The 62,900-nt window shown below is 48.3% G+C and overlaps 2 long non-coding RNA genes across 3 annotated transcripts; one reads left to right on the top strand and one right to left on the bottom strand.

Moving 5' to 3' along the window:
- Positions 1–7,101: 7,101 nt before the first annotated feature.
- LOC119966532 lies at positions 7,102–11,075 on the bottom strand. Its single transcript, XR_005460788.1, has 2 exons — positions 10,669–11,075; positions 7,102–8,196 (listed from the first exon to the last, which is right to left on the bottom strand). It is a non-coding gene; the product is annotated as an uncharacterized LOC119966532 (long non-coding RNA).
- Positions 11,076–20,683: 9,608 nt separating this feature from the next.
- Positions 20,684–57,423, top strand: LOC119966525. Of its 2 annotated transcripts, XR_005460787.1 has the most exons (5): positions 20,684–20,819; positions 26,621–26,718; positions 43,239–43,290; positions 44,394–44,488; positions 57,348–57,423. It is a non-coding gene; the product is annotated as an uncharacterized LOC119966525 (long non-coding RNA). The 2 variants fall into 2 exon arrangements; XR_005460785.1 differs by lacking the exons at positions 44,394–44,488; positions 57,348–57,423 and having other exon boundaries at positions 43,239–44,118.
- Positions 57,424–62,900: the final 5,477 nt, after the last annotated feature.

Raw genomic sequence — 62,900 nt, 5'->3', positions numbered from 1 at the left:
GAGTGTGACGGGAGAGTGTGACGGGAGAGTGTGATGGGAGAGTGTGATGGGGGAGTGTGATGGAGAGTGTAATGGGATTGTATTGGGAGTGTGATGGGAGAGTGTGGTGGGAGAGTGACGGAGAGTGTAATGGGATTGTATTGGGAGTGTGATGGGAGAGTGGGATGGGAGGATATGATGGGAGAGTGTGATGGGAGAGTGTGATGGGAGAGTGTGATGGGAGAGTGTGATGGGAGAGTGTGATGGGAGAGTGTGATGGGAGAGTGTGATGGGAGAGTGTGACGGGAGGGTGTGATGGGAGAGTGTGATGGGAGTATGTTGTGAGTGTAATGGGATTGTATTGGGAGTGTGATGGGAGTGTGACGGAGAGTGTGATGGGGGTGTATTGGGGGTGTGATGGGATTGTATTGGGAGTGTGATGGGACTGTGACGGGGGAGTGTATTGGGGGTGTGATGGGAGTGTATTGGGGGTGTGATGGGTGTGTATTGGGGGTGTGATGGGAGTGTATTGGGAGTCTGATGGGAGTGTGACGGAGAGTGTGATGGGAGTGTATTGGGGGTGTGATGGGAGTGTATTGGGAGTGTGATGGAGAGTGTAATGGGAGTGTGATGGAGAGTGTGATGGAAAGTGTGATGGGAGTATGTTGTGAGTGTAATGGGATTGTATTGGGAGTGTGATGGGAGTGTGACGGAGAGTGTGATGGGAGTGTATTGGGGGTGTGATGGGATTGTATTGGGAGTGTGATAGGAATGTGACGGGGGAGTGTATTGGGGGTGTGATGGGAGTGTATTGGGGGTGTGATGGGTGTGTATTGGGAGTGTGATGGGAGTGTATTGTGGGTGTGATGGGAGTGTATTGGGGGTGTGATGGGAGTGTATTGGGGGTGTGATGGGAGTGTATTGGGGGTGTGATGGGAGTGTATTGGGAGTGTGATGGGACTGTGATGGGGGAGTATGATGGGAGTGTATTGGCAGTGTGATGGGTGTGTATTGGGAGTGTATTGGGGGTGTGATGGGAGTGTATTGGGGGTGTGATGGGAGTGTATTGGGAGTGTGATGGGACTGTGATGGGGGAGTATGATGGGAGTGTATTGGGAGTGTGATGGGTGTGTATTGGGAGTGTGATGGGAGTTTATTGGGAGTGTGATGGGAGTGTATTGGGGGTGTGATGGGAGTGTATTGGGAGTGTGATGGGAGTGTATTGGGAGTGTGATGGGAGTGTATTGGGGGTGTGATGGGAGTGTATTGGGGGTGTGATGGGAGTGTATTGGGGGTGTGATGGGAGTGTATTGGGGGTGTGATGGGAGTGTATTGGGGGTGTGATGGGAGTGTATTGGGAGTGTGATGGGAGTGTATTGGGGGTGTGATGGGAGTGTATTGGGGGTGTGATGGGAGTGTATTGGGGGTGTGATGGGAGTGTATTGGGGGTGTGATGGGAGTGTATTTGTGGTGTGATGGGAGTGTATTTGGGAGTGTGATGGGAGTGTATTGGGAGTGTGATGGGAGTGTATTGGGAGTGTGATGGGAGTGTATTGGGGGTGTGATGGGAGTGTATTGGGAGTGTGATGGGAGTGTATTGGGGGTGTGATGGGAGTGTATTGGGGGTGTGTTGGGAGTGTATTGGGGGTGTGATGGGAGTGTATTGGGGGTGTGATGGGAGTGTATTGGGGGTGTGATGGGAGTGTATTGGGGGTGTGATGGGAGTGTATTGGGAGTGTGATGGGAGTGTATTGGGGGTGTGATGGGAGTGTATTGGGGGTGTGATGGGAGTGTATTGGGGGTGTGATGGGAGTGTATTGGGGGTGTGATGGGAGTGTATTGGGAGTGTATTGGGGGTGTGATGGGAGTGTATTGGGGGTGTGATGGGAGTGTATTGGGGGTGTGATGGGAGTGTATTGGGGGTGTGATGGGAGTGTATTGGGGGTGTGATGGGAGTGTATTGGGAGTGTGATGGGAGTGTATTGGGGGTGTGATGGGAGTGTATTGGGGGTGTGATGGGAGTGTATTGGGGGTGTGATGGGAGTGTATTGGGGGTGTGATGGGAGTGTATTGGGGCTGTGATGGGTGTGTATTGGGGGTGTGATGGGAGTGTGATGGGACTGTGATGGGGGAGTATGATGGGAGTGTATTGGGAGTGTGATGGGAGTGTATTGGGAGTGTGATGGGAGTGTATTGGGAGTCTATTGGGAGTGTGATGGGAGTGTATTGGGGGTGTGATGGGAGTGTATTGGGAGTGTGATGGCAGTGTATTGGGAGTGTGATGGGAGTGTATTGGGGGTGTGTTGGGAGTGTATTGGGGGTGTGATGGGAGTGTATTGGCGGTGTGATGGGAGTGTATTGGGGGTGTGATGGGAGTGTATTGGGGGTGTGATGGGAGTGTATTGGGGGTGTGATGGGAGTGTATTGGGGGTGTGATGGGAGTGTATTGGGGGTGTGATGGGAGTGTATTGGGGCTGTGATGGGTGTGTATTGGGGGTGTGATGGGAGTGTGATGGGACTGTGATGGGGGAGTATGATGGGAGTGTATTGGGAGTGTGATGGGAGTGTATTGGGAGTGTGATGGGAGTGTGTTGGGAGTGTGATGGGAGTGTATTGGGGGTGTGTTGGGAGTGTATTGGGGGCGTGATGGGAGTGTATTGGGGGTGTGATGGGAGTGTTGTGCCACAAGGTGCGCGCCGTAGCTTTCCTGGTCTAAAATGGGTTCCCTTCTTAAGATCACAACATCTGTTTGTTGTAAAGAGACAGGGCAAAACGGGATTAACTGTCAAAGGGCTAGCATCGCCATGATGGGCCGAACGGCTTTCTCTTATGGTTTTCCGTTCCATAGCTATCCCCATGATGTCCTTGTGTGACAAGATGAAAACGAACGCAATCAGCTCGTCACTCACACCCGCTTGCATAGAAATGCTGCCCTCCCCACAAAACAGGCCCATGTGAAAAGAATGATTATTGATCACGTATTGTTCATATACTCTGCTTGGCCACCGTATATATTTTAATTCACTGCGGCCCAAATGCAGCTGCTTTTGATGTGATTCTGGATTTAACCCGATCCCACGGGACATCCCCCCACCCGGGGAAGATGAGCAGAAATGCCCTCCATCAAACCCCAGGACACATCCGCCCTTATAAATATGGATAACCCATAGAGCTTTGAAAGGAAATTGCGAAAACGTCTGGCGTTTCTTGTCTGCACCTGTTTCTGTGTATGCATAAAATAACAGCCATGCTTCACTTTTTTTCTTTGACCTCAATGGTGTCGAATAAAACATGAATCTGGAGGGGAAATATGAGGGAGAAAGAGAGCAGTCCCCTCCCCCGGATTGATGGATTTGCAAATGTTTCAAAAATAAACCAGTCAGATAGTCTCAGTGTGTAACCCCATTTTGACGGGCCGGATTCCACCGAGAGCCCACCCTGGCGCTAGCCCCATACATTTATTCACCCAGTTCCTGGTGCAAACCCACAGCCAGCATGAGGGAAGAGAACTGAAGTGGACACACAGCTCAATTACAAGCGCTGCCCTTTAGGCCTTCCCAAGGCCTTTTATCACGAGAAAATTCTTGACTATTCCGTTAATCTGGGCAAAATTAAGTTACTTCACACACCCAGATGTGTCGAAAGCACAAAAGCAGCCAGTAAAGGAGAGCAGCAGAACGTGCAGAGTGGTTCTCATTGTTTTTTAATTAGCATTTTCTCTGTACATAACATAAATTCCAGTGAAACGCTGTTCGGGGCTGGAGAGAATTGAGCCAGCCCCATTCTGAAGTCACACATTTCATCCTAACTTTTATATTTCCTTTTTAAATCTCGCTGAATTGTTCACTCCCGGGAAGAGCCCGCCTGAAGGCGACATTCTGGGATGGCATCAACCCACCACTGCCTCCACTGGCAGGCACGGGTAATTGCAACGTGACACGTTTCCAGTTCCCATTGTAAATGTCAACATTCGAATTTGTAATGGGTGGAGTCGGGGTGTGTGTGGTGGAGGTGGGTGTGTGGTGGGGAGGGGATGTGGGGGACGATGTGTGGTGGGGTGGGGGAACGGGGTGTGGTGGGGGGGTGGTTGGTGGTGGAGGCGGTGTGTTGGGGGTGGGAGAGGGGTGTGGTGGGGTGGCGGGGGGTGGAGGTCGGGGAGGGTGTGTGTTGGGGTGGGGGACGGGTTTGCGTTGGGGGTGGGGGACGGGTGTGTTTGGGATGGGAGGAGGTGTGGTGGGGCTGGGGGTGGGGATGTGTTTGGGGTGGGGAAGGGTGCTGGGGCTGGGGGAGGGGTGGGTGGAGTGTGATAGGGTGGGGAGGGTGTGTGGTGGGGAGGGGGTGTGGTAGGGAGGGGGTGTGGTGGGGAGGGGGTGTAGTGTGGTGTGGGAGGGAGTGGAGGTGGGGTGTGCTGGGTGTGGGGAGGTGGGGTGTGCTGGGGGTGGGTGTGGTGGGGGTGGGGGAGGGGGCGTGGCGGGGAGGTGTGGTGGGGAGTGCTGGGGCAGTGGTGGGGGAGGGTGTGTGGTAGGATTGTGATGGGAGGGGGTGTGGTGGGGGTGGGGGAGGGGTGGGTAAGGGGTGTGGGGGAGGGGGTGTAGTGTGGTGTGGGTGGAGGTAGGGTGTGGTGGGGAGGGGGTGGTGGGAGAGGGGGTGGGGAGTGGTGGTGTGGGGTGGGGAGGGGGTGTGGCGGGGAGGTGTGGTGGGGGAGTGCTGGGAGAGTGGTGGGGTAGGGTGTGTGGTGGGGAGGGGAGGAGTGTGTTGGGGAGGGGGTGTAGTGGGTGGGGAAGGGGATGTGGTGGGGAGGGGCCTGGGGAAGGGGTTGTGGGGTGGGGGAGTGGTGTGGCGGGGAGGGGGTGGGGTATGAGTGTGATGGGAGGGTATGTGGTGGGGAGGGGGTGTGGTGGGGAGGGGAGGGGTGTGGGGGAGGGGGTGTAGTGTGGTGTGGGTGGAGGTGGGGTGGAGTGTGGTGGGGAGGGGGGTGGTGGGAGAGGGGTTAGGGAGTGGTGGTGTGGGGTGAGGAGGGGGTGTGGCGGGGGAGTGCTGGGGGAGGGGCCTGGGGAAGGGGTTGTGGGGTGGGGGAGTGGTGTGGCGGGGAGGGGGTGGGGTGGGGGAGGGGTGTGGTGGGGAGGGTGTGTGGTGGGGAGGGGGTGGGGTGGGGGAGGGTTGTGGTGGGGAGGGGTGTGGTGGGGTGGGGGGTGGGGGAGGGGTGTGGTGGGGAGGGGGTGGGGTGGGGGAGGGTTGTGGTGGGGAGGGGTGTGGTGGGGTGGGGGGGTGGGGGAGGGGTGTGGTGGGGAGGGAGTGTGGTGGGGTGGGGGTGTGGTGGAGTGGGGGGGGGAGGGGGGTGGGGGAGGGGGGGGGTGGGGGGGTGTGGTGGGGGAGGGGTGTGGCGGGGGGTGGGGTGGGGGAGGAGTGTGGTGGGGAGGGGGTGGTGGTGGTGGGGGAGGGTTGTGGTGGGGGAGGGGTGTGGTGGGGTGGGGGAGGGGTGTGGCGGGGGAGGGGGTGGGGTGGGGGAGGGGGTGGGGTGGGGGAGGAGTGTGGTGGGGAGGGGGTGTGGTGGGGGTGGGGGAGGGTTGTAGTGGGTTAGGGTTGTGGTGGGGGAGGGGTGGGGTGGGGGGGGGGGGGTGTGGTGGGGGGGGGGGTGTGGTGGGGGGTGTTTGGGAGTTGTGGTAGTTGGGTGGACCTCCACTCGGGTTGATAGATTTCTGCTGAGGTCAGGCTGTGGGAGGATGTGTACTAAGTGGAGTTGGGAGTGGGACCTGGTGTGGCTGAACAGGCTCGGGGGCCTGGAGAAACTCTCCTTGTGTCTGTTTCCTAGCTCCTGTGGTTGAACAGTACAGAACTCATCACTGCTAAAAATCCAGAAGCAATTACCCCTCAATAACTTAGTCTAGATCTCTCACTCCTCCGTGTAATGATTACAGAAAATGACCATAAGAAAAGTAAACAGTTTCCCCCAGCTATCACCTTCCTCCAGCAGCCTGGGTACAAATGGGACTGTGCAGACACACACACAATGTTCTGTGGTTAGAATCGAAAACTATGACTCCACACATGAGTTGCTGAATTGATGTTTCCTCCTCCTGCCGCTTGTTTCAATCCCCCGTCTGGTCTCCCCCCCACCCCCCTCCCGCTTCGCCCCACTCTCCAGATCTGTTAAACCCTGAATGAAGATATTGGGATTCCCGTCGTTTCCAGCTGGGGTGGTGGGCCGAGTAGATCGGCGTTCGAGGGTTAAGAATATCTTGTTGATTTGAAGGGTTGTTTTTAAACCCCCTTTTCTGTCTGTCTCTCTCAGGCTGAGCTGGTGGCAGGAACGTTCCCTTCGAGGGCAAGTCTGGATAGGCTTGAGGGGCACAAGCGGCGCCAGGCAAGAGACACAAAAGGAAAAGTTATTGCCCAAAACACACCGGTCAGTGGACAGAGGGAACTGAGATATATACAGCCTGGGGTGGTGGGGGGCACCCCCGAGATCCAGATGTCTTTGCAAAATGCTTTGGGGTGGGGCTGAATATGGAAGGGTCTGAGTGCCGAGATCGGCACCACATCATTGGAAATTCCGCTAAAAGAACGATATGGAACTAGCTGCAGGATTCAAACATGCCTTTAAATGCAGCAAAATCCAGAAGCACTTGCCACTCAATAACTTAGTCTTAACTCCAGCCAGGAGAGTGGATTGGCGGGGTGGGTCTCCCTGCCAAGGCAGCTCGGATGCGGGCGCATTGGCGAATCCAACCGGGAGCGTGTGTGAGCGGCGCTGCTCTCGGCGGCAACGCCATCCAGTGAAATGTTTGCAGACTGTGTGGGGGGGGGCGCTAAGTGTTACTGGGGCCATAAACATGACAAAGTCAGGAACAAATCCAGCAGGGAATTGAGGAGACATGTTTGGAGCTCACTGCCTGGCAGGGTGGTGGAGGCGGCACCCTCGCAACTTTGAAGCAGTATTTAGATAGGCAATTGAGACGCCCATTGCGCACCGAGTGGAAAATGGGGATCGAATAATTCGGCGCGGACTCGATGGGCCGAAGGGCCTCTTTCCCCGCTGTCAAACTCTCTGGCTGTGTGAATGTGAGCGGTTGGGGTGAAGGACAGGCTGAGTCACCAGAAGCGCACAGAGATCTTTGATATGGCGAGGGGGCAGTGGGCGGGAGGAGGATTGTGTGGAGCCCAAACACTAGCATGGACCTGTTGGGCCGAATGGACTGTTTTTATTTTGAAAACGTCCCCCCCCCCCCCCAACCCACCCCCGCCCGGAAGCAATGAGAATTGAACGCAACTCTTCAATTGCCCGATTACACCGCGCTCTGTAAATGGAGCTTTACAATGTGGAGTTAGGCCGGCACTGGAGTTAAAGGAATAGTGTTGGTGTTTGGGCTAGATCAGTGGGCGGGCCGGCTGGGTTGGGATTAATGCTGGGTTGAGGACAGTGAATGGGTGGGGGGTTAGTAACGAGAGTAGAGTTAGTGTGAGTGATGGTGCTGGGGGTGCAGATGGAGTTGACTTAATGGTTGGATTTAGGCTATTGGCCCAATGGTTGGATTCAGTTTACTGGTCAGAGTAGGAATGTTAACCGGATTGTGAACGACTGGCCTGTAGTTACAGATGGATTGGGGTTAGGAGGAAACGGAGACCAGGATAAAGAGATAGGGGTTACATTTGAGGTATAATGTAAAAAAATAAAAATCCCAATCAAGGCAAATAACCAATCTCTGAATGGACCCGGGATCACCCCAATTTGCTTCATTTCCTTATCTGTGTTCCCTTTAGTAAAGCCTCTCTCAATTCATATTTATTATTGCAATGAAAAGCAAGGGAAATCCATTATTTTTTTAGTCAAAGGTCCAATTAGGCCGTGGTGTCGAGATTAAAACCCTTCAATCGGATTATTCTCTCCCAAAACCTCCGCCTGTAATTTGTCCTTGAAGACACTGCGGAACGATGCTGGGAATCTCGAAAACGATTTACGCCTTGCGCCCGGCGGCTGTCTAAACTTTCCTCAAAACACAATTGAATATCAACAGGGAAACTTTTTATGTACGGGTTAGTCTCCACGTCAATACTATTTTTTTTAAAATTCCATTAAAACCTGGTTCGATGCTAACTTCCGCCTCGTTCTCCAATTCACTCGCTGTAACGAAAACCTGGGCCCGGGACATCCTCATTCTCGGTTGACTTTGTCCTGAAGCTGTAACCAGTCCGTCCATAAATCAGGATATGCTATGTCTACATTAATCGCACGTACAAACAAAAATATATACATACATTTAGTGCCATTGAAGTGATAAGGTTTGTGAAGATATGGAACTTTCACCCCCACCACCCGTGCCCTCTGCCTGTCCCGGGACATCTTTTCCCGGGTCTGAGCGAAGCTTGGCTCGCTTTGCCCGCTGTCCAAAGATTCTCGTTGTGTGTGTGAGAACACGAGCACCAGGTTTGCTTTCAAAACCCACCTATCTCTGTGAGTAAACATTCACAACTATTTCTGCCCAATCTACAATGGGAGGCGGACATGGTCCCCATTTTAAATTGTCCATTTTCGTTTCGGTTAATTATTTTTTTAAATTAATTTACTGGATGTGGGCGTCGCCGGTTAGGCCAGCATTTATTGCCCATCCCACTGGTCAAGCCAGTGCAATGTGTGGGTGTGCGTGTGCGGGGCGTGGGTAACAATAAGTAAAAATATCTTTACAACTCAAAAGGGCAACCAGGGCTTTGCGCTATCTTATTGGCGCATTATCCTTTGTACTGACAACAACTTGTTTTTATTCGGGGGCTTCTAACTTCATGAACCATTCCAATTAACGACTTCATAGTTAAAACTTCAAATATTATTGCTGATACATTTCAAATAATTTTCCTAATCCACAATGTTGTGATGAGGTGGAGCGAATCTCTCCATGACCTTGGGCTACGCAAGTACCAATTAACCAATAACTGAACTCAGAATGTGAAGTTGTCAGTATTTCAGCAGCCGACTGTGTGTACGTATGTCTGATTGACTGAGTGTGTATCTGTGTGCGTGTATTATTGTGTGATTGTGTATGCGTGACGGTGTGTGTGTCTGATTGAGTGAGTCCGTGTATTTGTGTGTCTGTGTGACTGTGTGTCTGATTGACTGTGTGTGTGTGTCTATCTGTGTGTGTATGTGTGACTGTGTGTGTGTGTGTGTCCGATTGAGCGAGTGTGTGTATCTGTGTGTGTGACTGTGTGACTGAGTGTGTGTCTAATTGACTGAGTGAGTGTGTGTACCTATGTGTATTCGTGAATGTGTGTGTCTGATTGACTGTGTGTATATGTGACTGTGTGTCTGACTGAGAGTGTGTGCATCTCTGTGTGTATGTCTGATTGACTTAGTGAGTGTGTGTGCGTGCGTGTAAGACTGTGCCTGGGTGTCTGAATGGCTGAATTGATGCATTTGTGTGCTTCACTGAGTGTATGTATTTGTGGGTGTGCGTGTGAGTAACTGAATACGTGTACATGCGCGTGCCTGACTAGGTGTATGTTTGTCGGAGTGACTTAGAGATCGTGTGTGACAGTGTATGTGTGCGCGAGATACTGTGTTTGTAAGATACTGTATGTGTGCGAGACTGTGTGTGAGATACTGTGTGTGACTGTGTGTGTGACTGACTGAGTGACTGAATTTATATGTGTGCGAGACTGTGTGTATTTATATATTACATATGTATGTGCCATTGATATGCCTAAATCTGTACCCGAACCCAGAATAAATCTCAAACGCAAGGGAACAAAATAATTTTGATGGGATTCAGCTTCCTGGTTTAATATATCCAAGATATAAAATCCATAAAACATAATCCGCATACACAAGAACCCGATTTTCAGGTTAATTATCTGTATTGCTGTCCTGTCTAACTGTAAATCCTCGCTGACCGGGGGGGGAGATTTGGTGTACATTAATAATGATCTCTCTGAAAATGTATGTAATTCAAATCGAGATGTTACATGGGAAAATGTCTTCTGCTCCTAAAATTCCTGGCCAGATCCCGGTTGGCTCTGGGGGAAGATTTCGTCCTCCCGGCCTTGTGCCCACCATCCCGGGGTCAAAACATTCCCCGGCTCCCTTCCCAGAAAGCAGCCTGGACACAGTTAGGCACCGACTGTCACATTCTATGTTTTAAATCTCACACAGACGAAGGCTAGCACCTGAGCATCGGGGTTGTGTTCCGCAGTGTGCTATCAGAGGTACATCCTGGTGAGTGTGTTGGGGGCCACTCGACATCAAGACACTAAAAGGTTTGCAAATTATACAGAAACCGCATCAATTAATATGATTACAAGTTCACCGAGGGCATTGGGAATGTATCAACAATGCGTTACTCTCCGTGCTATACATTTAACAGCCCCTCTATTCTAGACAGATGCAAAATAGATGTGATAAGCAGTATTGTACATAGAATGTTCTTACCAGGCTACGCGGTTAGCAGTTGTTTTATACAGAATAATGCATTATTCCCAGATAGTTTATTTTCGATTCCTCCCTTGGCATTCACCGCGTGCCTTAATTGTATAATATGAAATCAAGGTGCGCTGTGAACACGCAGAGTGTGAACCCAATTCTCCCTTTCTGCTACTCCATTCCCCGGGCACAGCTCTCTTTCCGCCACTTCTTCTGGCTCCGTTTTCATTGCGCCGTTTGTTACCTGTTTTTGTTTTGCGAATAACCTTCCGTCTCACCTCCTCACTGGAAGCGCCTCTGCTACTCTGGGATGGCTCATTACGGTCCGCTGCTGACGAGAGGAATTTCGGTCTTTATCATATTTGTTTTTTTTGTGGGGGTTATTGCCACCGCCCCTCCCGGGTGCAGCACTTTTCAGCTCAGGCGGAAGGAGAGCTATATTGTGGTTCCTTGTTCTCCCGTTCGTCTCTGTGTCTCTCTTTAAATGGAGGGCGTTGAAAGTAGGACAGTGTCCCAGGTGGCTGCGGGGTCCATCTGGTCTTTTAGAATCCGCAAAATCCTAGAGAGAGAAACATACAGAGAGACAGAGAGACAGACAGAGAGAGAGAAGATAGAGAGACAGAGGGACAGAGAGAGGGAGGAGACAGAGAGACAGAGGGACAGAGAGAGAAGATAGAGAGACAGACAGAGGGACAGACAGAGAGAGGGACAGACAGAGACAGAGGGACAGAGAGAGAGAAGATAGAGAGACAGAGGGACATAGAGAGAGAAGATAGAGAGGCAGACAGAGAGACAGACAGAGAGAGGGACAGACAGAGGGACAGACAGAGAGAGGGACAGACAGAGGGACAGACGGGGAGACAGACAGAGAGACAGATAGGGAGGCAGACAGGGAGACACAGACACCCACAAGCACATACAGACACACAGACTAAACAAAAGACACTGCCTGGCGCTGCCTCTGTCCTTTAGGTCCAGGAAATGCGACCGCTCAAACTGCGGCCGATATTCATCTCAATCTCCGCTTCAAAAGTTCACCTGCCAACAGCACCATCCTCACTTAACGCCCCCACCAAATGCACCCCTGCCCCCTCTCTTCCCGCCCCAAATCGAGAACAAGTCATCCCGAGGAAGGGGCTAGTTCTCATTTTGCCATTCGTGGTTGGTGGAAAATGTGGCTCAGGAGAGTATTTGTTTTGGGGAGCCGGTGGGATGGGGGGTTTCTGCTTATGGGACTCGGGCGGAGAACTTTGGGACTTGAGCCTCGGTTGCGCTTGTCCGCTGTAGAGTGGGGGAGTGGAGCGCTCACACTGCAATCTCACTGCAGCTTTCTCCTCGTCTCAGGACCACAGCTGCTGGGATCAGACTCTACCCCCAAAAGATTATTGGGCGCTCCTGACGTCAGCACCAATGCTGTCTCTTGCAGGGCCGGTCTAACCCAACACTATTTCCTCTCTATCCCGGGACTGCGGCTGCCGCAGAACTAATGTTAACTGAATGACACTAAATAAGACTCGGGGGGGGGGGGGGGGGGTTTGACAAGAAAGAAGGCGCCTTTGAAAGCCGACTGCAACTAATTTCTTATCAGATAGACAATGCTCAAGCAGTGTGATCGCTTCTCATCCCATAATAGTTCTGATACACATCCACCCCCGGAAAGAGTCAAATATTGTCAGGAATATTGTCAGCAGGACAAGAAACAAATTGGGTCGTGCCGAACAAATAGATCTGACTGATATTCATGACTAAAATGTTTAGACATTGGTCCATTTGGTGTACAGTCCTCTATATTTGGTTAAATGGGGCGAGGGAGCATATCAATAGTAATATATATGTTTGTAGGTATATACAATATAGCTGTATCTCTTTTCCTGCAGGATTTCTATCCAATTATGTGATCCGTTCTACTTATTCCCGTCCAGTTGGTGTACATTTTCAGGGTTGTTCGCTGACCCCTGAACGAGCAATAACTGGTGTATTTCATTGTTTATAGTTTGACTGCACGATCCGAGAATAACATTTTCATCTGCAAATTTTAACCAGGATTAAAACATTTTAGACAAGGATTTAAACAGAAACGATCATCCCGAATCCTCCAACTAAGCAATTAATAGGGCTAAATCCCTGCGGCTACAGATTGCGTCTCTTCCCTCGCTAACATATGCACGCATGTGTGGGGACCGATGTATTTACGTGTGTGTGTGTGCGTGCGCTTGTGTGTGTGCTGTACGTGTGTGTTTATGTGCGCGCCTGTGTTTATTTGTGTTTGTCTGTTTATGTTTGTGTGTGTGTATTTGTGTATATGTGTGTATACATGTGTGTGTGTGCATTTGTGTGGGCGTATTCATGTGTGTTTGTGTGTATTTATGTGCGTGTGTGCTTGTGTGTGTATATGTGTGTATATATGTGTGTGTGTGCATTTGTGTGGGCGTATTCATGTGTGTTTGTGTGTATTTATGTGCGTGTGTGCTTGTGTGTGTATTTGTGTGTGTGTGTGCATTTGTGCGTGTGTATTTCTGTGTGTGTATTTGTGTGCGTGTACTCCTGTGTGTGTATTTGTATCTGTTTGTGTATATATTTCTCAGTGTCTGTATTTGTGCGTGTGTCTTTATGTGTGTGTATGTATGTGTGTATTTGTGTGTGTGTATTTATGTGTGTGTGTGCATTTGTGCGTGTGTATTTCTGTGTGTGTATTTGTGTGCGTGTACTCCTGTGTGTGTGTATTTGTATCTGTTTGTGTATATATTTCTCAGTGTCTGTATTTGTGCGTGTGTCTTTATGTGTGTGTATGTATGTGTGTATTTGTGTGTGTGTATTTGTGTGTGTGTGTGTATTTGTGCGTGTGTGTGCATTTGTGCGGGTGTGTGTGTGCATTATCAGGTATATAGATATATAGCAAAGTGTCAGGATGTTGATGGATTGGAATCAGAATGGATTTGACGCCAATTATTTTTACAAATTAACCATCTATTCAGCAGCCCTCTGAGAGTTTAGAAAGCAGAGGAAGCCGGAGTCGATATATACAATTAATTTCTCTAACTGTATTCTGAGGCTGAAGAGAGACATCCATCATTTCGACTGGATTATCAAATGTATCATATTCCCTCTCCTTTTAGTCCTAAATGCATAATCCCGTGAAGGGCCAGATTACACGGGAGTTGGATTTTATTGGGGGTAGAGTCCGAATGAGATGTTTGATGCGCTCTCCGTGGTACTGAGTCTCACTGCTCAGTGAGTATAGAGCGTATTGCCTTGTATTAAAACTCTCCCTTCAACTTCAAAGGTTATGGGCCAAAATCATTAGCGGGGTCATTTGAAAGCAAAACATAGAACAATGAAAGCATCACGTCCTCAAGAGCATCGAAAGATGGGTAATAGATATCGGCCGTGCACAGCTCACGTCGCCCAAAATTAACTTTAAAAATACTTAATTAGGTTATTGGTGAAAGATATGCACGGCAAGAGTGATATTGATCACGGACAACAGATCTAAAATGGAAAGACAGCAAAACCAAGCAGAATATTCCCGACAGGAACTCTATATTTTCAATCTGAGCTCCTGAAGCGAGGAGTGTTCCTCACTGTCACTACCCCGCAACACACCAAATATATTTCACAAGCATAGAATGTTTAAACTACACCGATAAAGGCCGGGTTAAATATTCCTTGAAGACACTGAACTATTGACTGACCTCTCGCCCCTCCGACTTGCATGCGATCGACTGAATGCCCATCCAGCCACTCAGCTCGAAGCGCAGCCCCTTCAGATCCGCGATGGTGATGGGCTGCAGACTGTACCCAGAGCAGCCGGCCACAGTCACAACGGCAAAGGGGCAAGCTCTTCCAGAGGCGCAAGCAACTCTCAACAACTGATAGCATTGCAAGGCTGACCTCTTCCTGCTCCGGGATGTCATCGCGAGCAGCAGCAGGCAGCGATATTCAGCTGCATCAAACACTAATGTTTATTCTGACTTGTGTTTCTCCATCTCGACATCTCCCTGGTCCCGGTCCAGATGTGATGGCAGAGGGCTTAGCGAGACCGGGTTGTTGCGGGTCACGGCAATAGGGCGGCCTCTGTGAATTATTTCACTCTCTCTCCCTCCCCACTGCGCTTTTGTGCCTCTTTTTATTCTGTCGCCTGCTCCCACCGTCTGCATTAACTGATGCGCTGAACTCGGGTCAGAAGTCTGATGTGTGTGTGAGAGACGGGAGGGGGTGTTCATGGTTGGGTGGTTGAGGGGCTCTTTTCATTGCTGGAAGAGAGGGGAGTTGTTGAGACAAGACTAATAATTGCAGTCAGCTGCCTGGCGTGTGCCCTCCACTAAATCTGACACCAGATTGTCCAATTCGGGGCAGTTACAAATCCCGAACCCACCCCCTCAGCCCCATCTCCCAAAATGTGCCCATCCCGTTGGCAGGACAAGGGTGGGGGGGGGGGGGGGGGGGCATTACCTACAGATCCCAGCTACAGTGGCGCACGCTCCAACCCAACACTGGACGGGGTTGACTTTATTGGAGCAAGATCATTCAAACAATGATTCAATCACCAAACCACATTGAATATTTCTCCTACCGATACATTCAGGGAAAATAGGGAGATCCATGCGCAAAATCAGAGGGACAAATTAAAACGAAGCGCAAATCGTTTGGACACGATCGTATCTCGATGTCACTTTGCAATTCGTTCCATTTGATATTACACCGTTACATCGAAACGATTTCAATATTTGAATGCCATACTCGTCCCACCTTCTATATTCATTTATAATCAGCAGAATTATTGGTGAATCAATGTTTCTCATCAGATGCAAATTCCATATGAACCGAAAAATGGGGATCATTTAGAAGAATATTTAAGTGGTAACAATGCAGGGCTTACATCCGAATAATGAGATTCACTTACATGATTGCAGGGTGCGGGAGGAACGACTTAAAAAACACATTTAAATGTAACCATTGCAATTAAAACGCATCGAAGTAGCAAGCTTCAGATTCTGTACAAATTCTGCTGAGCAGTTTTAAAACAATTTCGAATATGACAATTGACTGTTTTTTAAAAATAAATACAAGATTTGGTATTTTGAGGCGAGGAAATAAAAGGGTCTGAAAATTCGGCTGGAAAGCAACATTTGTCAGCAAGAATGTGTGCCCCCGCTCCTCTCATGTTAATACACGACCTTGTTTAGTCAGGGAAAGTAAAACCTTACCGCTGGATTTCAAACACAATCACATTTTGAATGATCAACCTTGTCCTGTGGCAGCGGAGAGATTCGGCTGTGGGGGGCAATGCAATTGAATAGAGGTCAAAGTTAGCATTTCTTAAAAAGAACGTTTCTTTAAAAATTCGGACACTGAGAAGGTTTTTCCCTCTCAATTGTTCCTCTGCTCAGGAAACCTCTGTTGGCGGCTTTAAAAACGAAACTTTCCGATATAACAGAGCAATGAGATGAGCAATTAGAAACTGACAAAAGGCACATCGATCTGTTTGGAATGGTAACCCGTCCCACTGCTGCCACAGAGATGCTCAGTCCCTGCATGTTGCGTCGCACGTTTTAACCTTCTCGCCTTTGAAAGAGAATATAGAAAATTAAAGCAAATGCACACACACACAAGTTCAAACCCAAATCTCCCAACGTGTGGTATAAGCTGCCCCTCGTTAAGATAATTTTTTTTTGTCTGGTGCAATTGATTAAATCCGCACCGAAACGTTTTGATTTTTGTTAGGTGATGTCTGATTTCCGAGGTGGGAAGGGCTGGGATGAATTGATTAGATTATGAGAAATCCTAACCGTTTCGCTTTTGAATAGTCATGTAATGCAGATGATAGAGAGAGAGAGAGAGAAATCCACCCATAGAATCAGAAGGGTTCGCTATCGATCCCAGAGTTTAACGTTTATGCATTTTAATAGACTTGCATTACTTACGACCAGGGCCTGTGGCAAACGAGACGACATTCTTCCAGTGCAGAAAGCATCATTTGGAGTATTATTGCTAAAGCTACTATTTTAATGATTGGACTGTATCTCAGTGGCGCAATGCATGGGCTCCGACGATGTAGTCCAATGATTTCGTTTATTAAAACAATAAATAGATATGGGCACCTCAAAAAGCTTTTAAACACATTTTTTGGGGGGAACCAGGATGGGAAGTGTGAGGAACCGATTCCACACAGAACAAAGGAGTTTGGGGTTGAGAGGCAGAGAGGGGGTTCTGGGATGGGAGATGATTAAAGAAGACATAACCTCCGTTTCCTTTTTGGTTTTCTCTCGCTCCCCAGAGGTGGGGTGAGGGGGCTGTGCATTTATAATTCTCCTTCCTTATACTTCCTGGCACAATGCACCAGCTTTACGTTTCAAACTGCTGCTGGGTTCACCGACAGAACAAAAATTCCATTGGATTCCGGGCCCCTCAGCTGGCTCACGATTCGGTTTGCCGAATAGTTGAATTGATGGAAACAGAATTTAAAACGCGGGCGGTTGTAAATCCTCATTAGATTCTAACCCCTCACTCTGGGTTTCAGCGGAAATGTGAGGAAGTGGAATGAGTTGGGCTGGGGCAATAGTTCTGCGGATTGCAGAGGAATTTTACAGATCCCATCGTTAAATACGAAGGAGAAATATTCTCGGGAATCCGAAATTTACAACTAGCCCTGCTCCTGCATCCATTATCATCTCCAAACGTCCCTTCATCCGGGAAATAATACACATGGTGGGGTGGGGGGGCGTAAACCTCTTGCAAGATTGCAATTCTGTCCAATGTTAGTCGTAGGGCTGTGTTCCTATTGACCGGGTGAGATAAAGTCTTCGCATTAAAGCTGTGCAGCAGGCAATTCTGACCCAACAACAGGGAGAACTGCATCGCTTGTTGTGCATCAAAGCACCAGGTTTAGAGACAGTGCCGAGACATTCCGTGTCCAATTCCCCAAATCCACTGTGTTCATGTCAGCAGAGTTTTCGACAACAGAAAGGGAACCCACGATGATTTGATTTTGGCTTAGGTTTCACAAAGTCCCCAGATATTTTAACCCCCATCTCTTATTGATATGCCTGGGTCATGGATCTGTTCAGCCTCCTCCTCCTCCCACCCCCATTTCCTTTCTGATTTGCCCAGCTGGTTTAATGTCCTCTCTGCCCCCTCACACATCCATGTGATCCGTGTCCCAGATCTGGATTGTTCATTTCTTAGAAGGTCTTTACACTTGAGAGGCGACCAAACCCAGGTGTCCAGATAAACAGCCTGGAAAAAGGGATATGATGTTCTACTTGTGGGTTTAGATGTAAAGGGCAGGGGCGATACTGGCGGGGAGCAGGAACTGGTATGTACCAATCGGGTCGAATAGTCTAATATATATGTAGTATGCAATTTTATGGGACTGGGATCTGGTCTGTCAGGAAGCAGTTTCTACATTCCATCAATCCACTGCTCCATGAAAATCAGAAAATACCTTCAGAATATTGTTCCCATCTTCAGTTTTCTCCCCTCCCCACCTGATGATGCTGACTTTTGCTGAGTACTGGCGCAGCCAAAAGACAGCCAGCTCTCCTGCCTCTCCAAGGGCCCATTCTTCATTTCAAATTCAGGTCAGTGAGTCTAGATAGGCTATTCAACTACAGGAAGCACTGGGGCACAGCAAAACGCCAACATGCACACACAATGCACTCACCAACAGGGAATCACATCATTATCAAAGCTAGGAATTTTAGTCTATTCCCCCCTTCCCTAGTCTGGTGCTGAGAGTGGTGCATGTTATCCTCAGCTTCCTAATGATCATTACCTGAAGTCATCTGAAACTTAGATTTTCTTTTATTAGTAGGGGGTTTGCCTTTCATTAACAATTTTGTTGCAACTTTCCTGGTAGTTACTTCTCATTTACACAATCTACAGGGACTGTCATTAAGGTGAACGTTTTGGTGACTCTTGTAAGGTGGTCAAGAAGGGGTGAAGCTATAATGTGAGGTGGTGCACTTTGGAAGGAATAATACGGCAACACAACATTATCTTTTGTATAATGCTGCAACAACAACTTATAATCATACAGTGCCTTTAACATAGTCGGGCAGCACGGTGGCACAGTGGTTAGCACTGCTGCCTCATGGGGCTGAGGTCCCAGATTCGATCCCAGCTCTGGGTCACTATCCATGTGGAGTTTGCACATTCTCCCCGTGTCTGCGTAGGTTTCACTCCCACAATCCAAAGATGTGCAGGGTAGGTGGATTGGCCAAGCTAAAATCATCCCTTAATTAGAAAAAATTGATTGGGTACTCCAAATTTATATTTAAAGAAAAATTGAGGACTGGACAGGGTTACATTGACGTTCTGTGTAAGTTGTGCGATGATGTAACAGGCAAATGGGTGAAATAATGTGATGTGCAAGTGGTGTAATAATGAAGTCTGCAAATCGTGTAATAAAGTAATGTGCAAGTTGCTGCAATAATATAAGGTGGAAGTGGTCCATTGATGCAATGGACAAGTGACACAATGATGTAATCTGCAATAGTATAGTGTGCAAATAGTCAATAATGTAATTTAGAAGTGGATGCAATGATATAATGTGCAAGTTGAGCAGTGACACAAGGCAGTATGGGGATGTGATACTGGACCAGCAATACATCAAGAAGGGGTGAAGCTATAGTGCGCGATGGTGCACTTTGGAAGGAGTAACATGGCAAGGGAGCAATCAATGAATGGCAGGACACTAAGAAGCTCAGAGGGATCTTGGGGTGCTTGTCGACAGATGCCTGAAGGTGGCAGGGCAGGTGAGTAGGGTAGTTAAGAAGGCATATGGAGGGCAGCACGGTGGCACAATGGTTAGCACTGCAGTCTCACACCGCCGAGGTCCCAGGTTCGATCCCGGCTCTGGGTCACTGTCCATGTGGAGTTTTCACATTCTCCCCGTGTTTGTGTGGGTTTTTCCCCCAGAACCCAAAGATGTGCAGGCTAGGTGGATTGAACACGCTAAATTGCCCCTTAATTGGAAAAAAATGAATTGGGTACTCTAAATTTTAAAAAAAGAAGGCATATGGGACATTTGCCTTTATCAGTCACGGCATAGATTACATGAGCAGGGAAGTTAGGTCAGTGGTGGAGTACTGTGTTCAGTTCTGGTTACCACACTCTAGGAAGGATGTGATTGCACTAGAGAGGGTGCAGGTTACCTGGGATGGAACGGTTTAGCTATGAAGAGAGGCTGGATAAGCTCAGATTGTTTCCTGTGGTGCAGAGAAGGCTGAGAGGGAAGCTGATTGAGGTATATAAGATTATGAGGGCCATAGACAGGGTGGATAGAAAGCACCGGATAAAAGCAAATTACTGCGAATGCTGGAATCTGAAACAAAAGGGAAAATGCTGGAAAATCAGGGAGAGAAAAGAGTTAACTTTTCAAGTCCCATGACTCTTTGTCAAAGCTAACAGACAGAGAGAGTGGGAAATAGGGACAAAAAGCAGCTGTTTAAGGGCAGCACAGTGGCACAGTGGTTAGCACTGCTGCCTCAAGACACCGAGTACTCAGGTTAGACCCCGGCCCCGGGTCAGTGTCCGTGTGGAGTTTGCACATTCTCCCCATGTCTACGTGGATCTTACCCACACAGCCCAAAGATGTGCAGGGTCAGTGAATTGGACATGCTAAATTGCCCCTTAATTGGGAAAAAAGGAATTGGGTAAATTTATATAAAAATGAAAGCAGCTATTCTCCTTAGTTGAAAGGTCTCCTTAGTGAACCAGGGCCGTGACTTTGGTTATTTGAACCTCCTCCAAACAGCATGGAACCTTTGACTGACCTTTGCAAGGAGGCTGACCACATCTCCCTACACCGGGAGGGCTGTGCAGCCGGCAAAATGACAGAAAGACCACAAAATTGCTCCTCATTCGAGCCTGAACAAGGCAAATTGTCTGCCCACCTCTGTGGAGTGGGCATCCTGTCCCTGGGAACGTTCCCCGCTTGCAGCAATGCATGGGAGACCCATCCTGACACCGCTCCTGGCTCTTTCCCTGCCTCCCCACATCCAATTCTCCACCATTATGCCGGGGGGGAAAAACATTCGGCTCAATTCCTCTAAGATGCTAACATGTGTGGCCACACATCAATTTGCACAATGACCCGCAACTCCGGGTCATCAGGAAACATCCGCAGCAAAAATGTAAGTCACAACTTTTAAATTGTAAAATGCCGTGGACACGCAAAAAATGACGCTCAGAGGCATTTTTTTAAGATTCAGCATGACTTGGGTGAGTATTAATATTTGCAAAGGATCTTTGGGAGTTTGTCAGTTAGTGTGCAGTGTTTGTATGTCAGTATTTACAGTGGTTAAGTTACCCAGATCATTCAGGAGTTCTCCGGGAGTTGGTCAATACTGGAGGGAGTGGGGGTTTCTCCCCATAAGATTCACCTCTCTTCAGCCACTGGACAATTTGAAAACCACTGAACTGCAAGGTTAGTACGTACCCCCTATAGAAATTTGTTTGGCTTTGAGGAGTTCACCACACATAGTTCAACATTGTGCAACCACGACCGTCTGCTGCTATTTGCTTATTTTGGTCCTTAATAAACAGTCAGTAAGGACGGCATGTGGTGCAGTGGTTGGCACTGGGACAGCAGCGCTGAGGACCCGGATTTGAATCCCGGTCCTGGGTCACTGTCCGTGTGGAGTTTGCACATTCTCCCCGTGTCTGCGTGGGTTTCACCCCCACAACCCAAAAATGTGCAGGTTTGGTGGATTGGCCACGCTAAATTGCCCTTTAATTGTGGGAAAAAATAAATAATTGGGTACTATAAATCTATTTTTAAAAAATAAACAGTCGGTAAATCTGACTCAACCATTTGACATACTCATTAGCAACAAAAACAGAAAATAGTGGATAATCTCAGCAGGTTTGCCAGCATCTGTGGAGAGAGAAGGGAGCTAATGTTTTGAGTCTGGATATACTGACTCTCTGTCAAAGCTAGAGGGAACTGGAAATAGGATCAGATTTATACTGTTGTGTTGTGGTGGTGGTGGTGGGGGGGGGGGGGGGGGGGGGGGGGGGGGTGTAGAGGTCCAGTGATTTCATTAGTTTAATTCCAGATTTCACAGTTTCATTAGTGAAACAGTGTGGCCCCTGTCATGGATTCAACAACAGCTTGCATTTATGTGGTTGCTGCCTTTAATGTAATAAAATGCCCTAAATGTGCCTCACAGCAGGGATTATCAAATAAAAATTGGCAGGGCAGCATGGTAGTGCAGTGGTTAGCACTGCTGCCTTATGCAGTCGAGGACCCGGGCTCAATTCCGGCCCCAGGTCACTGTCAGTGTGGAGTTCGCACATTCTCCCTGTGTTTGCATGGGTCTCACCCCCACAAACCAAAGTTGTGTAGGGTAGATGGATTGGCCACGTTAAATTGCCCCTTAATTGGTATTTTTTAAAAAACAAACAAACTTTGGCATTGAGCAGTGTAAGGAAAGATGAGGACAGCTGACCAAAAGTTTGCCCAAAGTGTTCGCTTTTCAGAAATATCCAAAAGGGGGAGAGAGAGTGATTGGGAATTGGAGAGAATTTGGAGGCAATTATCAGAGATTTAGGCCCAAGCATAAGATGGCAGAGACTCAGCAGAGGCTGGAATTAAAGAAGCACAGGGGTCTGGGTGGGTTGTAGATCTGAATGAATTTACAGAGATCGGGGTTGCAAACCCATGGAGGGATTTGAGAACCAGGACAAGAATGTGAACAACCGAGGCATTGTTGGACCAGGAGCTGCTACAGGTAAGTGAGCACAGGAACGGCAGAGTTTTGGAAGTGAGCATTGTCATTCGTTAACCCTTGTATTGTTTGCAGTAAATAATTTCAATGAGAAGGTGTGCAATTAACCCTTGGCTTCCTTTGCTGGGTGAGACATCAAAATCTTCTGCCAATCCCAAATGCAACCTCCCCCTTAGAGAGAAGGGTACCTTCCTTTATTGAGCCCATCTTACATCTGTTACATGCTATGGATCTCTAATTAAATCAATCACTTCGCCGTCAGACACACAGCCAATACATAAATCAAATCATTTTGAAGACAGTAATAATGAGAGCAATGAAAACAGAAAATGGTGGAAACATTCAGCAGGGCTGGCAGCAACTGTGGAGAGAGGAACAGTTACTGCTTCACTCTCCTTCAGAGCCCTGCTGATTCCAAGCGTTTACTCTGTTTCTGTCAGGGCAGCACGATGGCACAGTGGTTAGCATTGCTGCCTCACGGCGCCGAGGTCCCAGGTTCGATGCTGGCTCTGGGTCACTGTCCGTGTGGAGTTTGCACATTCTCCCCATGTTTGCATGGGTTTCGTCCCCAAAACCCAAAGATGTGCAGGGTAGGTGGATTGGCCACGCTAAATTGCCGCTTGGGAAAAAGAATGAATTGGGTACTCTAAGTTTAAAAAAACTTTTCAACAGATTTCCAACATCTGCAGTATTTTGCTTTTACAATAATGAGTAATCACTCTTGAAATAACAAAATCCATAACAATTCATACTTGGGAATTATAAAAAAAGATTTGCATTTCTATGGCGTCTTTTGCACAAAATGCCTTACAGCCAATAAAATACTTTTGGAGTGTGGTCACTCCACACTCAGAGACAGTGGCACAGTGGTATTGTCCCTGGATTAGTCATCCAGCAACCCAGGCTACTGTTCTGAGGACCCGGGTTTGAATCCCACCATGGCGGAAATTTGAATTCAGCAGAAATCTGGATTTATGTCTAATGATGACCATGACACAATTGTTGGTTCCAAAAAACTCATCTGGTTCACTAATATCCTTTAGAGAAGGAATTTCTGTTGTCCTTACATGTGACTCCAGACCCACAGCAATGTGGCTGACTTTTAAATGCCCTGAGGGCAATGCTTGCATCCCGTGAACAAATTGGCTGATGTACGGAATGCAGGTGCACCCCCGACAAACCGCCATGTGATAATGATCGGATAATTTGTTTTCAATGATGTTGGTTGAGAAATAAAATATCTTCTCCCAATGAAGATTATCCCACAGGATATTTGATGTTTGCCTGAGAGGGTAGAAAAAATACAAGGCATCTGTACGGGAGTGTACGTCTCAAATTTTATACTGAAGCCCCTGGAGTCAGATTTGAACCCGCCTTCTGACAGAGAGGCGAAAAACTTGGAGCTATCCCCAAAATGTATGATGAATGTTGCTTCTATAATCGCTTCTTCTAAACGTTTTTCCAATATAAATAACTGCAACCTAATTTATGGCCGTGTAAATTTGTCACATTGTACTGCACCTGCCCCTCACCCACTGCATCGCCACTGCTGGTGATAGGGTGTAATAACAGAAGGTTTCCATCATAATTGTGGTCATGCAAACATGCACAGGCGTTGTGTGGGAAAGACAAGCTGGTCTATTTATCCCATCCCCTCCAGTTCTGATGCCTTACTCGGGGCCATCATGTCTCCTTTAAGAGGTGAAGGAACAAAAACGCATGCCAATCAGAGTGAAAAAGGCAATCAAACCTAGACTAAGAATTCCTATTGACCACGACTTACATTATTTGGTGCATAGCATTTTTGCGATGTGATCTCCACCCCAGTCAGAAACAGATCCATCTGTCACAGTGAATGAGTATTCATCATACAAGCCAAAACCTTCTTCCAAATAACCGCGATTCTCTGGAAAAAGCAGAACCTCCCAGCATCTAACCTAGTTTTTCCCCTGCGTCATTTATACGCATGACCTCCCCAGTCTATCAAATTGACATAATTTGACACTCTGCATTCAGTTTAGTCCCTTCATTATTTTATCGCCTCTAATCAAATCATATTCTAGTCTGTCCTTTTCTAAAATTTGTAGACCCAGTTCTTCAAACCTAACTGGATAGCAAAGGATTTTTTTAACTGAAAATTTTTCTTGTGTTTCTCAATTTTGCATTTTCTGAAGCCTCAATATCGCAAAGTATTTGAAATGAAAATATATAAGTGATAGTAGAATGCGCTGTCCATGTGGAGTTTGCACATTTGCACATTCTCCCCATGTTTGCATGGGTTTCACCCCCGCAACCTAAAGGTGGGCAGGATAGGTGGATTGGCCATGCTAAATTGGCCCTTAATTGGAAAAAATGAATTGGGTACACTAAATTTATAAAACAAAAGTAGAATGCTAATTTTAACACTCAAAAACAGCTGATTTGGGATGAGGTCAGATGTTAAATCTTAATATTGGAAAATTGATTCACCTTCAACCCATTCAATTCTAGATTCAATGCAGGCAGAATGGAGTAACCAACCTGTTCCGAGGGGGTAGTTTTGCAATTTAAATATTTTAATGAGGGTGGAAGTCTCTGGTTTAACAGTGTCTGGTTGGGTTTCTCATGCATCAGCAAATCCAGCAGTTGAATGGAACAATAACCACACGAGAAGAAGGATTATAGCACTGGTCATGGGTCAGGAGGAGCAAGAGTTCTTCCCAGACCCCACCCCAAACTCTTCTACCTCCCCACTCCCAGATCACCGGTACGAAAATCATTCAGGTCAGGGATCTGACCCACAGGGATGGGAGATTAGACCTGCCCTCGAATCAGAAGCCCATCCTGTATCAGGGATCCCACCCTTCCCCCGGTATCCTGGGTCAGGACTACTGCTCCAGAGTACTCCTTGCCTGATTGGAAGCCAAGCTTGTCGATCACACTGATTAGGTATTAAAACCTGGATGAATGCTGGGGAATCATTGCCCAAAACCCGGCCCCTGTTAACATCTAGGTGACTTGATGGGATCTGAATTATGCCTGCTAGCCCCAGTTCAATTATTCCCTCACTTCACTTTGACACTATCCATGGTGTTGACTCCTTGTGTTCAATGCTGTCAGATATCAACTGGTAGAAGTAGATAATTGAATTACATCTGACCTGCTATCAGAGGACAATATTTGTCTAAAAGCATAATTTATTTGATCGCGCCCCTTTGGATCAATGACTGTCATCTCTAATTTGCTAACAACATTATTCTAAAACCGGAAATGAAAGAAGATGAACTGCCTGCTTCAGAGTGATATTGTTAGTAAATTAGTGACAAGGGATTTCAATTCCTTTCACCTATGGAGTGTTTTTTTCCCCAAATAATTTTTTCCTTTGTGTGGAACACACATTTCAAATCTCACCCTCTACAATATCCTTTAAATGAACATTGACTTTGCCCTCCTCATTGACCTGGTATTGGTATTATCAGTCCCAGAAAGAAGTGTAGATGATGATCATGGTGAAAGCACCATCTCTGCAAAAGCTGTATTTGCTTTTATATTTCACTTCCTTATTTGACTTAAACATCTGCTTGCTTCACCATTATTGCACTGTTGCTCCAGTATGCATAACTCTAAGATGCACTGAAGTAACTTTCAGAGCACCTCCAAAACCTGCAACCTCCACCACCCAGAAGGACAAGGGCTGCAAGGGGCACCACCGTATTTCCATGTTCCCCTCCAAAATATCCTCCATCCCGACTTGGACATATACCTCTATCGCCACCGGATCAAATTTCTGGAGCTTCCTACCTCCCAGCATTTTGGGAGTTCCTTCATCGCATGTACTGCAGCAGTTTGTGAAGAAGGTCCACTGCCACCTTCTCAAGAGCAACTAGCTCATGGCAATAAATGTGAGCCTTGCTAACGATACCTATATCCTCAGAATGAATGTTTTTAAAAAATTCAGATACTCATTACTTCACAGCTTCACTTGTTTTTAAGGCAAGGCCAGCTGTCAACTTAAATATTGCAAAATCCAATGAACTATTTGCACATTCTGCCCATGTTTGCGTGGGTCTCACCCCCACAACCCAAAGAAGTGCAGGGTAGGTGGATTGGCCACGCTAAATTGCCCCTTAATTGGAAAAACAAATGGGTACTCTAAATGTATTTTAAAAACCAACAATGAGATAAATAACCAGTGTTTCTTTTGACATTGCTGGTAGAGGAGTCAATTTTGATCAGCACAAGTCCGTACCCCACTTCAAATGATGCCGTGGTATATTTTGCATCTCGCCCAACCCTCAGGACCACATTGCATCTGAAATACAGCACCTTTGACTCTGCAGCACTTCCGAAGTACTGCACTGAAGCATCAGCTTAGACTACAGACTTAAAGTTTTCAAATGAGGTTTAAACCCACACCTCTCTGCCTCAGAACCGAGTACTGCTGCTGAGCCAAGGTGACCCTTAAAATAGCTCCAAAGTTGAATTCATTAACTTCTAAATCCTGTGCATTTATAATCAGGCCAAAGGCTGCAACCCCTAGCTGTGAAGTCACATCAGGAGAGGATCTATGATGAAGGAGCTGTTGCCAGGAAATGGTAGTCTCGTGTCTCATGACAGGTAGGTCTTTGATAGTTTATTAAATCAGCTTATTTTAATGGAGCACCTATTAACCAGTGTATGTTTGATATACAATGTTTTTGTATTCTGCTCCCACCATTTGAAGAGTTTCCACCTTTGTAAAGAGCATAATTGTATTACATGCTTACATTAAAAGCAGTGTTGACTCATATATGAGGTCATATTAATTGCAGGTACAATTAATAAGCATTCCATTTTTATTTTACTGGTTTTGTAAATATGAGTCGTAGAGGTTATGGGGCTTTGCATCAGTTAAGCCCTCAGAAAATTGGTTTTAAAGGATTTTCCACTATTTCCTGTAAAACCCTGTTTTTTTATTCATTCATAAATAATGGTTATTGCTTACAAAGCCAGCATTTATTATCATTCCCTAATGGTCCTGTACCTTGAGAGGGTGGTGCTGAGCCTTCTCCTTGAACTGTTGTAGTCAGTGTGATGAAGGTTACTTTGACATAGTGGTTTAGTACAACTGAGTGACTTGCTAGGCTATTTCAGAGGGCAGATGCAGATAACCATTTTGCTGCGGCTTTGTCAGGCTGGGAAAGGTAATATGTTGTTCTTGGCCATGTCTCAGTTAATATCACAGAAGGACACACACTGCCACGTTACTAACTTTGTCTCTGCAGCATTCTGTCAGATATTTAGGTCATTGCTTGGTACGGAACCTATATATTGTGGAATTTGATCTTAATTCATTCACTGACAGTGTTACATATTTTTCAGTGTATATCCTCCACAAGATTCTCAGCACTTTATTCAAAAGGTATGTTTGCTAAAACAGTTATTTGAGGATACACATTGTGAAGTGTCCTAAATTGCCTTATGGGTAATTTCCATACACTACTGGACTGTTATTATGAATCATGTTTTTAAAAAGCGCCCAATACTTAGCAAAATATTTTGAACTTCAAGGACCCTTTTGAGAATACAGTGATGTTATTGCTTACTGCGATCTTACTTAACCATTAGAAACATGGGAACTAGAAGAGGGCATTCAGCTGCTTGAATCTGTTCCTCTATTCATTCAGATCACAGCTGATCTGTAGCTCAAATTAGTTTGATGCCCTGACCTCACAAAAGTCTATCACTCTCAGTCTTAAAAGTTTCAATTGGCTCCCAGCATCCATAGCATTTAGAGGAAATGTGTTCTAGATTTCCAGCACCTTCTGTGGGTAAAATTGTTTTCTAATTTCACTTTTAATTTGAAGATTATGTCGTTTACTTCAGGACTCCCGACACCTATTTACCCTGTGAACTCGTCTGAGAATTTCAGTGCTCCGATTTAGTTGGGGAAAGGGATCATGAGAGAGCAGATGTGGAAAATCAAAGGGAAACAGCGAAAAAATAGAGCAGGATGGCAATTTAGATAATGATAATCAGAGCGCGGCAGGAAGGGACAGAGCATACAAATTTAAGAGTTCACCAGCAGATAAAGCCGGAGATTACAAAACTGATAAAAAGACAGACTTAAAGACTTTATATCTGAATGCATTGCAGCTTTCCTAACAAAATTGATGAATATCAAATAGAAATAGATATGTGTGGTGAATGTAACTTAGTAATTCACACTGTATTTACCAATACCATTGTAAGCGCAGTAGCGTTATCCGACCACTAGGGGGTAGCTCTGGGAATGCTCAGGAGTTTGTACAGGGCTCCACCCTTGGCTCCGCCCACGACTCCTCCCCTGGACTACTGTATAAATACCCTTGTCCAGAGCCAGCCTGCAGTTCATCGAGAGTTCAACGGGTAACAGGCTGGCTCTGTAGTAAGTAGATTAAAACCACTGTTCATACCTTAAAGCATGTGTCTAGTGAATTGATGGTTCCATCAATATGTATGACTTAATTGCCATTCCGGAGACTTGGTTGCAAAATGACCAAAGGTGAGACCGGGATATTGAAGAGTATTTGATATTTCAGAAAGACAGGAAGCTAGGAAAGGTAGCCGGGTAGCCCTTTTAATTAAGGATTTCATTAGTACAGTAGTGAGAGACGATCTTGGTTGAAAGAGCAAGATGTCGAATTGGTTTGGGTAGAAAGAAGAGGAAAGGGATGCATTCACTTGTGGGAGTCACTTACAGACCTCATCTACGTAGGCAGAGGAAACAGGTATAAATTTATTTATTTTTTTGTATAAATTTAGTGTACCCAATTAATTTTTTCCAATTAAGAGGCAATTTAGCGTGGCCAATCCACCTGGCTTGCACATCTTTGGGTTGTGGGGGCGAAACCCATGCAAACACGGGGAGAATGTGCAAACTCCACAGGGACAGTGACCCAGAGCCGGGATCGAACCTGGGACCTCAGCGCCGTGAGGCAGCAGGGCTAACCCACTGCACCACCATACTGCCCGGAAACAGGAATAAATAATTGGGATGTTTAAGAAAGGTACTGGAATAATCATGGGTGACTTTAATCTACACGTAGATTGGACAAATCAGATTGGCAAATATAGCCTGGAAAATGAGTTCATAGAGCACATGTGGAGCAATTTCTTTGAGCAGCACATTCGCGAGAAACCAGGGAGCAGGCTATTTTAGATCTGGTAATGTGCAGTGTGTCAAGATGAATCAATAACCTCATGGTAAAGAAGCCTCAAAGCACCAACAATCATAACATGTTAGAATGTGTCATGTCCTAGGTGAACATTCAGATTGAAGAGAAGTATGGGTACAAGACCAGTGTTTGAATAAATGTAACTACAAGAGCATGAAAGCAGAGATGGCTAAAGGGAGACTAATCTACAAGGTAGGACAATAAATAGAGATGCAGTGGCAGACCTTCAGGATATATTTATTAGCTCTCAGCAAAGATGTATCCCAGCGAGAAAGAAAGGCCTTGAGGAGGATGTATCATCCATGGTTAAATAAGGAAGTTGAATATTATATCAAATTGGAAGAAACACTGTCGAATCTGCAAAGGTTTGTGGTATGCCAGATTACTAGCTAGCTTTCTGAACATATTTAAGAATCAGCAAAAAATGATTTTAAAAGTGAGAGATTAGTGTGTGAGAGAAAGCTAGCTAGTAATCTAAAAGCAGATTGTAACTGCTTCTACAAGTAGGGTTAGTCTTCTAGAGCATGAGTCTAGGTCATGGCAAACAAGGGAATAGTGGAGGCATTGAACATATGTTTTGTGTCTGTTTTCCATTGTAGAAGACTTAGACAACTTCCAAAAAAATAACTGAAAATCAAGGGGTGAAAGAGGGAAGGAACCTAAAACAACTAGCAGGGAAAAGGTGTTGGGAAAACTGTTAGACCTAACCGTTTAAACTAAAAACTGACAAGACCACACACATGCATTCCCGGGTTTTAAAAGAAGTGGATGCTGAAATAGTAAAAGCATTCATTATAATCTTCCAAGATTGATTAGATTCTGGAAGGGTCCCGGTGGATTGGGAAATAGCAAAAAAGGAAAAAGACAGAAAGAAGGAACTCTAGGCCATTTAGCCTAACATCTGTAATGGGGAAATTGCTAGAATCTGTTTTTATAGAGGTTATAGTAGGATGCTCAGCAAATCATAATATGATCAGGCACTGTCAACGTGGCTTTGTGAAAGGGAAATCTTGTTTAACTAATTGATTAGAGTTTTAGAAGACGTAACATGTAAGGGGGATAAAGGGGAACCTGTAGATGTTGTGTACTTGGATTTCTGAAAAGGAATTTGATACATTGCCACATCGAAGGCTACTGCGTAAGATGTGGGGTGGGATTCTCTGATCCTGAGGCTAAGTGTTGGTGCCGTCGTAAACGCCGACGCGTTTCCCGATGGCGTCAACATGGCCTCAGCAGCAGCGATTCTGACCCCAACAGGGGGCCAGCACGGCACTGGAGCGATCCATGCCGCTCCAGCTGCCAATCCCAGCATCTGATGGGCGCCGTCGATCTGCGCATGCGCAGTGGGACCGGCGCGATTGCTGCGCATGCGCGGTGGCTCCCTTCTCCGTGCCGGCCCCGCCGCAACATGGCATAGGGCTATAGGGGCCGGCGTGGAACAAAAGAGGCGCCCAGCCCGAGAGGCCGGCCCGCCAATCGGTAGACCCCGATCGCGGGCCAGGCCTTAGCAGAGGCCCCCCCCCAAGGTCGGACACCCCTCCCTCCCCACCAGGCCGTCCCCCGAATCCATTCACGCCGAGGTCCCACCGGGTAAGACCAGGTTAGAACGGCGCTGGCGAGACTCGGATTTTTTGTACAGCTGCTCTGCCCATCCCGGGGGCAGCCATGTAGAGTGACCCCCCGACCGGCAGCGCGCCGGCGCCAATGGCGCCGATTCTCTGCTCTCCTGAGAATTGTGTCCCGGCGTCGGCGCAGGCTCGGAGAATCCCGCCCCGGTGTGGGGTGGGTACCGGTAAGATATTAGCAAGGATAAAGATTGGTTTTAACTAACAAAAAATAGAGAGTAGGGTCATTTTCAGATTGGCAAGCTATAACTAGTAGACTCCCACAGGGATCAGCACTGGGACTGCAATTATTTATAATTGTATCAGTGACTTGGATTGTCGGGACTGAATATATGGTAGCTAAATTTGCCGATCGCACCAAAGTAAGCTATCAAGTAGAGTTCGAGTGTCTGCAATGGGATTTAGGTAATTTAAGTGAGCAAAAATTTGGCAGATGGAGTATAATGTGGGGAAATACAAACTTATCCCCTTTGGCAGGAAGAATAGAAATGCAGTATGTTACTTCTATGGTGAGAGATTGCAGAACTTGGGGGACAGAGGGATCTAGGTGTCTTGGAAAATGAATCACAAAAGTTAGTCTGCAGATGCAGCAAGTGATTAGGAAGGCAAATGCAAGGGGAATGTAAAATAAAATTAGAGGAGATTTATTGCAGCTGTAGAGGACCTTGGTAAGACCACATCCAGAGTACTGGCAACAGTCTTGGTCTCCTTATTTTAAAAGGATATAACTGCGTCAGCAGCAGGTCAGAGAAGGTGCACTTGAATCATTCCCTTTTTTAAAAATGTATTTTATTACAAACATGTATCAAAACAGGTTACAGCGAGCAAACACCCCAGAAAACTATCAACTATACAGTCTGTACAGCTTTTTCCCCTTTTTCAACCCCCCTCCCCCGCAATGAACAGCCCCTCAAATACGGTCACAAACAACCCCCACCTTTCCTCAAACCCCACTGAAGAGCTCCTTCACTCATACTTATCTTCTCTAACCGCAGAAAGTCATACAGGTTACCCAACCAGGCCGCTACCCCCGGTGGCGATGCCGACTGCCACTCCAGCAAAATTCGCCACCGTGCAATCAGAGAGGCGAAGGCCATGACATCGTCCTTCCTCCTCTCCATGAGCTCCGGCTTTTCTGAAACCCCAAATATTGCCACCAAAGGGTCCGGGTCCACCTCCTCCTCCACTATCCTGGCTAAGACCCCGAACACTCCAGAATCTTCCCAATTCTTTGCAACCCCAAAACATGTGCGCGTGATTCGCTGGCCCCGCCCACACCTCTCACACTCATCTGCTACCCCCTGAAAGAACCCACTCATTCTCGCCTGAGTCATATGCACGCTGTGCACCACCTTAAACTGTATCAGGCTCATCCTTGCACATGAGGAGGTCCCGTTTACCCTACGCAGTGCCTCACTCCATACTCCCTAATTGATCTCCCCTCCCAACTCCGCTTCCCATTTCTCCTTGGATCTTCACCACCCGCTCGCCTCCCTGCTCCCCCAGGCACTCGTATATATCCCCAATTCTTACCTCCCATTCCACATCTGGGAGCAGCAGTCGCTCCAGCAGGGTGTATCCCAGCAACCTAGGGAACCCCCTCCAGACCTTTCACACAAAGACCCCAACCTGCAGATACTTGAACTCACTCCCCCTCGGCAGCTCTACCCTCTCCCTTAGCTCCTCCAGACTGGCGAACCCTTCCTCCAAATACAGACCCCTCACCTTGACAAGCCCCACTTCTCTCTACCTCCTGTATACACTATCCATCCCCCCCGGATCAAACCCATGATTCTCGCACAGCGGCGTTAGCACTGACATCCCTTCCACCCTAAAATGCCTACTCAACTGATTCCATATCTTCACTGTGGACTGCACCACTGGGCTCCCTGAATACCTACTCGGAGCCATTGGCAATGCTGCAGTCACCATAGCCCTCAAACTAGATTCCTTATAAGATTCCTTCTCCATCCTAACCCACCCGACCCCTTCTCCTTCCAATCACCGCCGCACCTTGTCCACATTCGCGGCCCAATAATAATGAAGCAAGTTCGGCAACGACAAACCCCCCCTGCTGCCACTGCCTCTGTAGGGTCCTCCCCACCCTCGGCACCTTCCCCGTTCATACAAAGTCTGAAATAATCATTTCCGAAAAAAGGCCTTTGGTACAAAGATCCGGAGAGCTTGAAAGATAAACAAGAACCTTGGCAGAATATTCATTTTCACCACTTGGATGCTCCCTGCCAATGTTAAGTGCAGTGCATCCCACCTCTTAAGATCCACCATGGCCTCCTCCACCAGCTTCATTAAGTTCCACTTCTGGAGCCCCATCCATTCCCTCGCTACCTGAATCCCCAAATATCAAACCCTATCCCTCGCTACCGTAAATGACATCCCCACTAAATTAGCCCGCTGTGCCAGCTCATTCACCAGGAATATCATGCTTTTCCCTACATTCAGCTTGTACCCAGAGAACCCTCCAAACCTCCTCAGCAGGCCCATAATCCTTCCCATACTCTCGAATGGATCCGAAACATACAGCTAGAGGTCATCGGCATAGAGCGACACCCGGTGCTCCCTCTGTCCTCTCATAATCCACCGCCACTCTGCCGACCCCCTGAGAGCCATTGCCAATGGCTCTCAGGCCAGCGCAAACAGTAGCTGTGACAGTGGGCACCCCTGCCTCGTACCCCTGTGTAAGTCAAAGCTTTGTGAGCTCATATCATTCGTCCTCACCTTCGCCCTTGGTGCCACGTATAGCAACCGCACCCAAGCCACAAATTTCGGCCCAAACCTTCCCAAAACCTCGAATAAGTACCGCCACTCCACCCAATCAAATGCCTTCTCCGCGTCCATGGACACCACCACCTCCGGTACCAGAGCCCCCGACGGATTCATCACCACATTCAACAGCCGTCTTATATTACTCGTGAGCTGCCTGCCCTTCACAAAGCCTGTTGATCTTCTGCAACCACCCCCAGGACACAATCCTCCATCCTGCCCGCCAATAACTTAGCCAATACTTTCACATCCGTGTTCAATAGTGATATGGGCCTAAATGACCCACATTCCACCGGATCCTTCCCCTTTTTCGGAATTAGTGTGATTACTGCCTGCGTCATCGTCTCCGGCAACTCTCCCTTTCTAGTGCTTCATTAAATGTCCCCAACAGATATGGTGCCAGGTCCGTCGCAAATTCCTTATAGAATTCCGCCGGGTACTAATCCAGCCCAGGGGCCTTCCCCGACTTCATACCCCTGATATTATCCAGCAACTCCTTCAATCCAAGGGGCTCCTCCAACGCCTGCCTCTTTGCTGCCTCCAGCTTGTGCAGAAACCGCCCCATGTTCCCCTCCTCTCCTCCCGGGTCCTCCCTGGTAGCACTCCCTAAATGGTTCATTTATCTTCCCTGGCTCTGACATCGCATCCCCAGGCCCAGTCCGTATCTTCAATATTTCCCTGGACACAGCCTGCCTCCACAGCCAGTGCGCCAGCATACGGCTCGCCTTCTCCCCGTAATCATATTGCACTGCCCTTGCCCTACGCAGTTGCCCTACCACCCTCCCTGTTGTCAGCCTGTCAAACTGTCCCAGCAACCTTTTCCTACTCATCAATCCCTTCACGGTAGGCACCCTCAAATATTCCCTGTCCACCTCCACTACCTTGCTCACGGGACGGTCATGTTCCTCCCTCCTTTCCCTATCCGCACGCGCCTTAAACAAAATAATTTTGCCCCGGACCATTGCCTTCAGTACTTGCCAGAAAATGGTCCCATTCTGATTCAACTCCGCATACTCCTTAATTGCCGCCCGCACCTTATCACAGAAACCTCCATCCGCCAACAACCCCGAGTCAAACTTCCACCCCGTCCTCTGCTCTCGTCCCAATCTAAACCGAATCTCCAGCCACTGGGGCACATGCTCCGAGTTAACTATCCCCGCATACTCTGCCCTGCCGCCTCCACCCTGTTGAGCTTTCTTTTACTTTGTCTTTTCTGTGGCTCTGTTCCAATTACGGCAATCAGTGAGTTTGCCCTTCTTTCTGTGTTATCTATGTCCTAATGCTTAGAGTCGCCAGGTATCAAATGATACCACCACAAGTTTCAACCGGCTATCGATCAAAGAACCAAACACCAGTTAGTTAGTTCAAGGTCAAGGGTACTTTATTTACCACCAATTAGTCATGCAACATAAACACTACTAGCTAACTACAGCTATCGACTAAGACAACCTGTACTTAACTTCGGGCACCTGACTTAGGTCAGAAAACAGTGGCCGCTGTTCAATTCTGGATCTATCGGGTTCGAAGGAGTAACTGCTGCTCAGCTAGGCTCATCCGTATGGTAATGATCGTTGAACTTGGACTTGCTTCTGCTGTTGCTGCACTTGGCGATGGCTGTGACCGGGCTGTGACCGGGCTGTGTCCTGTGTACCAGGACCAAGAGAGAGCGAACATATGGCGAACTCTTCCTCTTATACTCGGGGGCGGGGGGGGGGGGGGGGGGGGGGGTTTCGCGCTCTTTTGGGCGGTCCTTCGATTTGGGCCTTACTAATTGGGTGATCCCTGATCACTCCGTTCGATTCCTTAGCCAATAGGTGGGCGGGGATCTGAATAGCTGGGCATGTCCCAAGCGGTCATTGACCCCGTTGTTTGCGTTTCCCTTGAACAGGGGGTGGCGCTGAAATGTCTGGGACTGTCCCGCTTGCTTGAGTACCAGTCCTTTGTTTTGGTGAAGATGGGCCATCAAATGCTAATCGGCCCCATTAAAACGCTAATTGGACGGAGTTTCGATACCGTCTGGACCTCTTGCTGACAAATATACATTTCAGGCTCTGAGCCTGCCTGAGTCTTGGCTTGTCCATTTTACCCACTAGGCTTTGCGCGTTTCTCTGTACCTAGTTGGAAGTGGCCATCCCACATGGCTACAACCCCAACCAAAATCTCCCGACTCACTACAAAGTAATCAATCCTCGAATACACGTTATGGATGTGTGAAAAGAAGGAATATTCCCTTCCCCCTGGGTTCTGAAAGGGCCATGGATCCACCATACCCATCCTCTCCATAAACATCCCCAACTCCCTCATCATTTGTACCCTACGCATCGACCTGGGGCTCGATCTATCCACACTCGGCTCCAGGACACAGTTAAAACCTCCTCCCATGGTCAACTGGTGCGTGACCAAATCCGGGATCGCCAACCACACCCTCATAAAACGCACATCATCCCAATTTGGGGCATATACATTTACCAACATCACCGGTGCCCCTTCCAATACCCCACTCACAATCACATATCTCCCACCCGGATCCCTCATCTGCTTCGCACTCACAAATCCCCTGTTTTTGCTCATTAAAATCCACCCCCCCCCGCTTTCAAGCTCCTGAGCGTGCACGAACACCCGCGAGCTTTTAACCGGCCCATTCAGTCCCCGAACGTTCCAAGTTACCAGCCTTACCGGCGGCTTATGCCTCCAATCCTCTCTACCGTCTGTCATCTTTCCCACTTAACTCCCGCCCCTTTAGTTCCACCCTGTACCTAGCCCATCCCAGATAGCCCCTTTTCCCGCCCATGACCATGTGATCTCTCATCCCCTGCCATGTTGCAACAACCTTCCCCCCTTTCACCCTCCCCTCTCCAGGCCATCGTTCTTGGCTTCTCCCACACTACCTCACTTCTGTTCACCAGCATAACCTTCTAGCGCAGCAGCCCCTGCCCAAAGGCACTTACCAATTACCTCTCCCCCCCCCCCCCCCCCCCCCCCCACTCCTCAGCTCAAGGAGAAAAACTCCCTGTTAACCTTACCCTCCCCCACCCAAGCAAGACTTCTCCTGAACTCCAAGCAGCCTTCTCCGAAAGCAAACAAACAAATGTTAAACATGAACAGTCCCAGTAAACAGGAGGGGGGAGGGACAAGAACATCCATCCCCACATAAACCTTTCACCCCTCACAATCCCAACAGTACGCTTGAATCACTCCTGGGATGAAGGGCTTACCTTGTGATGAAATGTTGAACCTGTTAATAATAATCTTTAATATTGTCACAAGTAGGCTTACATTAACACTGCATTGAGGTTACTGCAAAAATCCCCTTGTCGCCACATTCCGGCGCCTTTTCAGGTACACAGAGGGAGAATTCAGAATGTCAAATTCATATAACAGGGCAGCACGGCGGCACAGTGTGTTAGCCCTGCTGCCTCACGGCGCCGAGGTCCCAGGTTCGAATCCGGCTCTGGGTCACTGTCCGTGTGGAGTTTGCACATTCTCCCCGTGTTTGCGTGGGTTTCGCCCCCACAAACTAAAAATGTGCAGGGTAGGTGGATTGGCCACGCTAAATTGTCCCTTGATTGGTAAAAATGAATTGGGTACTCTAATTTTAAAAAAAAAATTCATATAACAAGCACGTCTTTCGGGACTTGCGGGAGGAAACCGGAGCACCCAGAGGAAACCCACGCAGACACGAAGGGAACGTGCAGACTCCACACCGACAGTGACCCGAGCTGGGAATTGAACCTGGGACCCTGGAGCTGTGAAGCAACAGTGCTAACCACTAGTCTACCATGCGTCCCATTCAGCCTATACCCATTGACATTTAGAAGAATGAGAGATGATCTTATTGAAACATATAAGACCCTAAGAGGACTTGATCGGGTGGAAACCGGGAGGATGTTTCCTCTTGTGTGTGGCGATTAGAACGAGAGCACACAGTTTAAGAATAAATGATCATGGCAGCACGGTGGCGCAGTGGGTTAGCCCTGCTGCCTCACGGCGCCAAGGTCCCAGGTTCGATCCTGGCTCTGGGTCACTGTCCAGTGTGGAGTTTGCACATTCACCCCGTGTTTGTGTGGGGTTCGCCCCCACAATTGCAGGCTAGGTGGATTGGCCACGCTAAATTGCCCCTTAATTGGAAAAAATGAATTGGGTACTCTAAATTTATAAGAATAAAAGATCTCCCTTTAAGATGGAGGTAAGGAGAACATTTTATTATCAGAGGGTCATTAGTGTGTGGAAATATCTTCCTCAGAAAGCAGAGGATACTAGGTCACTGATACATTCAACGCTAAGTTAGATGGATTTTTGATAGACATGGGAATCAGGCGTTATGAGGGGTAGACAGAAAAGTAGAGTTGAGACCACCATTAGATCAGCCATGATCTTATTGAAGCAGGCTCAAAAGTCTAAATGGACTATTCCTACTCCTAAGTCCTATGTTCCTATGATTGGGTCCATAAGACCATAAGACTATAAGACATAGGAGCAGAATTAGGCCACTTATCGTGGCTGATATTTCCTCATCCCCATTCTCCTGCCTTCTCCCCATAACGCCTTATTAATCATGAACCTATCTATCTCTGTCTTAAAGACACTCAGTGATTTGGCCTTCACAGCCTTCTGCGGCAAAGAGTTCCATAGATTTACCACCCTCTGGCTGAAGAAATTCCTCCTCATCTCTGTTTTAAAGGATCGTCCCATTAGTCTGAGATAGTGTCCTCTGGTTCTAGATTTTCCTACAAGTGGAAACATCCTCTCCACCCCCACTCTATCCAGGCCTCGCCGTATCTTGTAAGTTTCAATAAGATTCCCTCTCATCCTTCTAAACTCCAACGAGTACAGACCCAGAGTCCTCAAACGTTCCTCATACGACAAGTTCTTCATTCCAGGGATCATTCTTGTGAACCTCCTCTGGACCCTTTCCAAGGCTAGCATATCCTTACTTCGATATGGGGCCTAAAACTGCTCACAATGCTCCAAATGGGGTCTGACCAGAGCCTTATACAGCCTCAGAAATACATACCTGGTCTTGTATTCTAGCCCTCTTGACATGAATGCTAACACTGCATTTGCCTTCTTAATTGCCGACTGAACCTGCACATTAACCTTAAGAGAATCGTGAACAAGGACTCCCAAGTCCCTTTGTGCTTCTGATTTCCAAAGCATTTTCCCATTTAGAAAATAGTCTATGCCTAAATTCCTCCTTCCAAAGTGCATAACCTCACACTTTTCCACATTGTATTTCATTTTTTTTCCAAAATATTTTTATTCTCCATTTTCACATTTTCTTCAGAATTTACACCCCACCTACAAGCAGTAAACAGTAACAAATACAGAGTCAATCCCCTTATCAACAACGATCCCATCCTCCCACCACCCCAAACAACGGCCCACCTGACAATATAAGCATCTAATAAAACAAACCCTCCCACAGTGGGAAAAGCAAAGGAAAACAAAAAAGAAAAAGGAATCAGGAATCGCCTCTGGTCACCATTGACCGAGAGAGTCCACCCCGCCGAACATTCAATGCCATCCAATCCCCGAAAGAGTACCGTAAATGAGACTCATGAATTGTAAACCCCCCTCCCCGACTCCTCCCCTCCACATCCTCTTATAAAACTCCTCCCCCCGACTTCTGTGCCTTCCCCCCAACTTTCCACCCTGGCTAGACTCATCGGAACCTGTTCTGCCAGGCTCCGATGGCCGCAGCCCCTCCCCCCACATCACTCCCGTTCACTGGCCGGCTTAAACCGGCCAGCATGGAGGCCCCCGCCCGGGTCTCCTTCCCCCTTGCCCGGTCCCAGGAAAACCAAGAAATCCCCTTTAGCACACAAACCCCGCATACACACCCAAGCCCCAAAGAACCAACATTGCAAGTGAAAGTCCCATCTATTCCCTTGTCCAAATATATACAACGTTGGCTCATTTAGTACATATACCAGCAGGCAGTGAAAAATTAAAGTTACTTGAGGCTACATCGGTACATGACCCGCTCTCAGTCCCATTTCTCAATTAAGCCACAGCCCTTCTGCCTTCGCAAACTCCCCCGCTGTTTCCGCCATCCCAAAATAAAAGTCCTTTGATTTGTAGGTCACCCTCACCTTAGCTGAGTATACATTGCCGCACTGCACCTTACTGATGTACAGCGCCTTCTTCACCCGGCTGAAGGCAGCTCCTCGCCAGCTCCACTGAAAAGTCCTGATATATGCGTATACCAGCTCCAGCCCACCGCACCACCTGCTTCTGCTTTGCCCAGCACAGCACCTTCTCCTTCACACTGTCCCTACGAAAACACAGAGTCACTATTCTTGGCGGCTCACTCTCCTTTGGTACAGGCCTCCACGGCCGATGAGCCCGATCCAGTTCATATCAGGAGGGATCATCCCCCTCCCCCAATAGCTTCGCCAACATCGTGGCAAAATACTAAGTCGGCCTCGGGCCTTCCACTCCTTCGGGCAGACCCACAATCCTCAAATTCTGTCGACTGGATCTGTTTTCCAAGTCATCCATTTTGGCTTGCAGACACTCGTTGATCTCTATCACCTTCCGCATCTCCTTCCCCATCGAGGTAAGTTGATTACTGTGCTGCGATAATGTCTCTTCCACTTCCTTCAGCGCCTCACCTTGCTCCTGCACCTCTGCCACTGCGCTCAATACCGCCGCCCTCACCGGGACAATCGCCTCCTCCACCAGCACTTTCAATACCGTCCCCATCTCCTTCCTCATCGCCTCCATGTGTTTTGTGAACTGCCTTTCGAGTTCCACGGCCATCACCTTAGTCATTTCTTCAGCCGTGGGCAATGCAGCCTCCCCTGGTGCCCCAGCCTCCATTTTTCTTGCCGTCCCCGTGGTGACCTTTCCACTCCCCGACGGACTTTCAGCCGCTTTCTTTACGGCCCTTTTTTTAAACTTATTTTCAACATTTCCCTTCACTGTGCCTTCTCCCTGCTTTTGCCGCCTTTGTTGCCCCTGGGACCGGGCATTAAACCCCGAAAATGCCGTTCCCGAACAGGAGCCCTCCAATGTGCGGCTGCCTCCCGTCCGCCATCACCGGAAATCCATTGTATTTCATTTGTCACTTCATTGCCCACTCTCCTAGCTTGTCCAACTCCTTCTGCAGCCCCCTTGCTTCCTCAATACAACCTATCCCTCTACAGATCTTTGTATCATCTGCAAACGTAGCAACAGTGCCTTCAGTACCTTCTTCCAGATCATTAATGTATATTGTGAAAAGTTGTCCCAGCACAGACCCCAGAGGCACATGACTAGTCACTGGCTGCCATCCTGAAAAAGACCCCTTTATCCCTACTCTCTGCCTTCTGCCAGTCAGCCAATCCTCTATCCATGCCAGGATCTTACCCTTAACACCATGGGCTCTTAATTTATTTAATAGTCCCCTACGTGGCACCTTGTCAAAGGCCTTCTGGAAATCTAAATAAATCACGTCGGGGCAGCACGGTGGCCTAGTGGTTAGCATAACCGCCTCACGGCGCTGAGGTCCCAGGTTCGATCCCGGCTCTGGGTCACTGTCCGTGTGGAGTTTGCACGTTCTCCCCGTGTCTGCGTGGGTTTCGCCCCCACAACCCAAAAATGTGCAGAGTAGGTGGATTGGCCGCGCTAAATTGCCCCTTAATTGGAAAAAATAATTGGCTAATCTAAATTTATAAAAAAAAAATCACGTCCACTGGTTCTCCTTTGTCTAACTTCCTTGTTACCTCCTCAAAGAACTCTAACAGCTTTGTCAGACATGACCTCTCTATGACAAAGCCGTGCTGACATGCACTTTCAAGTACTTAGCGATCTCATCGTTAATAACAGACTCTAAAATCTTGCCAATGACCGAAGTCAGGCTAACTGGCCTATAATTTCCCGTCTTCTGCCTCCCTCCCTTCTTAAACATTTGCCACTTTCCAGTCCTCTGGGACCCTTCCTGCCTCCAGTGATTCCTGAAAGATCATCACTAATGCCTCCACAATTTCCTCCTCAAACTCTTTTAGGACCCTGGGGTGAAGCCCACCTTCAGAACTTTCAGTTTCCCCAGAACCTTCTCCTTAGTAATGGTCACTACACTCTTCAACGGTCACCTTTCAGTTGTCGAAACTCAAGGGAATGCAAGCCAAGTTTATGCAACCTGTCTTCGTGATTTAATTCTTTAAACACTGGAACCATTCTGGTGAATCTGTGCAGTACACTTTCCAAAGCTAGTATACCTTAACTGAGAATTTTCTTTTACAGTCGAGTCTTTGAGAATGCCACCTTAGTGCTGCCCACCACCTCAGTAACAGTTTTACCTGCAAGCTTTGCTGGTCACTAATATTAATCTGTGATTCTTATGGCTTCTGTCTATCGCTATCACCATCTACAGATGTGAGTTCGGCTCAGTTTGTGTAGAATCTGGGAATAATACAGCCCAGAAGGACGCCATTTGGCCCACCGTGGCTAAGGTCGCTCTTTGAAAGAACCATACAATTCGTTCCACCTTCCCCATATTTTCCTATTCAAGTATCTATCCAAATCCATTCTGAAAGTTAATGAATCTGCTTCCATCACCCTTTCAGGCATTCCAGATCATAACAATTTGCTGCAATAAAAAAAAGATTCTCACCTCCCCTCTGGTTCTTTCCCTCATTACCTTAAATCTGTGTCCTGTGGATACTGAGTCTTCCTGTCACGGAAAACAGCTTCTACCTATCTGCTCTACAAAAATCCCTTTTAATAGGCAGCACGGTGGCACCAGTGGTTAGCACGGTTGCCTCACGGCGCCGAGGTCCCAGGTTCGATCCCGGCTCTGGATCACTGTCCGTGTGGAGTTTGCACATTCTCCTCGTGTTTGTGTGGGTTTCGCCCCCACAACTCAAAAGATGTGCATGGTAAGTGGATTGGCCACGCTAAATTGCCCATCAGTTGTAAAAAATGAATTGGTACTCTAAATTTATTTTTTTTAATCCCTTTTAATTTTGAACATCTCTATTCAGTTTCCCCACACCGTCTCTGCTCCAAGGAGAATAACCTCACCTCTCCCACATAATTGAAGTCCTACGTCCTTGCTATCATTCAGGTAGCACTGAGTCAGTAGGTTGTGGGTTCAAGTCTCACTTTGGCATGTGGGCGTGCAGTTCGGGCTGAGGCTTCAGTGTTGCACTGATGGAGCATTGGAAGTGCTGTCTTTTCGATCAAGTGTTGAGGTCCCTGCTTATTTTCTTTTGGCCTACAATTCAAAGAAGGACAGTGCCCTGATGCAGCAGAAGCAGATGGTCTGGTCCCTCATTCGTTTGCTGTTTATTGGACGCTGAGCACTGTGTTTATCTACAAAGCAGCATTAACTACACTTGAAAAATAATCCATTGCTTGTCAAATGCATTGGCCCAATAATTATAATTGCCAAAAATAATTAGGCCGATCTCATCATTACAAATCTCCTATTCCTCAGTGAAATTGCTTACACCCTAGCTTTTAGTTCCAGGAATAGTTTATTTTGGGTGTACTTCCAATGGGTTTGAGGTTTTCTTAACTTAAGATTGCATTATTGTTTATTTTGTACCAGAAACAAATGCAGCTGAAGACTGTAGTCCATCTGTAACCATGGACGCTGGTGTGTGAGTATCTGCAACAATGCCCTTTAAAAGAGATGTAGCTGGACTTTTATAGACTTTCTGACTCGGGTGAACTTTGTAATTAGTCCAAAGGCATCAGTGACCACCCTTCAAAACTATTTAATTGGCTATAAAGTGCTTTTGAACAGCTATATAAATCTAATTTATTTATTCTGTATCACATTATCTTAAAACAAAATCTGTTTCTGACTCAGGTTTAAATATATTTACAGCTACAAAATATAAACATTTTGGTCCAAAAGTAATCGTCTGTGACTCTTCTTCTTTCTGTTAATTGAGAGGCAGCACAGTTATCTCTGCACTTGGGGTTAGTGGTAGGATACAGTTGCCAACTCTGTTTGGATGTATTCCTCGAGGTTTCATCACATGACCTCAAATCGCCCAGCCCCCACACTCCCACTATTGGTTATTCAACATAGCGTCCCACCTTCCCACAGCCAATTAGAAAGTGAACAGACCTTCACTACCTGACTGGGTGATTCTTAACTTTAGCCAAACGGCTTTTTCTCATCTTCAATGTTGTTTATAATTAAAAGCAACAGTGTCTTCAAAATTGAGAAGATTGCTTGCAGCAGTGCCCTGGAAATCAATTTTTGGAAGCTCCAGGATAATCCTGGAGGGCTGGCAACTTTATATTAGGATGGCGGAGCCTGTGCAATGGCACGGAACTCACAAGCTACTCATGGGTCCTGAGTCGATCCAGTTCCCAATCTGAACCTTTGCACAGGGCCTAGAAGAGAAATGCCACCCTTGAATGCACCATCTCCACTAAGGAATTAACTGCTCTCCCCTTTTACAAGCTCACTTAGGTCCCAGTACGCTGCTATTTCCTGCAACTTGCTTCTATTATGTATGAACCACAGGAATTTCCATGAAAGATTAAAACCATTGCTCAATCATTTTCTAGCATTGTTAGAAAACACAAATAGTTGAGTAAGTTGTGTTTGTATTTGTGGGTGTGAGGAATAAGATATAGCTTTAAGTTTATTTGTGTATAAAGAAAGGGGAAACCTGAGTTTTAGTTTTGCTTTAAAAACTTACCGGCATGTGTGTGGGTTTGTTTGTATAACGTGCATTTTTACCAGCCTTGAAATGATTTACGGAAGTGAAAACAAATGGGAGAAAACTGAGCTGTTGCCAAGCAACGTTGAGGCCACAGGGAAGTCGAACGCACTTTGAGGTCAGTTGGTGATTACGCTTTAAGGTGATGGTGGGAGTTTAAGTCTCTCTCCAGCTGGACATAGTAGCAGATTGCTGAGGAAAATTAGTCTAAGAATCTTAGATTTTCTAAAAATAAATTTAGAGTACCCAATTCATTTTTTCCAATTAAGGGGCAATTTAGCATGGCCAATCCACCTAGCCTGCACATCTTTGGGTTGTGGGGGCGAAACCCACGCAAACACGGGGAGAATGTGCAAACTCCACACGGAAAGTGACCCAGAGCCGGGATCGAACCTGGGACCTCAGCGCCGTGAGACTGCAGTGTAAGAATCTTAGATGAGTTACTCTAAAGTAAAAGTAACAGTGAATGAAATGAAAATCGCTTATTGTCACGAGTAGGCTTCAATGAAGTTACTGTGAAAAGCCCCTAGTCGCCACATTCCGGTGCCTGTCCGGGGAGGCTGGTACGGGAATCGAACTGTGCTGCTGGCTTGTTTGGTCTGCTTTAAAAGCCAGCAATTTAGCTGAGTGAGCTAAACCAGCCCTTCATATTGAGTGAGTTCTGGATCTTGAGGGAGATATCAAGTTGTCAGCCCTCTACGGAAAGAGAGAACTGCAGGGAGCACGTCCAAAAGGAAAAGGAGAAAGGTTCCAAAAAGAACTTTAAGTTAAGTCAAAGGACAAAGATAGAGAGCCTGTGAAGTACCTTGGGTCATTTTATTACCTTAAAGGCACTAAAACATTATTAGTTGTTTCTTCAGACCTTCTTTAAAACCTACCCTTTTTCTAAACTACAATTTTGGCCACTCGTCCTAGTAAATGACTTGGTATCAAAGTTTGTTAATTGCTCCTATGAAGCACATGAGGGATTTTTATGATGTTAAAGGAGCTATGTAAATGCTAATGCTGTTTCTGTTAAGTCAGGTTTATTATGGTGGCCCCTGGACTGCGCCTTTAAATTCACACGGCAGAAGTAAACACTGCTCGATGGTTTTTGATTTTCTTTCACCTCCAGCTCACACAGTTATAGTTTCCAATAATTATTCCCTTGAAAATCTTTGGCTCAGCAAAGTGAGTGCGACACAAGTGCACAAAGGCAGGGGGCAGGATTCACTGCGACGCCGGAATCGTGAAAACCGATTAGGCAGAGAATCGCGAGTGAGCCGAAAATCATAGCCAGTGCCGGGCGCCCGACGTAATGCCTTGCTCTGGTGCCTCAACAGTGGCGTCAATGCATTCTACTCTGCATGGAGAGTAAACACTGTTGGCATATCATGGAGGGGCCCAACCCAGTATTCTCCAGGGCTTCCGTGATGCTCTGCCTCTGGAATTACCGATGACGAGTCCCATTAGTGGTTTTAAAAATCGGGAAACAGGTACCGTGGCTGCTGAGGAGAGAAAGAAGGTAGGACATGTTCCCAGAGGCGCGATGGTGGGCAGCTGGTCCTACCGCTGGCCTGGCTGCCTGGGGAGGGGGAGCATCTGCGAAGGCCAGGGGGGGTAAAGCGAGGGTGGCGGTGGTTGACACAGGGTGACCGGGGTGTCCAGGCATAGACAGCCATTGCCGTGGCCTGCAAGGCAGCTATCATGCTGCACACCCCAGTGACCACCCACTGTGGCCCATGGATATGCATGGATCAGTCGTATAGGTAACCATCAAGGTGACTGTCGCCCTGAACCATTAAACCACAGTGTCCTTCCAGGTACCAAGTGTGGATCTGTCCGGAATCTCGCAGACCTCGGTGCACAAATGCATCTGTGCCATTAGGGAGGCCCAAATGCTCGGTCGGCACAATATATCAAATTTAATGTGGACCGAGCCCACACTGATGCTCAGGAAGTGTGGTTCGCCAGTATCGCCGAGATACCCCAGGTCCTGGGGTATGTCCCCTAAGAGCAACAATCATGACGGGCCAGTCTTCACAAACCGAAAGGGGTTCCACTCGTTGAACGTGCAGCTGGTGTGTGACCATCAGTTGCACATCATGCACATCTGCACCCGATACCCAGGCAGTGTGCACGATGCTTTCATCCTGGCACAATCGATGTTTCCCGACAACTTTGAGGTGCACCCCCGGGTGAGGGGTTGTCTCCTGGGCGACAGGGGTATCTGCTAAAGTCATGGCTGATGACACCTATCCGGAGGCCACAGACCAATGTGGTGATCATGCTGTGACCAGGGGCGTGATCGAGCGATTGTTGAGCATCCTGAAGATGCAGTTCAGGTGCCTGGACTGCTCTGGAGGGACCCTCCAGTATAGCACTAGGTTGGTCTGCCACATTGTGGTGGCCTGCTGCGTCCTACACAACATAGCGCAGCAGAGGGGCGATGTGGTGGAGGAGGGCAAAGAATGCCAGACCTTGTCTGATGAGGAGTATGCAGAGGAGGGCCAGGTTGGGCAGGGCATGGGGTCCGGGCAGGCATGGGAGGTCGCACAACGTGTGCGCCAGGGCGGCTGGGCATTGGATGCTTTAATCGCCTCCAGGGCCACCGATTAGGTGGCCTGGCTGATGCCATAAACATCTCATGCCACCCCAACACCAACCCCCTCCATCAATTGACCACTCTGTCCCATGACCTCCCATCTTACACAACCAGCTGCCCCTCTGCAACCCGCTCCGTGATTCCTACATGCCTTCACTATTGGGCATGGATCTTGAGTTGGCAGTAACAGCGGGTCTGGTCCATGGGATGGTGGATGACGATGACCCGCTCAACGACAAGCTGTGAAGCTCCGCATCATTTGGCAATGTCTGGCTCCTGCCCATGATAGCACTTTTCACCAACCACTATGTGAGCTGGCTATTCCATCTCAGGACCCACCGAACCTTGGGGTGGCAGAGGTGGGGATGGGCTGTGGGGATGGTGGGTTTGGCGAGAGGGATCTTTCCCCCCCCCCCCGGGTTGCTGCTGCTGCTGGCCTTTTTCTACCGTTCTGCAGGAAATCCAGGAATGGTTGCCACCTCCTGAACAACCCCTGCACTGATCCCCTTAGGGCAAATTTCACCCTCTCCAATTTAAGAAACCCTGCCATATCATTGACCCAGGCCTCCACGCCTGGGTTCCTCACATCCTTCCACTGAAGAAGAATCCTCCGCCGGGCTACCAGGGACGCAAAGGCCTCTTTCGCCTCCTGCACTCCTGGCTCCTCTGCAACCCCAAATATTGCGAGTCCCCAGCCTGGATTGACCCTGGATCCTACCACCCTCAACACTGTCCTTGCTACACCCTTCCAAAATTCCCCCAGCGCTGGGCATGCCCAGAACATATGGGCATGGTTTACTGAGCTCCCTGAGCACCTATCCTCGCTCCTGAAGAACCGGCTCATCCTTGTCCTGGTCATGTGAGCCCTATACAGCACCTTAAACTGTATGAGGCTAAGCCTCGCACAAGAAGAGGAGGAGTTCACCCTTTCCAGGGCTTCCGCCCACGTCCCCTCCTCAATCTCCTCACCTAGCTCCTCCTCCCATTTACCCTTCAGCTCCTCCACCGAGGCCTCGTCTACCTCCTGCATCACTTGGTACACTGCCGAGATCCTCCTCTCTCTAACCCACACCCCCGAGAGCACCCTGTTGTGGACCCCACCCGGCAGCAGCAGAGGGAACTCCGCCACCTGCTGCCTGACAAACGCCCTTACCTGCATGTACCTAAAGGTGTTCCCCGGGGGGAGCCCAAACTTCCCTTCCAGCTCACCCAGGCTCGCAAACTTCCCGTCCCTCAACCTCCTAACACCTGCCCTGTGCCAACTCAGGAACCCGCCATCAATTCTCCCCGGGACAAACCGGTGGTTCCCCCGTATCGGGGCCTCCATCAAGCCCCCCACCTCCCCCCTATGCAGTCTCCATTGCCCCCAAATTTTGAGGGTAGCCGCCACCACCGGGCTCGTGGTATACCTCGTTGGATGGAGCGGCAGCGGCGCCGTTACCAGTGCCTCCAGGCTCGTGCCCTCACAGGACGCCATTTCCATCCTCTTCCATGCTGCCACTTCCCCGTCCCTTACCCACTTACGCACTAAACGCAGCCCAATAATACCCACAGAGGTTGGGCAGCGCCAGCCCCCCCCATCCCTGCCCCGCTCCAAGAACACCCTTCTCACACGTGCGCACACACAAACCCCGTAATGCTCCTGTTAACCCGCCTGAAAAAGGCTTTCGGGATAAGGATGGGGAGGCACTGGAACAGGAACAGAAATCTCGGGAGCACCGTCACCTTGACTGATTGCACCCTACCCGCCAGAGACAGCGGCAACATGTACCATCTCTTGAACTCTTCCTCCATTTGCTCCACCAGCCTTGTGAGGTTAAGCTTATGCAAGGCCCCCCAGCCCCTGGCCACCTGGACCCCCAAGTACCTGAAGCTCCTCTCCGCCCTTTTTAGTGGGAGCCTACCAATCCCCTGTAGCCACTGTAGCCACCTAAAATGGACACTGAACTAAACAAAATGGAGAATCGCTAAGACTGCAGGGAAAAACAGTTTAGCCAAGGCAGCAGCCTGCAAACACTCATTAGTATTTTGCAAGCAGCAAAACTAGTTTCTGGCCAGGTGGAAGATCTCAAACCAAAGGTGATAATGGCAGAATGCTTTACATACTAATGAGGCAGTCCAGATCTAGGCACACACAATGGCAACATTTGGGTTTGAATAAGATACTTTAAGTGGATGTCCAGACAGAGCGGCACCAGAAGTATCCACTATAGAAACCGCCCCCGCCATCAAGAGAGACCCTCACATTGGAGGAATTCAAAAGATATCGATTGGGAGCGATCCAATCGATACCTGAAGGTAAAGCCCGCCCAGGAAAAGGCAAGGACATTGGGGACTCCTATAAAAGATAGACCCCCACCCATGGTCCTGTCTGTTGTTTCGTGCTCCGGCTTTGACCAAGAACTTCGAATTGTATCCTGACTCCAGCCGTTGAGCACCAGCCGCCGAACCGTAAGTGCCAATACGACGCTCGCTACGCGAACCAAGCTCTATAGACCCCCAGTGACCAGCACGCTTTCTGAAGGTTGCAGACCAAGTCCGGAACGAAGGCCTCGCTCCCTGACCTTGCCTGTTCCTGTTTAGTTAAGTATTCTGATTGCTTAGTTTAGTCATAGCTTAGTCCCTTAGCGTGTGCATGCGTATTTATTATAATTGTATAATAAATATTGATCGTTTGGAACTTACTAATCGGTGTATCGTTTTATTACTTTGAACCTGACCTTGGAATATTTGTGAGGTGTCTATACGGCATCTGGCGACTCCTGAGCTGAAAAATACATACACAGAGCCTAGTAGTGTTAAGCACACGGCCTTTAAACGGAGGCAAGTTAATACACTCCAATAAACGCGTTTTACACCCATAGCAAAACGTGCAACACCCCCCTCCTGGTCCCCCGGGTGTACAACGAACAGCTCGCTCTTCCCCAAGTTGAGCTTGTACCCCGAGAAATCCCCAAATTCCCAGAGAATCCTCATCACCTCCGGCATTCCCACCTCCGGGTCCGCCACATACAACAATAGGTCATCCGCATACAGCGACACTCAGTGCTCCTCCCCACCCCGCACCAGCCCCCTCCAGTTCCTCGACTCCCTCGGCGCCATAGCCAGGGGTTCAATTGCCAGCGCAAAAAAGCAGGGGGGACAAGGGACACCCCTGCCTCGTCCCTCGGTATAACTGAAAATACTCCGACCTCCTCCTATTCGTGGCCACGCTCGCCATCGGGGCCTCATATAACAGCCTCACCCAGCTGACAAACCTCTCCCCAAACCCGAATCTTTCAAGCATCTCCCACAAGTACCCCCACTCAACCCTATCAAAGGCCTTCTCCGCGTCCAACGCCACCACTATCTCCACCTCCCCTTCTACCGCCGGCATCATTGTAACATTCAAGAGCCTCCGTATGTTAGTGTTCAGCTGCCTCCACTTCACGAACCCTGTTTGATCTTCATGGATAACCTGCGGCACACAGTCCTCTATCCTCGTGGCTAAAATCTTCGCCAACAGCTTGGCGTCTACATTTAAGAGTGAGATCGGCCTGTATGACCCACACTGCAGGGGATCCTTGTCCCGCTTAAGGATCAAGGAAATCAGCGCCCGAGACATCGTCGGTGGCAGAGTCCCCCCTTCCCTTGCCTCGTTGAAGGTCCTAATCAACAAGGGGCCCAACAGGTCTGCATACATCTTATAGAATTCGACCGGGAACCCATCCGGCCCCGGCGCCTTCCACGACTGCATGCTCCCTATCCCTTTGACCAGCTCCTCCAGCTCAACCGGTGCCCCCAGTCCCTCCACCTGTCCCTCCTCCACCCTCGGGAATCTCAGCCAGTCCAAAAAGCGCCCCCCCCCCCCCTCCGCTGGGGGTTCTAATACAATGACCGATACAGTTCGTCATAAAAGTCCCTGAAGACCCCATTAATGTCTACCCCCCTGCGCACCACATTTCCTCCCCTATCCTTAACTCCACCAATCTCCCTGGCCGCATCCCCCTTACGGAGCTGGTGCGCCAGCATCCTGCTCGCCTTCTCCCCATTTTCATAAACCGCTCCCTGTGCCTTCCTCCACTGAGCTTCCCACTTTCTGGTGGTTAGCAAGTCGAACTCAGCCTGGAGACTACGCCGCTCCCTCAGCAATCCCTCCTCCGGAGCCTCCGCGTATCTCCTGTCCACCCTCACCATCTCCCCCACCAGTCTCTCCCTCTCTCTCGGCTCTCTCCTCTCCCTGTGGGCTCGAATGGAGATCAACTCCCCCCTAACCACCGCCTTCACGCCTCCCAGACCGTCCTCACTCGGACCTCCCCATTGTCATTGATCTCCAGGTACCTCTCAATGCATCCTCAAACCCGTCCCCCCACCTCCTCATCCGCCAGCAGCCCCACCTCCAAGCGCCAAAGCGGGCGCTGGTCTCTCTCCTCCCCCAGCTCGAGGTCCACCCAGTGCGGGGCATGGTCAGAAATGGCTATTGCCGAATACTCAGCATCCTCCACCCTCGCAATCAGCACCCTACTCATAATGAAAAAATCAATCCGGGAATAGGCCTTATGCACATGGGAGAGGTATGAAAATTCCCTGGCCCTCGGCCTCGCAAACCTCCATGGATCCACCCCTCCCATCTGGTCCATACACCCCCTCAACACTGGATCGATCCAGCGGCGGATCCAGCACCGTGTTGAAATCCCCCCCCCATTATCAGGCCCCCTGCCTCCAAATCTGGAATCCGGACCAACATGCGCCGCATGAAACCCACATCATCCCAATTCGGGGCGTATACATTGACCAGCACCACCCGCTCCCCTTGCAGCTTGCCGCTTACCATCACATACCTCCCGCCGCTGTCTGCCACCACATTCGACGCCTCAAACGACACCTTCTTCCCCACCAGGATCGCCACCCCCCTGATTTTTTGCATCCAGCCCCGAATGAAACACTTGGCCTACCCTTCCTCAATCTAACCTGATCCGGCACCTTCAGGTGCGTCTCCTGAAGCATGGCCACATCTGCCTTCAGCCCCTTCAGGTGCGCAAACACGCGAGCCCGTTTGACCGGCCCATTCAGTCCCCTCACATTCCAGGTCATCAGCTGGATCAGAGGGCTACCTGCCCCCCTCCCCCGACGACTAGCCATTACCCTTCCTCAGTCCGCTACCTGCCCGCGACCCCGCTGAGCCCGTTCCCCACGGCGACAGACCCTCATCCCGACCCCCTATACCTGCTCCAGCTCCTCTCGGCCATTCCAGCAGCAACCTGGTACCCCCCCCCCAATCCCCCCCCCATTCCCCCCACCTCCCCCCCAAGCCTCCCCCCCCCCCAAGCTAGCGCTCCCCCTATCTGCGTAAACCCTCCATTGTACTTCCGTAAGTCAGCCGACTCCTACTGACCCTGGCTGCTCCCGCCACCCCAATGACCCTCCCCAGTGCAACACAACCCCCGTGCCCCCCCCCCCCCCCAGTGCCGACCCCGCCCACTGCTCCTCCAGCGCGGGAGAGAAGCCTGCGCTTCCATACCGAGCCCCCCCCCCGACCCAACACGTGGGAAAAGACGGGCACATGACCCAACAGGACCGCGAACCACTCCCAAACTCTCAACCAGTGAAAAAAAAAACAGATGTGACAAAACGCCCAAGTAAACAGATAACAGTCCCAAAAAAGCGAAAAAGCAGAACAGCAAAAAGACATCATCGAATAGAACCGATAAAAGCGAAAGGATACCAAGGAGGACAAAGCCTCCGGGCTGTGTACACCGTTCCCCAGCCCCCAGTCCTCAGTTCAAGTCCAGCTTCTCTGCCTGGACGAAAGCCCAGGCCTCCTCCAGAGTGTCAAAGTAGAGCTGGCGGTCTTTATAAGTGACCCAGAGGCGTGCCGGCTGTAACAGGCCAAACTTTTTTTTAAATAAATTTAGATTACCCGATTATTTTTTCCAATTAAGGGGGCAATTTAGCGTGTCCAATCCACCTAACCTGCACATTTTTGGGTTGTGGGGGCGAAACCCACGCAGACACGGGGAGAATGTGCAAACTCCACACGGACAGTGACCCAGAGCCGGGATCGAACCTGGGACCTCAGCGCCGTGAGGCAGCTGTGCTAACCACTAGGCCACCGTGCTGCCCTGTAGCAGGCCAAACTTGACCCCCTTCTTGTGGAGCACTGCCGTCGTCCGATTAAAAGCAGCCCTTCTCTTTGCCACGTCCGCACTCCAGTCCTGGTATATCCTGACCTCCGCATTCTCCCACTTGCTACTCCTCTCCTTCTTCGCCCATCTCAGCACACACTTACGGTCGACGAAGCGGTGAAAACGGACCAGCACCGCCCCAGGCGGCTCGTTTGGCTTGGGTTTCCTCCGATGGGCACCCTCCAGCTCCAAGGGTCCCTGGAACGACCCGCGCCCATTAGTGAGTTCAGCATCATAGTCACATAGGCCCCCAAATCTGAACCTTCCAGCCCCTCTGGGAGGCCTAGAATCCGCAGGTTCTTCCGACGGGCGCGGTTCTCTATCTCCTCCATCCTTGCTGACCACTTCTTGTGAAGCGCCTCGTGCGACTCCACCTTCACAGCCAGGCCCAGGAGTTCGTCCTTGCTCTCCGAGGCTTTTTGCCGAAGCTCTCGGATCTCCGCACCCTGAGCCGTCTGGGTCACCATGAGCTTGTCCAGGGAGGCCTTAAATGGCTCCAGAATCTCTGCCTTCAGCTCCTTAAAGGAGCGCTGAAGCAGCTCCTGCTGCTCCTGCGGCCACTGCTGTCACGCTGCTGATTCTCCGCCTGCCGTTCTTGCCTTTCCTGCCTCGCACCTTTCTCTGCTCCAAAGCCGAGTTTCTGACCGCTCCGCTCCTGGTCCAGGCCATCCAACATCGGAGAATCTTAGAGGAAGTGTTCCCACACGGGCAAAAATCCAACCAGTACCGCTGCGGGCCCTTAAAAGAGCCAAAAAGACCAAAAATAGCGGAAGCTACAGAATGTGCGGCTTAGCTCCGCATCACCGCAACCGGAAGTCGCACAGGTATTTATTTTGCACATAACAGGTGAACAACACTATAAAGGTTTGTGCCCTACGTGCCAGTCCGTGCTGCACCTATGCCAACTTAACTGCCGTCTAACTATCTGGCCTCACGGGCCTGAAGGGTACATCTAGGTGGATCTCCAGGCGGTACATCAGTAGTGGAAGTGGCGTTACAATTTCCGCCCTGTAACATGGGTCCATTTTGGCAGCTGTCCACTGAAGCGACTGGGCCTGGATGTGCCCGGCAGTTGATTGGGAGTTCCAGGTGGAATGGTGCCACCCTGTTCCACCCACTGCCCACTAGATGCGTGAGAGACAGGAGGGGAGAGTTTCCAATAGTTTCCCCACCACTGAGGTTAGACTGACTGGCCTGTAGTTTGCTGGTTTATCCCTTCCTCCCTTCTTGAATAATGGTACCACATTGGCTTTCTATAGTCCTCCGGCACCTCTCCTGTGGCCAGAGAGGGAATGAAAATTATTGCCGGTGCCCCTGCTATTGCCTCAGGGGCTGTGGTCTTCTGGCAGCCCCCCCCCCCCCCCGCGGAAGTGACCGGCACAAGCACCATTACCTCCTCCTCTCCCAGAGTGCCCGATGGCCCTCAGGCTACTCTGCGGGACGGGGTTGTGACCGGAGCAAACCTCTGGTGCTCTCCCGCCACCTGGCACCGCCAGTCCTGGCGACGCTCTCTCGTCACAACCAGGGTCTCCATGCTCGTGGCCATGGAACACAAGGACTGGGCTACCTCCATCTGGGACTGTGCCACATCACTCAGTGACTGTACCATCTCCCTCCGGGACTGGCACAGGTCAGCCAGTGCCTGGGCAATGCCGATGACACTTTCAGCCACAACCCATTGTGTCCGGGCCAAGCTCTGGACCATCACTGCAATGTCCAAGTGGCCCTAGTACATAGCTGCCTGTGAGAGGGCAGCCCTGCCGTGTGCCTCAGCCACCACCCGCACAGAGTGCGCCAGGCCTTGGACATCCTGGCCCATGGCCGATACCTTCGCCTTCAAGACCTCCACCGCGGACACCATCCATGTGGTGTTGGCCTGGGTGGCACGTATGATCAGCACCACCTCTGCCCCTACATGTGATTGGACTCCTCCAACTGAACCTGCAAGCACTGGATGGTTGCTGACAGCCCCACTTGTAGTCCCCGGCTCTGTATCTGCATCTCCATTAACGATGGAACCACCCTTTCCAGAAGCCTGTGAATCGTCTGGACAGCAGCTAGTTCCTCATGTCGGGCTGCCCTCCGACCATCTGCCTCAGGAGTTCCTAGCTCCACCTGATGTACCACGTGTGTGGTGCGCACTAGATAGTGCCCCAGGAACCTCTTCACTAAAATGCTCAACCGAGGTTCGTGTCTGTGGGATGGTGCAGAGTGATGGGAAGCCAGTTTTGTCCCGGGACTGGTGCTCCGGGATGTCTCGGGCTGGTGTTTGGGGGTTTGCATCACTGTCTATTGCCTCCTCATCCTTGGAACCTGCTTGGAATTTGGGTCAGGGGCGGGGGTTGCCAGAAATGCCTGCCTCGTCTCCAGGTGATCCTGCAAGGCAAATGACGCATGATTGGATTATGGGTTGGGGTGACAGACTTTCCAACTGGGTTCTCAGGATATCACTGAGGAGCAGATTTACAAGTCTGGAAGGCTGAAGCTAATTCCATTCTCTGCTACATGTGGACCCAGCTAAAATGACCTAATTGGACACACAGGAGTATCAATGGAATTGCGACAATGCTGAGGAGACCAAGACAATGACCTTCTGTTCTGTAAACACAGGATTACACCCTGTGTTTCATGTCTCATTCGGAGGGCAGCACGGTAGCATTGTGGATAGCATAATTGCTTCACAGCTCCAGGGTCCCAGGCTCGATTCTGGCTTGGGTCACTGTCTGTGCGGAGTCTGCACATCCTCCCCGTGTGTGCGTGGGTTTCCTCTGGGTGCTCCGGTTTCCTCCCACAGTCCAAAGATGTGCGGGTTAGGTGGATTGGCCATGATAAAATTGCCCTTAGTATCTAAAATTGCCCTCAGTGTTGGGTGGGGTTACTGGATTATGGGGATAGGGTGGAGGTGTTGACCTTGGGTAGGGTGTTCTTTCCAAGAGCCGGTGCAGACACAATGGGCCGAATGTCCTCCTTTTGCACTATACATTCTATGATCTATGTTACTGGTAATTCATTCAATAAAAGCTTGACATGTGTGAATTCTGGTGGTTTTTTGCCAAAATGTTTGACTATCTCTTTCAGAAATGAATCTGCAGTTTTTATTTCAACCTTATAGACATAGAATTTACAGTGCAGAAGGAGGCCATTTGGCCCATCGAGTCTGCACCGGCTCCTGGTAAGAGCACCCTACCCAAGGCTAACACCTCCACCCTATCCCCATAACCCAGTAACCCCACCCAACACTAAGGGCAATTTTGGACACTAAGGGCAATTTATCATTGCCAATCCACCTAACCTGCACATTTTTGGACTGTGGGAGGAAAGCGGAGCACCCGGAGGAAACCCACGCACACACGGGGAGGATGTGCAGACTCCGCACAGACAGTGACCCAAGCTGGAATCGAACCTGGGACCCTGGAGCTGTGAAGCGATTGTGCTATCCACAATGCTACTGTGCTGTGAATGTATACACAGGGAATCATGGGGTTTGATATTTTGATCTACAGATGAGCAATGCTCTGTACCAGGAGCACCCGTCCTGTGCAATGGGTAAGCTGTGTAATAACATGCAGAGGGTATTTCCGATATATGAAAGAAAGTGCTGAAAAAACTTAGCAGGTCTGGCAGCACTTTTAGCGAGAAAAACAGCGAATGTTTCAAATTCAACATGACTGTTCTTTGGAAGGGTGGCACGGTGGCGCAGTGGTTACCACTGCTGCCTCGTAGTGCTGAGGACCCGGGTTCGATCCCAGCCCTGGGTCTCTATCCATGTGGAGTTTACACCTTCTCCCCGTGCCTGTGTGGGTCTCACCCCCACAACCCAAAAAGATGTGCAGGGCAGGTGAATTGGCCACGCTAAATTGTCCCTTAATTGGAAAAAAAGATTTGGATACTTAAAAAAAAATTTTTAAGACTCTTCTTTGGAAATAAGAGCCATATCAGACTCAGAACATTAGCTCTTGTTGCTCTCTCCAGAGATACTACCAGAACTACTGAGGTTTTCCAGCACTGTGTTTTTAATCTCACTTCTCCAGCATCTGCAATATTGTACTTTTATTTTGAGGGGTTTTCCTAAGTTTTATTTAAAGAAAGAATGACGTGAATGTATTTTGTAAGGGTCCTTTCTGTTCCTTCTTGTTTATTCCTTGTTTATTCCCTTATTTCCCTTTCTTTTATTTTGCTGATCCATTTTTTGAACCATGGATGCTTAATGGACCTGTTTAATGTTTAAGGGAAAACAGCGGGCTTTAAATCAAACAAGCAGATTCCAGAAGGCTGTGCTGTTTTTGACTGGTGATTGGAGATTGACTGGCCTCATTGATTTTTTTTTTTTTTAAATTTAGAGTACCCAATTATTTTTTCCAATTAAGGGGCAATTTAGCATGGCCAATCCACCTATCCTGCACATCTTTTGGGTTGTGGGAGTGAAACCCACGCAGACACGGGGAGAATGTGCAAACTCCTCACAGACAGTGACCCAGGGCCGGGATTCGAACCCAGGTCCTCAGCGCCGTAGGCAGCAATGCTAACCACTGTGCCACCGTGCTGCCCTACTGGCCTCATTGATGACCCGGACCTGGATTGATGTGGCTGATGGCCAATGAATGGGTCCTAAAGACTGTGACCTGCCCGATAACAGGTAGTGATTTGATCTGATCCCACTGGAATGTTCTCAGCGGCAGGAGGTTCTATTTTGGCTTCACTTTTGATTTTGCAACTGGGATGGAGGCTTCAAATTACTTTGTTCCCAACATATCCAGATAACCTCTTTTCATAAGGCTAGTGTGAGGACCCTCGCTCTCCACTAAGTCTGGGTGCCATTCTCTTGGAACTGCAAAGGTGCGATGTCAAACCATGAGCTAAAGGCACAGTTTGATATGAGATAATGTGTCTCAAGAAAGAAAGACGCCTGGAAATGAACGACAAACTGAAAGCATAGTCTGATGTGAAGCCAAGGGACCTCTGCAGGAAAAACTGTAATACATTTCTGAACTACAGCAAAGATTCTTGTAGGCTGCAAACAAGAGGCTTTTATCATCCAGCATGCCATGAAGAAAGCCTGCTATAGAACCTATAGAGTATATTTTGCTATAGAGCAAAAACTCTTTATCTTTTGATCTTCATTCTTATTATTTTTACCTTTTCCCTCCCCTCTGTATCTGTCCATCTGCCTTGTGTGAATGGATAGAGGGTGGGACAGTAAAAGGGATTGTAGGTTAGCTTGCTGTTATTCAATTGCATTTACTGCATATTTCATCTTGTCATAAATAAACAGTAATTGTGTTTCAACTTACAAACATTGTGATTGTAATTATTGGGCAGCCAAGGGACAAAGATTTCAGGAATTTTCATAAGATTTATTGGTACATTCACTTGTGTTGCGACTCCGGGGCACACAGGGCTGGAATTGACCGCACACTTGCTCAGGATGGTGTAACAATCCACAAAGTTCCAAAGGTGATTTACAACCAATGAAGCAAATGCAGCAACCAAGTTGCACACAGCAAGGTGATAATGAGTAGATCATCTGTTTTACTGATGTTGGTTCAGGGAAATATTGGGCCAAGACACTTGGAAAAAATTCTGGATGAAGCCAGGGGATCTTTTGCATCCCTTTCAGATTTAGCATTCCATTCAAAAGGAAGCCATTTGAAGAATGCTCCAGTACTCCACTCGGAGTGCCAGCCTGGATTATGTGCTCCAGTCTTTGGAGTTGGGATATTAATCCAGAAACCCCAGCCTCACTGGAAAACACTGGACCACAGCTGACACCTAATTAATGTTGCTAATCTGTTTAAATTAAATGTGCTCAAGATTTTAGTTAACTTGAATGGTTAACTAATTCACGAAAGTAGTACACCGGCAAATGTCTGTCCCCAAGTGTATTCTGGTTTTAGATCAAACATAAACAGGTATTAAAACTCTGGTAACATCCCTCGGCACACTCAACTATAACAGCCACGAGTAACCTGCAGGTTTATGTAAAATAAGTGGCTGACTCTGACTGTTGATTCAATTTCCATCTTGGGAAAATTAAAGGGCAGAATTAACCAATGTAAATGTTTAAAGGGGAGGAGGAATGTTTTTAATGTAACTCATTAAGTGCAGCCAGCTGGACTCCACTGCGTATTGGTTTGAGGCAATTATTCAGTCTATACATCTTTTTTTAGATCTTATTTGTTTTATTTTAAAAGAAAGTCAAAGTGTTTATGTTCCAATAGCCCAAGAGGAAAACAGGAAACCTGCATATTTACAGCGCTGAACCCCCATATCAACACTGCTGAACCCCATATTGACAGTGCTGATCCTCCATATCTACAGAGCTGAACCCCCATATCAACATCACTGCCCCATATCAACAGCACTGAACCCCATATCGACAGTGCTGATCCCCATATTTACAGAGCTGAACCCCCATATCAACAGCGCTGTATGCCCATATCTAAAGTGTAGACCCCCATATCTACAGCGCTGGACCCCCATATCTATGGCACAGAACCCTACATCGACAGCACTGAACCCCATATCTACAGTGCTGAATCCCCATACCTATGGTGCTGAATCCCCATATCTACAGTGCTGGATGCCAATGTCCACAGCCCATAATCCCAATATCTAAAGCACTGAATCTCTATATCTAGAATGCTGGACCCCCATATCTACAACATTGAGCCTCCAATCTACAGAGCTGAATCCCCATACCTACAGCTCTAAACACCTTTATCTGCAGCACTGGACCTCCATATCTACAGTGCTGAGCCCCAATATCTACAGTGCTGGGTCCCCATATCTACAGTGCTGGGTCCCCATATCTATAATGCAGACCCCCCTGCTCGTTCTCCCCATGTCTGCGTGGGTTTCCTCCGGGTGCTCCCGTTTCCTCCCACAAGTCCTGACAGACATTCTGAATTCTCCCTCAGTGTACCCGAACAAGCGCCGGAATCTGGCGACTTGGGGCTTTTCACAGTAACTTCATTGTAGTGTTATTGTACGCCTACTTGTGACAATAAAGATGATTATTATATCTACAGTGTTAAACTCCCATATCTACAGTGCTAAACCCTCATATCTACCGTTCTGGATGCTCATATCTACAATGCTGACCCCATATCTACAGTGCTGACCACCTGTTTCTACAGCCCATGACCCCAATATTTACAATGTTGAACCCCCATATCTACAGTTCTGGATGCCCATATGGATGCCCACATGTACAGTGCTGGATGCCCATATTTACAGCACAGAACTCCTATATCCACAGCACAGAAACCCCATATCTACAGTGCTGGCTGTCCATATTTACAGCAGTGAACCCAGTGAATCTACAGCACGGAACCCGCATATCCACAGTGTTGAACCTCCATATCTACAGTGCTGGGTGCTTATGTGGCAGGGGGATGGGAACCAATGCTGGAAGTTGGAAGGTAGTAAAACAGGGACAGAAACAAAAGGAAGTAAGGGGAAAAGTGCAAGGCAGAGAAGACATAGTCAGAAATCCATAAGGGCGACAGTACAAGGTACAGTGACTGAGGGGAGCACAGTGAATAGGCCCAGTAATAACAAAAGGAATAAAACTGGAGATGTTAAGATTCAAAACAGAGGTAAAAAAACCAACATAAGTGAACTTTACCTGAATGCTCGTAGTATTCGGAATAAAGTAAATGAGTTGGTGGCACAAATCATCGTAAATGACTATGATTTAGTGGCCATTACTGAAACATGGTTAAAGGATGGTCACGACTGGGAGTTAAATATCCGAGGGTATCAAACTATTCGGAAGGACAGAGTGGATGGTAAGGGAGGTGGTGTTGCTCTGTTATTTAAGGATGACATCCGGGCAATAGTAAGGGATGACATCGGTGCTATGGAGGATAAGGTTGAATCCATTTGGGTGGAAATCAGGAATAGTAAGGCGAAAAAGTCACTGATAGGAGTAGTCTATCGGCCACCAAATAGTAATGAGATGGTGGGGCAGGCAATAAACAAAGAAATAACTGATGCATGTAGAAATGGTACAGCAGTTATCATGGGGGATTTTAATCTACATGTTGATTGGATTAACCAGGTCGGTCAAGGCAACCGTGAGGAGGAGTTTATAGAATGTATCCGCGATAGTTTCCTAGAACAGTATGTAATGGAACCTACGAGGGAACAAGCGGTCCTAGATCTTGTCCTGTGTAATGAGACAGGATTGATTCATGATCTCATAGTTAGGGATCCTCTCGGAAGGAGCGATCACAATATGGTGGAATTTAAAATACAGATGGAGGGTGAGAAAGTAAAATCAAATACTAGTGTTTTGTGTTTAAACAAAGGAGATTACAAGGGGATGAGAGAAGAACTAGCTAAGGTAGACTGGGAGCTAAGACTTTATGGTGGAACAGTTGAGGAACAGTGGAGAACCTTCCAAGCGATTTTTCACAGTGCTCAGCAAAGGTTTATACCAACAAAAAGGAAGGACGGAAGAAAGAGGGAAAATCGACCGTGGATGTCTAAGGAAATAAGGGAGAGTATCAAATTGAAGGAAAAAGCATATAAAGCGGCAAAGATTGCTGGGAGATTAGAGGACTGGGAAATCTTTAGGGGGCAACAGAAAGCTACTAAAAAAGCTATAAAGAAGAGTAAGATAGAGTATGAGAGTAAACTTGCTCAGAATATAAAAACAGACAGTAAAAGTTTTTACAAATATATAAGACAAAAAAGAGTGGCTAAGGTAAATATTGGTCCTTTAGAGGATGAGAAGGGAGTTTTAATAATGGGAAATGAGGAAATGGCTGAGGAACTGAACAGGTTTTTTGGGTCGGTCTTCACAGTGGAAGACACAAATAACATGCCAGCGACTGATAGAAATGAGGCTATGACAGGTGAGGACCTTGAGAGGATTGTTATCACTAAGGAGGGAGTGATGGGCAAGCTAATGGGGCTAAAGGTAGACAAGTCTCCTGGCCCTGATGGAATGCATCCCAGAGTGCCAAAAGAGATGGCTAGGGAAATTGCAGATGCACTAGTGATAATTTACCAAAATTCACTAGACTCTGGGGTGGTCCCGGTGGATTGGAAATTAGCAAACGTGACGCCACTGTTTAAAAAAGGAGGTAGGCAGAAAGCAGGAAATTATAGGCCAGTGAGTTTAACTTCGGTAATAGGGAAGATGCTGGAATCTATCATCAAGGAAGAAATTGCGAGGCATCTGGATAGAAATTGTCCCATTGGGCAGACGCAGCATGGGTTCGTAAAAGGCAGGTCATGCCTAACTAATTTAGTGGAATTTTTTGAGGACATTACCAGTGCAGTAGATAACAGGGAGCCGATGGATGTGGTATATCTGGATTTCCAGAAAGCCTTTGACAAGGTGCCACACAAAAGGTTGCTGCATAAGATAAAGATGCATGGCATTAAGGGTAAAGTAGTAGCATGGATAGAGGATTGGTTAATTAATAGAAAGCAAAGAGTTGGGATAAATGGGTGTTTCTCTGGTTGGCAATCAGTAGCTAGTGGTGTCCCTCAGGGATCCGTGTTGGGCCCACAATTGTTCACAATTTACATTGATGATTTGGAGTTGGGGACCAAGGGCAATGTGTCCAAGTTTGCAGATGACACTAAGATGAGTGGTAAAGCGAAAAGTGCAGAGGATACTGGAAGTCTGCAGAGGGATTTGGATAGGTTAAGTGAATGGGCTCGGGTCTGGCAGATGGAATACAATGTTGACAAATGTGAGGTTATCCATTTTGGTAGGAATAACAGCAAACGGGATTATTATTTAAACGATAAAATATTAAAGCATG

The sequence above is a fragment of the Scyliorhinus canicula genome, chromosome 1 (genome assembly GCF_902713615.1).
Source record: "Scyliorhinus canicula chromosome 1, sScyCan1.1, whole genome shotgun sequence".
Classification (NCBI taxonomy): domain Eukaryota; kingdom Metazoa; phylum Chordata; class Chondrichthyes; order Carcharhiniformes; family Scyliorhinidae; genus Scyliorhinus; species Scyliorhinus canicula.
This window is presented reverse-complemented; position numbering and strand designations above follow the sequence as displayed.